This window comes from Zingiber officinale, chromosome 5A (assembly GCF_018446385.1).
Source record: "Zingiber officinale cultivar Zhangliang chromosome 5A, Zo_v1.1, whole genome shotgun sequence".
NCBI lineage: Eukaryota > Viridiplantae > Streptophyta > Magnoliopsida > Zingiberales > Zingiberaceae > Zingiber > Zingiber officinale.
The window spans coordinates 125,263,312-125,328,233 of NC_055994.1; the positions used below are offsets into that span (position 1 = coordinate 125,263,312).

General features: G+C 36.0%; 1 protein-coding gene across 1 annotated transcript; it reads left to right on the plus strand.

Moving 5' to 3' along the window:
- The first annotated feature begins 8,086 nt into the window (after positions 1–8,086).
- LOC121979976 (putative aldehyde oxidase-like protein) lies at positions 8,087–58,960 on the plus strand. Its single transcript, XM_042531945.1, has 7 exons — positions 8,087–8,246; positions 9,308–9,442; positions 11,085–11,155; positions 57,339–58,304; positions 58,527–58,619; positions 58,709–58,807; positions 58,898–58,960. Exons 1-7 carry the CDS (start codon positions 8,087–8,089, stop codon positions 58,958–58,960), a joined length of 1,587 nt encoding a protein of 528 aa, XP_042387879.1.
- The last annotated feature ends 5,962 nt before the right edge of the window (positions 58,961–64,922 follow it).

The following is a 64,922-nucleotide window of genomic DNA, read 5'->3' on the forward strand; positions in this document are numbered from 1 at the left end:
CTTTTAAAAAAGGAATTGAGTATCCTTTGCCAACTGTCTAACCTTTAGCTACTTGCTGATTGTCTATAGGACAATAGCTTTTACCAGGTTAGTCAAGTTAAGTTATTTAGGTCCAGATAGACTTGACTAGAGCTGGAGAACTTTAACTTGATTAATGTTTATTGCATATTTAACGCCCAGACTCATATTGATGCACAGATATAAGCATTCTTGAGCCCAGGCTATACCCTATGCATCTCACGCCATTCTATGTTTTTCAACCATAATCAAGGTAAACCTAGGTGTTTTGTGAGATGCTCTGGCTTAATTCTAGGGGAACATGATATCTAGGGGGGAATCCTAGACTAAACCCAACTTTTGAAAGTCTAGTAAAATTGGAGTTTTGAAAAACTGTTTTGCCTAGAAGTTTAAAAAAAATGTGATCAAAAGATTAATTAGATTAAGGTATAGTCAATCAAGCCTGAAGTGAAACTGTCCATTAGACTAAAAAGTCTACATAGATAAAAGAGTCATAATAGAGCTGCTACAAGCTGTACTAGAGTCATGATAGAGCAACAGTAGGAGCTACTGAGATGATGAGGGAGGAGGTCCGGAACCCAGCGACCGGAGTAGTGTCAGGATCTCAGTGTGACGAGCCCGATCGTCCTCTCGTAGATCTCGGCGCAAGTCGGAGAGCTCCTGTCGTACGTCTCGTCGTAAGTCGGAGACCTCCTGTCGAACCTCTCGTCGAAGATCGGAGACCTCTCGTCGCATGGACTGATGAAACTCGGAGTTCTCGTGCTGGAGACTCGACATAGCCCTCTCTAGTCCGGAAACTCGATCAGCGAGAGTGCGGGGAGCTGGATGTGGTGCTCGAGGTGGTGGTGGGGCGGGAGCAGCCTCCTCAGGAAATAGTGCCAACATGAACTCATCATGCTCTGCCTCCTCCACCTGCTGGTGTTGTGCCCCCCTACGCCAGGACATGGTACCCTCATCGTCTATATGGATATTTGCTAGGGAAAAGTTCCTAGCTCCTATGATGTCAAACTCGGTCATGTGACGGATGTCACCTTCGGTGACATCAATGTGCAATGAGGACATGTAAGCTGTCAGAATGTGATAGTAAGGCATATGTACTCGTCTGCTGGTCACGTATCCAGATGCGTAAATAATAGTGGAAAAGATGTGAAGGCTGATGTCTATATCTAACCTCCGACACAGGGCATAGAGCAGGAACGAGTGGAATGGACGCATCACCGCAATGTCATGAGTGGTTAGCGGTAGAATACAAAGTACTAGAACCCTATAAAGGGCGTAGTCTTGAATTCTAAGGTTAAGTGACCTAAACTGGGTCTCAGTGGGATCACGCTGGTCCTTAAAGAAGAACGAATAGATCGTATCGAGGGTAATATGTGAGTAGGGATCTCCAAAAGGTAGCTCCCTAGGAGGATAGCATAGAAAGGTGCACAGTGACTCTCGTAATCCTAGAAACTCACGAATGGTGGTGGGAGATAATGTGATATCCGTGCCAGCTGCCCTAGTGGTGTAGGAGTAGTCGTCTACTTTCACTAGGTTGTTGTAAAATTCGGCACATAAACTTATGTTTACTGCGCTGGTGCACTCAACTAGGTTTCGCAACCTATAGTGGTTTATAGTCTCGGAGACTGGAATACAAGAGCGTAAAAAGAACGATCTGTCTATACATTTGGTTCTAATGGCCATGTAATTTGTTGACATAAACTTAATCCTAAGTTCGTCGGTGGGAAACCTAGGGTCAATGCTAGGGGTAGAGGGCCCAACACCAGATTTAGTACGCTTCCTAAATTTGAAACTAATATTATACTAAGGAGGAAGAAAAAAAATGAATTTTAGGAGGGGATAGAAATTTTACCGAGGAGCCATTGTTAGAAATTTTAGAACTGACGACCTCGGTTGAGTCACGACTTCGTATCAACCACGGAAGAAAAATTTTAATTTTGACAGTCTTTGCAGAGAAGCTAAGAAGAAGCTTAAGGAAGACTTAGGTGCAAGTGTAGGGGGCGCCTCCTGCCCCCTATATATAAGGGAGTCTGGGCGCCCGGGTGTGTTCCGGGCGCCCGGGGTCGTGTGAGGCGGGGCGCCCGGGATCACTGCGGGCGCCCGGCGTCTGAATACCGGGGGCGCCTGCCCCCGATTTTTGACCTTGGTATATATATATTATTATTTTTATTAATGTTTTAATTTTCAATTTTTAATTTAATTTCGAATTTTAAATTTTGAAATAATTTAAAACAATTTTGAAATAATTTAAGTTTAAAATAATTTTGAAATTTAAGTTTTTTGAAATAATTTTGAAATTTAAGTTTTTTAAAATAATTTTGAAATTTAAGTTTTTGAAATAATTTTGAAATTTAAGTTTTTGAAATAGTTTTGAAATTTAAGTTTTAAAATAATTTTGAAATTTAAGTTTTTAAAATAATTTTGAAATTTAAGTTTTTAAAATAATTTTGAAATTTAAGTTGTTTAAAATAATTTTGAAATTTAAGTTTTTAAAATAATTTTGAAATTTAAGTTTTTAAAATAATTTTGAAATTTAAGTTTTTGAAATTTAAGTTTTTTAAAATAATTTTGAAATAATTTTGAAATTTAAGTTTTTAAAATAATTTTGAAATTTAAGTTTTTTTTAAAAATAATTTTGAACTTTAAGTTTTTAAAATAATTTTGAAATTTAAGGTTTTAAAATAATTTTGAAATTTAAGTTTTAAAATAATTTTGAAATTTAAGTTTTAAAATAATTTTGAAATTTAAGTTTTAAAATAATTTTGAAATTTAAGTTTTAAATAATTTTGAAATTTAAGTTTTAAAATAATTTTGAAATTTAAGTTTTTAAAATAATTTTGAAATTTAAGTTTTAAAATAATTTTGAAATTTAAGTTTAAATAATTTTGAAATTTAAGTTTAAAATAATTTTGAAATTTAAGTTTTAAAATAATTTTGAAATTTAAGTTTTAAAATAATTTTGAAATTTATGTTTTTAAAATAATTTTGAAATTTAAGTTTTAAAATAATTTTGAAATTTAAGTTTTAAAATAATTTTGAAATTTAAGTTTTTAAAATAATTTTGAAATTTAAGTTTTAAAATAATTTTGAAATTTAAGTTTTTAAAATAATTTTGAAATTTAAGTTTTAAAATAATTTTGAAATTTAAGTTTTTAAAATAATTTTGAAATTTAAGTTTTTAAAATAATTTTGAAATTTAAGTTTTAAAATAATTTTGAAATTTAAGTTTAAAAATAATTTTGAAATTTAAGTTTTAAAATAATTTTGAAATTTAAGTTTTTAAAATAATTTTGAAATTTAAGTTTTTAAAATAATTTTGAAATTTAAGTTTTAAAATAATTTTGAAATTTAAGTTTTAAAATAATTTTGAAATTTAAGTTTTTAAAATAATTTTGAAATTTAAGTTTTTAAAATAATTTTGAAATTTAAGTTTTAAAATAATTTTGAAATTTAAGTTTTAAAATAATTTTGAAATTTAAGTTTTAAAATAATTTTGAAATTTAAGTTTTTAAAATAATTTTGAAATTTAAGTTTTAAAATAATTTTGAAATTTAAGTTTTAAAATAATTTTGAAATTTAAGTTTTAAAATAATTTTGAAATTTAAGTTTTTAAAATAATTTTGAAATTCAAGTTTTAAAATAATTTTGAAATTTAAGTTTTAAAATAATTTTGAAATTTAAGTTTTTTAAATAATTTTGAAATTTAAGTTTTAAAATAATTTTGAAATTTAAGTTTTAAAATAATTTTGAAATTTAAGTTTTTTAAATAATTTTGAAATTTAAGTTTTTTTTTTAAATAATTTTGAAATTTAAGTTTTTAAAATAATTTTGAAATTTAAGTTTTTAAAATAATTTTGAAATTTAAGTTTTTAAAATAATTTTGAAATATAAGTTTTAAAATAATTCTGAAATTTAAGTTTTTAAAATAATTTTGAAATTTAAGTTTTAAAATAATTTTGAAATTTAAGTTTTAAAAATAATTTTGAAATTTAAGTTTTAAAATAATTTTGAAATTTATCTTTTTAAATTAATTTTGAAATTTAAGTTTTTCAAATAATTTTGAAATTTAAGTTTTTAAAATAATTTTGAAATTTAAGTTTTTAAAATAATTTTGAAATTTAAGTTTTTAAAATTAATTTTGAAATTTAAGTTTTTAAAATAATTTAAGTTTTTAAAATAATTTTGAAATTTAAAAATAATTTTGAAATTTAAGTTTTTAAAATAATTTTGAAATTTAAGTTTTTAAAATTAATTTTGAAATTTAAGTTTTTCAAATAATTTTGAAATTTAAGTTTTTAAAATAATTTTGAAATTTAAGTTTAAAATAATTTTGAAATTTAAGTTCTCTCCCGATCTAATTTCTCAATCAGGGAATCCTATAATTTTTGTGAGATGAATTGAGGTTCAATTTAAGGGTTTTGTTTAGTCTTATGTTAGATTCAGGTTTAGCTTTGGATTCAACAAGTAAGCATTCTTTGGATAAACTTCTGGGCTATGGTGAGTCACAAGGAGCTCATTAAAGTAACCATGCCTTTGAGGTTTTCCAAATAGTCCTACCCATTGAACTTAATACTAAAACTTGGTTTAACTAGTTAGGATCCATTTAAGGGTAGCTTCGGTCAGTTCCACTTGGCCAAATGCACCAGGTCGAAGCCATATCTTCCTAGACATGCGATGCCCAAGTTTCCCTAACGTACTATCATCCAAAAACTTCACCAGTACTGTGGTTCAAGTTAAACTTATCCCATTTTAATCTAACCTTAAATACCCTGCCGGGTAATCCATTCTTGTCTTACCCATTCCGGGTAAATTAGGTTCAGTTACCCTGTCGGGTAGTTCAGTTGGAGGTGCCAGCTAGTTTGGACCCTCCTTCTATTTTTCATTTATAATTTTGATTTTTAATTTCGAATTTTGAATTTAGAATTTGATTTTAGATTTTAAATTTAATTTCGAATTTTGAATTTGATTTTAGATTTTTAATTTAATTTCGAATTTTGAATTTTGATCTTTTTCATTTTAGCTTTCCCTGGATCACGGCCTCGATATGGTCTGTCGAGGAAGTATATTTGATCTTTCGGAACCCAGTATTGGCCAAGTCCACTTTGATTTATCAATTTGGACTTGGGGACCCATGCTTGGACTGATTTACTACTTTGTTTGTTTATTAAGGATAAATACGATTTATATTTCTTTTTTACTTTTATATCCTAGCCCAGTCTTATTGTAGACGGCTCTTTGTGTCCCAAGAATTAGATCCAAATTCTTGGAGCTCAGAGAGAACTTTTCTAAAGTAATTTTTAAATCATTTAACTGATTTTTCAGATTTGAATTTTCTTTCTCAAGTTGTTGTACTTGAGTTGAGTCTTTAGTTAAAGATTTTGAGTTAGTTACTCCTTTAAGAATGGTTACTTCTTTTAAAAGTGACTTAATTTTCAAATTTGACTTGGCTAATTTGCGAAGTAAATAATTGACTAAATTATTAAGCCTAGGAATACTTACAGCGGAGTCTGGCCCTTCGGAAACGGATGCGGATCCGTGGCTTTGCTCGGAGTCGGCTTCTGACTTGCTTTCGGATTCGATGATCTGGTCCCGGGCCATCAATGCGAGTAAACTCGTTTGGTCGAGTTCGTCGTCTTCGTCCTCCGAAGAAGATTCGTCCCAGGTTGCCTTTAGGGCCTTCTTTCTTCTTTTCTTTTTGGCCTCCTTTTGGTTGGGACAGTTGGCCTTGATATGCCCTTTCTGGTTGCACCCGTAACATATGACTTCGAACTTCACCTTGGAGTTTTGTTGGGCCTCCCTGGATTGGACTGCCTTCTTTAGATCTTTCTTGTTGAAGCCCTTCTTCTTCTTGTAGAGCTTCTTTACAAGATTCACAAGTTCGCTGGTCAGTTCATCTTCTGAATCTTCTGAGTCAGGTTCATCTTCTGATTCTGATTCAATTTTTCGCCGTCCTCTTGATTCCCGTGTTCGATTCGTTCCTGCAACCAAAGCAATCCCTTTCTCGGATGGCTGTGCATTAGTTTGTTCATGGAGTTCGAATTCGCTAAATAATTCGTCTAATTTCAAGGAGGACAAATCCTTAGAGACTTTATAGGCATCTACCATTGATGCCCATAGTGTACTCCTAGGGAATGAGTTAAGGGCATACCTTATTATATCTCTGTTTTCTACCTTCTGTCCGATTCCATGTAGAGAATTCAGGATATCTTGAATTCGGGCGTGCAAAGAACTTGCCGTCTCGCCTTCCTGCATTTTCAAATTATATAGTTTATTTAGTAACAAATCACGTTTACTCACCTTGGTTTCTGAGGTGCCCTCGTGTAGTTCGATCAGTTTCTCCCATAGTTCCTTTGCGGAGGAGAATGGACCGACTCTGTTGAGCTCTTCTTTGGTAAGGCCGCATTGGATTGTGCAGGTGGCTTTGGCGTCGGCTTCCACCTTTTTGATAAATGCTGGCTCCCAGTTTTCACAGGATGTAGGCTTACCGTCTGTACCAGTTGGTAGTTGCAATCCTGTTTTCACGATCATCCAGGTGTCGAACTGGATCTTTAGATAAATTTCCATTCGCCCCTTCCAATATCCGAAGTCTTCTGGGGGACGAACGGTGCTAAATCCTTCTTGTTGGGCCATTTAGATCTAAAAAACAGAAACAACAAGATCTATTCCAAGACTAAGTCTTGGATTAGTAGTTGGGAGGAAGGAAAAATAACAGGCTCAAGTGGTAGAAAATCGATTCGTAAAAGAGATTAGAATATAGCTATGAGGCTAAATTCTAATCGATTCCGAACAAAACCACGAAAAACTTGTCTCGAATGGTGGTTGCACCAGTTCAAAGCGACCCCGCTCTGATACCAATTGTTGGATCGAGAAGCGCTAGAGGGGGGGGGTGAATAGCGCTCGTGGCTATTTCGTTCGATTATCGAAATCGTAAAACACTCGAGTAAAAACGCAGCGGAAATGAAAGAAATACAAGCAGATGAACACAGTGGATTTACTTCGTTCGGAGCCTGTGACGACTCCTACTCGAAGGCCCGCGATCCTTGATCGCTTTCGGTGGGCAACAACTATAAGTTCGTTAAGAGTATTACAAACTAATTACAATTCAAAGCTGTAAAAAGATTATACCGACAACAAAAAGATTAAATCCGAAGCTCCGGGTTGTCGGGGTGTCGTTGCAGCACTTCTGGATTGAGTCGTTAGCAGCTTGTCGCAAGGAGATTGCTTAGATAATTGTTGTTGTGTTGAAGCTGCACCTCAACCCTCCTTTTATATGCAGTTCCGGGCGCCTGGATCCCTTCCGGGCGCCTGGAGTGTGACGTGGCTAACCAACCGGGATGCTCCACGTGGCGAAGTCGCGGCAGGGATAAAGTTTGGTCCCGGGCGCCCGGACCTGTTCCGAGCGCCCGGACCTCCGAGCGCCCGGATCCATCCTGGGCGCCCGGACAGCCTTTTTCCAACAGGCTCCTCACCTGCAAACAAAGGTTAGTCCGAGCAAAATACCCTGCAAGACAGTGTTAGAATCTGATAAAACATAGTAAATAATAATTGACAGTCTTCGGACTGTCCGAGTCTAACTTTGGATTTCCCACCGGAAGCCCTAGGTCGACCCGACGCCTACTGTTCCCTCTGCGGGGAACGCGTCCTCACCTACTCCACTCAGGAGATTTACCTGTTGCCAGTCGATCCTCCAGATCGACTGGACTTTTGCTCAGCACTCGATGCTTCCGGACTTTCTGCTGGACATCCGCTTCCCCGGCTAGTCCAGTCTTTCACCTGGTTCGCGACATCAGGACTTTTCACCTAGGGTTACCACCCCCAAGGACTTTTGCCTGAAGCTATCGACCTGCCAAGACTTTCCGCATAGGGTTACCACCCCCTATGACCTAGGGTTACCGCCCCCTAGGGTTTTCCCTTTGCCTAACTGCAGCTAGGACTTTTCTGAAATCCTCAAGTAGACTTGTTAGACTAAAAAACATCTTAACTTTGAATTCTTTGTCGTTATCAAAACATGAGTTCGATCGTCGGATGCTTCCCGCACCAACACCGACCACGTGTTTCTCACGTAGAAATGGTCGTAAACACCGGCGACCAAGTCGGGAGGATAGTCATAGGTGTTCTTGGCCTAATAGCGCTAGAAACGACGCTAGAAAATCGACAGTTGATTGTCATAATCAGCGACAACGCCACTGCATGGGGTAGTATAAATGGCATCGGCATGCTCATCGTCGGTATGTCGGCGATGACATTCTAGATCTGGCGAAGGATTCCCATTTAGCCGGCGATGCGCTAGTGGCCAGGATGCGTTGAACAGCAAACGACGACGTTGTCGGGCCAAGGGCAATCAGTATCCGGTGCCAGAAAGGATCGGCGACCGCCATTGTAGGTCGGTGATTGGTCGTTGTGGTTGAGAACCACGTCTGTCGTGGTTGTGTGGACGCGGCGTGTGGTGTAGCGAAGAAAAAGGTCGAATAGTAACTTTGTTCGTCAAACTTACTATTTGAGAAATTGTCTGATTATATTATTGCATGTTAGATTAAGTTTGTGTTATCAAACTTACGTTTCAATTAATTTATGCATGTGAAATTAATTATAATTGGGATTATTAATTGCCTCAATTAATTGGGTAGGGTTTAAACTTTTTGGTTGGACTTAAACGGGATTAGGTTCACTGAATCAGACCGACCTTGTTGGTTTAATCAGACAATTTTGTCCCAATTTGACCTTGATTTAGTTCAAACCATTAGTTGGTTTAACTAAACTAATTAGATTTGTTCTAATGAGTCTGACTTAATCAAATATACATTTATTTGATCAATAAGTCTGAAATTGACTTAAAGGAGGGCTTAGATTAACATAACATAGGTAAGAAATCCAAGTTCAGTTAGATTAGTTCTAATGAGGATATTGGACAGAGCTCAGGATATGGATTTCCAATCAACCGATCAAATGGATCAATCGATTTAGACTCCTAAAAATCAAGAAGATTTATTTTTCTTGATTAATAATGTTGGTTCTATGTCTATATAAATTAAATTAAGCCGGTTTTATACTGGTTAGTTGGTTTTGTACTAACTTATTTAATTTCAATTTAAAGATGACACAGATGATTACTAGTCATGGAAACTCGAATAACAAGAGTTTCCAATCTTGGATAATTACAGGATCTGGGCGTTGATTCGTTCACTGTCAGAGAATCCTAAGGTGGTAGCACACCAGATATGGAGGCTCTCCAAAGGGAGAACCTTATATGCATAGTTGTGTGTGGAGCTACTTCACCATGAGTTCCTAGAGAAAGATCTTGAAAATTTTGAGAAGGATCCTAAAGAATCTGAAGAGGATTATGAAGAAGTTTCGATGATAGATAAAATTGAAAATCTTGAAGTTGGTCTATTTGAGATTGCCTCAAATGAGTCCAGGTTGAAGGGTATTATGTTGGTCACTGCACTAGTGTCTGTCCTAGTGGGAGTGGTGTCAGCCTATCTAGTTTGTAAGAGTTCTCTTATTGTTACTTTCATTATGTATGAACAGTATTAGTCCATTTAGTTCATGTCCTTTTGTTATATGTTAACAATATGCGACATGCTTATATGAATGATATGTTCATTCATATGCTGATTACTCTACATGATACATGAAAAATGATTAGTTCATTTTATTAAATGATTAGTTTATTTAATTAAAGAAATCATGAGAGAACAATAATTAGATCATTTGTTGGGATGTATGTAATAGTATTGATCAATGTTGATTTGATTGGATCATACAAATGATGAGTGCAAATGTAGTTATCACTTGATTTCGTAAACCAACTCAAATTAATATTGAGTCAATCATAAATTGCATGCATATGAATTGCACTAAATACTAAATAATATGTTTATTTATGTTATATCATGACAAATAAGAATATTATAGCTAAACTCAATAATAGAGAGAAATTATATGAGGATAATTATAAAATCTGGCAATTCAAGATACAGAAAAAAGAAGTTCTTGAGGCTATAAAAGGTTATGGAAGAACCTGTAGATCCCACTGCACATAATACATGAGATCTTGATGCCTATAAGGCATGGAAGAAGAAGGACTCCACTTCTAAGGGAATATTAATTAGTTCAATGGTTGATGACCTAGTTTTTTAGTATGAGTTGTATCTTACGACTCATGCAGTCTAGGTAGCCCTTAAGAATAAATACAGTGGAGTAAGTCTGAGCAAGCTTCGACAGCTGACGATTAAGTTTGACAACTACAAGAAGCGTCCGAAGCTTACAATGGTTCAACATCTCAGGGAGATGTCAAACATGATTCGGGAGCTTAAAACTACTAGTCATGAGTTGACCGATGAATAACAGGTTCAAGCAGTTATTTATTTCCTTTCAGATTCTTGAGAGACCGTAAAACTGACCCTAACTCATAGTCAGAGTATTAAGACTTTCATTGACATCTCATGCCATGTAGAATTGGAGGCGGAGAGAGTTGAATCCGTAAGGATTTTTGGACTAGACTATGTGGTTATTGGTTCTGTTGGATCATCTGGATCCAAGAAAAAGAAATGATTCAAGAAGTGAAAGGGAAAGAAGAAAGAAGTTACTGTTGTGGGACAAGACCTAATCAAGAAGAAAGGAAAGAAGACTATATTGAAACAATGCAAATGTGTCTTCTTTTCTTGAGCATTTTGTTGCTAGTTCAGTGTTGTTAGTTGATTCTTATCCTTTATGGATTATAGATTTGGGAGCAACCAACTATGTAGCTTGGGAGTGAGTTACATTTGTAGAGTACCGACGGGTACCAGCTGACAACAAATGGATATATTTAGGAAACAATACAAGAGTTGAAGTAAAAATAGTTGACACTTGCAAACTCAACCTCCGTGGTGGTAGTGTTTTATTTCTACACAATGTCCTGTATGCTCTTGAAATTCGACGGAATCTTGTTTCTGTTATAGGTCTTCTTAATTTAGGGTATTGTATTAATTTTTATAAACGGAGAGTTGAACTTAAGATTGACTCAGCGTCAATCGGATATGGTTTTTTATCAAATGGTTTTATGGTTCTTGATGTTGAATCAGATATTAATTGTGCTATTGAGGGTTATTTTTCAAACATTACTCTAACTAGTGATGAAGATATAACTAATGAGGTTTGACATTCCTAATTAAGACACATAGGACAAGAACATATGAATCGGTTATCTAGAGAGGGTCTATTGGGAGCACGGGCTAAGATTCACTTATCTATATGTGAGAATTGTCTTGATGGAAAAGTAACTTGGAGACCATTTCGTAAGACTATAAGCACTTAATCATTATTGTAATTAATTTATTCGGATATCCGTGGTCTAATGAATGCGAAGGCTAGACATGGAACTTCCTATTTCATTACATTTATTGATGATTTCTCTCATTTTGGTCATGTGTATTTGATTTCTCATAAGTCTGAAGCATTAAATTGCTTCATTCGTTAAATAAACGGAGTTAAGAATCAAATGGAATGTAAATTTAAGACTTTACGCACTGACCGTGGAGGGAAATATTTGTCTGATATATTCAAGACAATATGTAATGATAGAGGGATTATTTGACAACTAACAATCCCAAGAACTCCACAGCAAAATGATGTTACTGAAAGAAGAAATAGAACTTTTCTAGATATGGTTAGATTTATGATGATGTAGAGTAATTTGCTGAGATTCATTATTAGTTGCGGCCTATATACTTAACAAAGTGTCTTCCAAGTCAGTTCCATCTATCCCATATAAATGTTGGACAGGTAAAAAATTGGATTTAAGTAATCTAAGACCCTGGGGTTAGTTGCTTATGTTCATGATAGTTCTCACAAGTATAGAAACTAGGACATAGGGGTAAGAAATATATCTTTATTAGATATCATGAGACCTCAAAAGATTATGTTTTCATAGGTGAGCAACTAGATGGAACCATCTCCAAAATAGATTCGAAAGATGTAATTTTTCTCGAAACACAGTTCTCAACCAGAGGTGATGTTGATAAAAGTGTCCCTCTTTGAGGGGATGAGATATTATCAACAAAAGAGGTGTCAAAAGAGATGCCTAAGTCTAGTCAACCCAGTGGGAGTGATTTGCCAAGTCATAAGTTGACTTCTCAACAACACAACTTACGAAGAAATGGTTTGATATTGAGAATAAGAAATTAATAACACTCTCAGTTGACACAATGAACCTCGAATGATAGAGGAAGCATTAAGATGCTCCATTAAAGAAAAAAGGGGGTAAGTTGCAATGGATGATGAAATGGATTCAATGAGAAAGAATCAAGTTTGGGATTTAGTCGATCTTACTCTGTGCCGAAGGGCTATTGGGAATAAGTTAACTCTCAAAATCAAGAGGAAAGCGAATGGATTGATTAATCGATACAAAGTTTGACTAGTTGTAAAAAGATATACCCAAATGAAGGGTATTATTTTTGAAGAGAAATTAAGTATATCTTAGGAGTGAAGATCATGTAAGATCGATCAAAAAGACTTTTGAATTTGTCTCAAGAGGCTTATATAACTAAGATGCTACAACACTTAATTGCAACATTGTATCCCAAGACTCCTGAAGAAATAGCCAAAATGAAAAAAAAAATCATATGTCAGTGCTATTGATAGTTTAATGTGCATTATATTGTGTAATTATCCTAATATAAGTTATGATGTTGGCTTAGTTAGTCGTTTCCAGTTAAACCTAAGGTTGAGACACTGGAAAGTGGTGAAGAGGATATTAAAATTCCTCAGAAGGACAACAGATTATGTATCTGTTTTCAAGGATCTAAGATGAACCTGAGTGGCTACACAGATGCAGATTGGATAGAAGACATTGATGACAGAAAATCCACATCTGGCTATACCTTCTTGCTAAATGGTGGCACCATCTCATGGAATAGCAAGAAGCAGGTTTATGTAGCCGTGTTGACAATGGAAGCTATGTGACTTGTCTTGTGTAGCCTTGTTGACAATAGAAGCTATATGGATAGGCTTGTGTAGCCTTGTCGACAATGGAAGCTGTGTGGCTTGCGCATCAGTTGTACAATAATCTATCTGGTTGAAAAGGTTCCTAAAGCATTTGAAAATTGCTGAGGACAGTAGGAGTCCTGTTACAGTGTAATGTAACGGTCAAGCTAAGGATCCCAAATATCACAACAAAGGCAAGCATATACAATTAAGCATAATTTTGTAAGGGATATTGTGGACAAGAAAATGATAATTCTTGAGTATATATGTACACATACTATGCTTGTAGATCCTTTTACTAAGCCATTGACTAAAGAGTCATTTCAAAAAATGGGAAGTCTTTGTGACTTCGTAAAATATAACATGATGTAAAATATCATGATCTATTCAGTGTATAAATTGTTACATTTTGGATTCAAGTCTCGATGAATATGTTAACAGATTGAGATTGGTTCACTCACATGGACAATCATTTCTATTTGTTAAGTATAAATAGAAGTAAGACCATTACTTATGGGGCAGCTTATGTAGCTGTGAATAGAGACATACCTATAAGTTAAGGTCACCTTGATAATTGTATCAAGATGAAATCATTTATGTAATGATCGGAGTAAATGTACCCATCATTTACTAAATCTGTTTAAAATCCAAATTGGAATTCATATGTTGAATTCAGGATTAGATATTAGGTATGTTTAGATTGAAATCTATACGATGTTAAAATTTGAGAAAAACATGCGCTCTTTTTAGTAAAGAGAATAAAATTGTAGCATGTGATTCATACCACATGTGCTATGGCGACAAGAAGGGTAGTAGGAGAATGGATCCCTTCTTCTCTACTATGTGAGACCCTTGAGATTATACGTTAATATCGATTTTACCCTCAGTGACTATTTAGCTATCTACTTGAAGTTATAATCAGTGTCTACTACTTTTGCATATTTCCAATTGACTATGGATGATTCGGTCTATGGAGCATAACTAGGAAAGCGACTGATTAAAATGAATAGATTCTAGCTAAAAAGAAAGATTAAATATATTTGCATCTTTTGATGTTATTCACTGGTCGACCCATTTCTGTTATGTATAGAAATAATTGTGAATATTGAATATGGAATATGCTCTTGACATAATAGTTATTATGTAACGCCCCGCCTCCTACGGTCTAGGTTGTGAGGCTGGGGGTTACATTCTGCTGTTGCTAAACTATTCTTAATGTGTGGAAAACTGATCTAATTTAAATTTCTTTATGCTAATGTAATTTCTTTGTTCTATATGTGCTAAGGGATGGGATCTAAGGTATACATGACATACCTTCCATCCCCCATGGTCAAGGAGCTACAACTAAAGGTTCCTAGTCAAAATCCAGCTTCACGATCGATCAAGCTTATCACTCAATCGATTGGAGCTATTGGATCGATCCACTGATCGATTCAGCTTGCTACTGTGCACGGAGGTCCCGTCTGGATCGATCGGCTAATCGATCCAGTCTAGCCAATCGATCCAGTGATCGATTCCAGAGCTCTCTGTTCGCAACGGAACACTACCGGATCGATCGGCTGATCGATCCAGGAGCTTACTGTTCGCGGAACAACATGCCCAATCGATCAGCTGATCAATTGAGGAGCCTCCAATCGATCGGCTGATCGATTGGGGTTTCTGATTTCGTATCAGAAGTATGATTTTAGCACTGTTTCATGCTCAAATCACATATATCAACTCTATAAGCAAAACAAAGCTACTAGACCTATCATTACTCATGGCTAGCTAACTAAGACCATAACAATCAGTAAACTAAGCATAACTATCACAATTCAAGACACTTAATTAACTAAAAGTGCAGAAAAGTAACACTAGAAGAAATACTAAGTTCTTAAGTTGCTAGTTTCTCCAAAGATCTTTATTCCAAGTTCCTCTCCACACACATCTTCATTGCATTGTCCTCCAGCCTCCGCTAATCCATCTTTCCTTTACCTTTATATGCAGTATAAGGAAAAGAAGTATCTCTAAGCTAGGGAGCTTAGTAAGAAACCATCTACCTCACAAAACATGCACACGATGAAAACATGCTTTTTAAAGAATGCTATTTAAAACATATGCTGAACATGTTAAAGCATGGCATACTTAAATTACTAACATGAATACTAAAACAGGTCATCAAAACTAATCATGGGATATCATTAAGAAAGAGCTAAACTAGAACATAAACTGAGCTGAACTGAACTAAGCCAATACTGAATTTAAATCATGTTCACATAATTGATTGTGAGTTTTTGAAAGCTATTTATCATAAATAGATGAAAATACTAATCATGCTGCTGTTGGGCCCGACGACTGTACTTGTTGTGTGCGCATCCCTAACTAGACCCGGGGTTACAAATCGCGAATTTAGTAGAGTGTACTAGGTTATCTAAACCTAGGGACGACTATGGGAGCCCAACCCAAGGACATCTAGTCCAGTACAGTGCCACTGATAAAAGTAAAATACTGGATCATAAGCTGATTAATTTATCTTGTTTTTACTAGGTTATCTGAACCTAGAGTTAGGTTATCTGAACCTAGAGGCGACTATGGGAGCCCACCCATTGGACTGTAGTCCCATATAAGCCGAAGCAAGACTAATATGCTATTTTAAATGTTTCACTTGTTGGTTGCTACTCGGAAAACCTAGAGGTTCCACTGTACAAAAATTTTGTACAAAGGTCTGAACCTTTTCCTAGCTACCATGTGTTCTTTTAAATTAAATTTTAGATCGCCTGCGGAACTTAACACGTTTAATCCAAAACTTAATCTATTCGTTCTTTTAGGTTTTGACTTGGGTCTCCTGCGGAACTTAACACGTTTGACCCAAATCACCTTAAGTTATTAATTCCATTAAATATTAATTTCCATAATTGGTTCCCAGTACTGACGTGGCGAGGCACACGACCTTCTTGGATATGGGAGCAACCACCACCAACTAGACAAAACCTTTTATGGAAAGCTAATATTTAATTTCCTAAAATAACTTTAGGTTAACCGAAAAGAACAATCAAATCACAAGGAAAAGAAAAATAAAAATAAAAGAACACAACTTCGAAAAACATATTCGAAATACTAGAATCGTAAGCCTCTTGTATTTGGTATTATTTCCATAAATAACTAGCATGATGCAGAAAGGAAAAATTACTAGTTATACCTTCTAAAAAGACCTCTTGATCTTCTACCGTATTCCTCTTCTAACCTCAGACGTTGTGTGGGCAACGATCTTCCGAGATGAGAACCACCAAGCACCTTCTTCTTCCTTGCAAGTTTCGGCCACCACAATTCTCCAAGAGAAGTCGAGGTCCGGCCACCACCACCAAGCTCCAAGGGATGCAAGAAACAAAACCACCTTTCTCTCCTTCTTCTCCTAGCTAGAACCGGCCACCATCAAGAGCTCCAAGAGAGGTTGCCGCCGGCCATAAGAAGAAGAGAAGAGGAAGAAGCTAGGGTCGGCCACCAAGGAGGAAAAGAGAGGAGAAGAATAATAGAGTTGATCACCCGTGAAGGCACCTCTACCCCCTCTTTTATAATCCTTAGTCTTGACAAATAAGGAAATTTTAATAAAAAATTCCTTAATTCTTTTGTCATAAAAAAAAATTATTTTAATTAAAAAACAATTTTCTTCTTTTAATAATAATGGTCGACCACTTCTAATTCCCCAAAACAAGGAAAATTTAATTCACACGAGAATTAAAACTTCCTAATTTATTTCTAGAAATTTATAAAAAATTTCTCCAATAATTTTTATCCCTTCATGATTGGTTAATAAAAAGGAAATTTTATAAATTAAAATTCTTCTTTTAAACATGTGGATAATTTCCAAAAGGAAAGTTATCTCTAAAAATTAAAATCTCTTTTCAATCTACAAATAAGGAAAGATATCAAATCTTTTCTTAATCTTTTGTAGAAACTAATAAAAGAGAATATTTAATTTTTAAACTTCTCTTTTAAATTATTATCATGGTTAAAAAGGAAAGTTTTTCTTAAAAATAAAATCTCCTTTCAATCTACAAATAAGGAAAGATTTCAAATCTTTTCTTAATCTTTTGTAGAAAGCTTTAAAAGGAAAGATTTAATTTTTAAACTCTTTTAAAACTATGATATCCACATAAGAAATAATTTTAAAAAAAAATCCTTTTTAATATGATGTGGCCGGCCACCTAAGCTTGGGCTCCAAGCTATTGGTCGGCCACCTTAAGGCCAACCTTTAGGCTTGGCCGGCCCTAAGCTTGAGCTTCAAGCTTAGCTTGGCCGGCCCCTATTGGTTGGGTAAGAAGGTGGGTATGTGGTGGGTATAAATCTATATATACAAGAGGCTACGATAGGGACCGAGAGGAGGAATTGGTTTTGGTCTCCCGATGAAATTAAGCTTCCCGTGTTCGCCCCGAACACACAACTTAATTCCATCAATAATAATTCATTCCACTAAAGAACTATTATTGAACTACCGCACCAATCCCAAATTACATTTTGGGCTCCTTCTTATTATGAGTGTGTTAGTCTCCCTGTGTTTAAGATGTCAAATGTCCATTAATTAAGCGAGTTACTGACAACTCATTTAATTAATATCTTAGTCTAAGAGTAGTACCACTCAACCTTATTATCATGTCGGACTAAGTCCACCTGCAGGGTTTAACATGACAATCCTTATGAGCTCCTCTTGAGGACATTCTCAACCTAGATCACTAGGACACAGTTTCCTTCTATAATCAACAATACACACTATAAGTGATATCATTTCCCAACTTATCGGGCTTATTGATTCATCGAACTAAATCTCACCCATTGATAAATTAAAGAAATAAATATCAAATATATGTGCTTGTTATTATATTAGGATTAAGAGCGCACACTTCCATAATAACTGAGGTCTTTGTTTCTTTATAAAGTCAGTATAAAAGAAACGACCTCTAATGGTCCTACTCAATACACTCTAAGTGTACTAGTGTAATTATATAGTTAAGATAAACTAATACCTAATTACACTACGACCTTCCAATGGTTTGTTCCTTTCCATTATGGTCGTGAGTTACTGTTTATAATTTATAAGGTACTGATAACATGATCCTCTGTGTGTGACACCACACACCATGTTATCTACAATATAAATTAATTGAACAACTACATTTATCATAAATGTAGACATTTGACCAATGTGATTCTTATTTCTAGATAAATGTTTATACCAAAAGCTAGGCTTTTAGTATACACTCTAACAATCTCCCACTTATACTAAAAGACTAAGCTGCCATATCTGCTGCCATACATCTGATTCCCAACCCTTCAACATGCCCATCAAAAGCTCTTGCCTTAAGGACCTTAGTGAAAAGATCTATAGGTCATCACCTGATGCATTCTAGGCAGCAACAACTTCTCCTCGTTTATACGATTTCTCGTATTGGGTGGTACTTGCGCTCTATTGTGTTTACTTGCCTTATAGACTTATGGTTTCTTCGAGTTTGCTACTGCACCAATATTATTACAATAAATTGTAACAATCTTTGGACAAACCAGAAATCATATCTAAGTCTATCTTGAGGTTATTGAGTCATTCAGCTTTTATGGCTACCTCAGAGGCTTGCCATATACTAAGCTTCTATGGTGGAGTCCAGAAAAACACCTATGCTTATCACTCTTCCATAGTTATGACTTTACCTCCTAAAGAAAACACAAAACCCCGAGGTTGACTTATTATTATCCCTATCCGATTGGAAGCCAAAATCCGTGTAACCCACAGGGACCAAATTAACTGCCTTGTAAGCTAGCATATAATCTCTAGCGCCTCTAAGGTACTTTAATATATGCTTTACTGCAGTCCAATGTCCTTGTCTAGGGTTACTTTGATATCTGCTAACTATGCCCTTGGCAAAACATATTTCTGATCTTGTGCATAGCATACATTAGGCTTCCGACAGCCGAAGCATAAAGAACTGCCTTTATTTCCTTTATCTCCTTTGATGTCTACAGAGACATATCTTTAGATAAAGTTACTCCATCCTGAAAAGGTAAGAAACCTTTCTTGGAGTTTTGCATGCTTAAAACGAGCAAGGATTTTTTTGATGTATGAAGCTTGGGATAAGTAAAATATTCTTTTCTTGTGATCCCTTATTACTTTGATCTCAAGAATATATATATTCTCCCAAGTCCTTTATATCGAATTATTTGGACAACCATACCCCTACTTCTGACAACATTTTGATATTATTTCCAACTACCAAAAATGCTATCTATGTATAGTACAAGAAATACCACCACGTTTCCATCACACCTTTTGTATACACAAGACTTATCCGTTTACTCAATAAATCCAAAGGTATGGATTACTTTGATAAACCGGATATTCCAAGACCTTGAAGCTTTGCCTCAGTCCATAGACTGACTAAGCTTGCACACAAGATGCTCTTAGCCCTTTGCAATGAACCCTTCTGGTTGCTTTATATGGATGCTTTCATCAAGACTTCCATTAAGGAATGCTGTCTTGACATCCACTTGCCAAATAGATAAAAGAATCCGGATAGACTTAAGCATGGCTACCAGTGAAAAAGTTTCCTTTTTCATCAAGCCTTGCTTTGAAAGTTACCACCTTCCTTTCTATCCCTCTTTTCCTATTATAGACCTTTTAACACCCAAAAGCTTTTACACCATTTGGTGGTTCCACAAGCTTCCAGATTTTATTAGAATACATATATTCTAATTCTATTATTCATTACTCTTTGCCAAGATGTTGCATCTTTATCTTGGAGTGTTTCGTCATATGTCCGGAGATCAGGTTCATGTCCTCCAGGGATCGAGTCCAAAAACTCTCCCAAAACATAAATCTTTTTAGGTTGCCTAACAACCCTCCCACTACGACAAGGCACTTTCTGCAATTGTGTATCATTTGTGATACGTGTTGTAGTTTCCTTGTGGTATCTCTTCTTGTACAGTTGGTACTAGATTAGACATGCCTTTTATTATTTCCTTAAGAACAAATTTTCTTATAGGCACATGGTTTATTACATAGTCCTTTTCTAAAAATCGGTCATTGATGCTAACAATGACCTTCTGATTTTTAAGACTATAAACCTACTTTCATTTCACTAGGATAACCCACAAACAAGTGCATTCCTGTCCAACTTATCATTGTCTCTCTTCTGCATATATGCTGGACTACCCGAATCCGAATATGCTTCGAAATAAGCTTATGCCTATTCAGCAATTCTATATGAGTAGAGAGTTCTGACTTTAGAAGGTACTATATTCACTCCTGTTTCCAGAGTATATCCTTAAAATGATAACTCATCAATCTACTTATTTCCATAAGAGTCCTATACCTTCCTTTTCCTACACCATTCTGTTGGGGTGTACCAGGTGCAGTTAGTTGGGATTGAATCCCTACTTCTGATAAATGACTCCTAAATTCTCCCAAGAGGTACTTGCCACTACGATCTTACCGTAGTGTCTTGATACTTTTACTTTGCCGTTTCTCCACATCAGCCTCGTATTCTTTGAACTAATCAAAGCACTTAGACTTGTGGTACATCAAGTAAATATATCTGTATCTTAAATAGTTGTCTATAAAATAGATGAAATATTTGAAACAACCTCTTGCATGGATGCTCATAGGATCACACAAATCAGAATGAACCAATTCCAATATATCTTTGATTCCTTACCCCTTAGACTTAAAAGCTTCTTGGTTATTTTTCCTTCCAAGTAAGACTCGTAGGTTGGAAAGATTTCCACTACTAATGAACCCAAAAGTTCATCAGCTACCAATGAATCCTACTCGAGTTAATATAACCTAGCCTTAGAAGACAAAGATATAATTTGTTCATTTTCGAAGGTTACTTTCTCTTAAAGTTAGAAGATGTGTTACTAATCTCCATTTGTTGCATTGTGAGAGTTATTGGATTTATAAATTACCAACCAACGTACCAGAACAGATAACTTCCCTCTTTTCCTTAATAACAACTTTGTTATTTAAAAGAGGCAGAATATCAAGTTCTTTGAATAGTTTAGAAACTGAAAACTAGTTCTTTCTAAACTTGGTGCGTAAAGACAATTACTAAAAAATCCATATTTTATTCATATCAAAAGATAAACATCTCCCACTGCAACAGCTACATGTTTACAGTAGTGCCCATGTAGACGGTGTTTTAATTTTCATTTAGTTGCTGGGTTTCCTGGAACCCTGCAATGAATTGCGGACATGATTAATGACATCTGTATCTACACTCCAGGTTCTGGTAGATAACACCACTAAACATGTTTCAACTAATGAATTAAATACACATATATTGTTCTTAGTTCTAAGAAGACAATCTACCTTAATGTCCAAGTCCTATTTCCAATCATTACAATTGGGATTGCTAAGTCTTTCTTATAGTATGACTACTAGGGGATTGACAAACATTTTAAATCCTAAGAATCACAAAAATATTTGGTCAAGATCAACTCCTTAAAATCTCCATGAATTTTGTGTATACAAAATCGAAGAGGAGATTTTATTCATTAATTTTATTATCTCGTCAACTTTACTTTATGACGAATAAAATTAATAGTTGATCTGTCTTTGATCAAATATTTGGTCAAAACTCTTTGAATTAAAAATAACATTGATTCCTCAAACAATATTATTTAAATTCACCAACACCTCAAACACCGTGAATTTTGCATGCCACGTTAGTGTGGACGTATACAAATTCATCATTTGTAAGAGGAGGGTTTTACCCATTGACTATCTTGTCAATATAACTTTTGACAAATAAAATTACCTCAAACACCATGAATCTTGTATGCCACGTTAGTGTGGACGTATACAAATTCAAACATTTGTAAGAGGAGTTTATTAATTTTATTATATTGCCAATCTAGTTTTATGACAAATCAATAGTTGGTTTCCTTTGGTCACACAAGTGATAGTAGTGACTCCGTTGGGGAGGATACTATTAAATGTGTCTAAGTGTATACCATTACTTGACACTAAGTCCATTAATAAGATTATGCCCTTCCGTTGGGGAAGATCACACGCTTTTAATTAACTTCCTATAGTCATCCAAAAATGGAAGTTTGTTCTAGTGATCCACAAACAAGCTCATCCGTTATGGAGGAAGGCACTCAGAGCCAACGCGCAAGCTTGTTTGCATCACTTACAAACCAGTAATGGAGACCATGGGATTTACTTAAAAAACTCTCTCCCACTTAGTTATTTATAAATGAGGAATTTTAACTATGCTAGCCTACTAGACTTGTAAACTAACATGCACATCACAATATAAAAGCAATAAATAGAAAATCTAATTTTCAACTATTATGGCTTTTATCTCTAGTTGTCCTCCGTGTGTTGTCATCCCAAGCTGCTGCCATATTTGGCCACCGCCACCGGGTCTAGCTGTCGCATCCATCTTGCTCCTAGTTCCGCTGCGCCTCTGGTCCTTAGAAGGTTCCACGCTTTGCAAGATTTGATCCGCGACATAAATAGAATTTTACATTTTTGATCCTATATTCTATAAAAGGAATGTACATGTATCTAGATCAAAAATAAAATCCTAATAAAACTAAATACAGCTCCTGCTGTATTTTAATACAATCATGCACACACATATAAATGCCCTTGACATTTCCAAGGGTCCAATCACACACATAATAACTAAAAGCCATAATAGTTGGATCCTGCATCCACAAAGTTAGCACATCCTACTATTATCCTGCCTAAATTATGTATGACATGTGCATAATTAAACTAATACCAAATACACAGAGGCAAAACCCTAGCTCTGATACCAATTGTTGGTTGCTACTCGGAAAACCTAGAGGTTCCACTGTACAAAAATTTTGTACAAAGGTCTGAACTATTTCCTAGCTACCATGTGTTCTTTTAAATTAAATTTTGGATCGCCTGCGGAACTTAACACATTTGATCCAAAACTTAATCTATTCGTTCTTTTAGGTTTTGACTTGGGTCTCCTGCGGAACTTAACACGTTTGACCCAAATCACCTTAAGTTATTAATTTCATTAAATATTAATTTCCATAATTGGTTCCCAGTACTGACGTGGCGAGGCACACGGCCTTCTTGGATATGGGAGCAACCACCACCGACTAGACAAAACCTTTTATGGAAAGCTAATATTTAATTTCCTAAAATAACTTTAGGTTAACCGAAAAGAACAATCAAATCACAAGGAAAAGAAAAATAAAAATAAAAGAACACAACTTCGAAAAACATATTTGAAATACTAGAATCGTAAGCCTCTTGTATTTGGTATTATTTCCATAAATAACTAGCATGATGCGGAAAGGAAAAATTACTAGTTATACCTTCTAAAAAGACCTCTTGATCTTCTACCGTATTCCTCTTCTAACCTCGGACGTTGTGTGGGCAACGATCTTCCGAGATGAGAACCACCAAGCACCTTCTTCTTCCTTGCAAGTTTCGGCCACCACAATTCTCCAAGAGAAGTCGAGGTCCGGCCACCACCACCAAGCTCCAAGGGATGCAAGAAACAAAACCACCTTTCTCTCCTTCTTCTCCTAGCTAGAACCGGCCACCATCAAGAGCTCCAAGAGAGGTTGCCGCCGGCCATAAGAAGAAGAGAAGAGGAAGAAGCTAGGGTCGGCCACCAAGGAGGAAAAGAGAGGAGAAGAATAATAGAGTTGATCACCCGTGAAGGCACCTCTACCCCCTCTTTTATAATCCTTGGTCTTGACAAATAAGGAAATTTTAATAAAAAATTCCTTAATTATTTTGTCATAAAAAAATTATTTTAATTAAAAAACAATTTTCTTCTTTTAATAATAATGGCCGGCCACTTCTAATTCCCCAAAACAAGGAAAATTTAATTCACACAAGAATTAAAACTTCCTAATTTGTTTCTAGAAATTTATAAAAAATTTCTCCAATAATTTTTATCCCTTCATGATTGGTTAATAAAAAAGAAATTTTATAAATTAAAATTCTTCTTTTAAACATGTGGATAATTTCCAAAAGGAAAGTTATCTCTAAAAATTAAAATCTCTTTTCAATCTACAAATAAGGAAAGATATCAAATCTTTTCTTAATCTTTTGTAGAAACTAATAAAAGAGAATATTTAATTTTTAAACTTCTCTTTTAAATTATTATCATGGTTAAAAAGGAAAGTTTTTCTTAAAAATAAAATCTCCTTTCAATCTACAAATAAGGAAAGATTTCAAATCTTTTCTTAATCTTTTGTAGAAAGCTTTAAAAGGAAAGATTTAATTTTTAAACTCTCTTTTAAAACTATGATATCCACATAAGAAATAATTTTAAAAAATCCTTTTTAATAAGATGTGGCCGGCCACCTAAGCTTGGGCTCCAAGCTATTGGCCGGCCACCTTAAGGCCAACCTTTAGGCTTGGCCGGCCCTAAGCTTGATCTTCAAGCTTAGCTTGGCCGGCCCCTATTGGTTGGGTAAGAAGGTGGGTATGTGGTGGGTATAAATCTCTATATACAAGAGGCTACGATAGGGACTGAGAGGAGGAATTGGTTTTGGTCTTCCGATGAAATTAAGCTTCCCGTGTTCGCCCCGAACACACAACTTAATTCCATCAATAATAATTCATTCCACTAAAGAACTATTATTGAACTACCGCACCAATCCCAAATTACATTTTGGGCTCCTTCTTATTATGAGTGTGTTAGTCTCCCTGTGTTTAAGATGTCAAATGTCCATTAATTAAGCGAGTTACTGACAACTCATTTAATTAATATCTTAGTCTAAGAGTAGTACCACTCAACCTTATTATCATGTCGGACTAAGTCCACCTGCAGGGTTTAACATGACAATCCTTATGAGCTCCTCTTGAGGACATTCTCAACCTAGATCACTAGGACACAGTTTCCTTCTATAATCAACAATACACACTATAAGTGATATCATTTCCCAACTTATCGGGCTTATTGATTCATCGAACTAAATCTCACCCATTGATAAATTAAAGAAATAAATATCAAATATATGTGCTTGTTATTATATTAGGATTAAGAGCGCACACTTCCATAATAACTGAGGTCTTTGTTTCTTTATAAAGTCAGTATAAAAGAAACGACCTCTAATGGTCCTACTCAAAACACTCTAAGTGTACTAGTGTAATTATATAGTTAAGATAAACTAATACCTAATTACACTACGACCTTCCAATGGTTTGTTCCTTTCCATTATGGTCGTGAGTTACTGTTTATAATTTATAAGGTACTGATAACATGATCCTCTGTGTGTGACACCACACACCATGTTATCTACAATATAAATTAATTGAACAACTACATTTATCATAAATGTAGACATTTGACCAATGTGATTCTTATTTCTAGATAAATGTTTATACCAAAAGCTAGGCTTTTAGTATACACTCTAACATCTACTGTATTTACTGAGCTATAAAAATGCCTACTGTAGCATTTTACTGAGCTAAACATTTTATCAAACACTTGGTGTGCACTAGAACACACCCTACGTACTGAAAATCTGCATACGACTAAACTACTGCATAAAAACATACGAATAGCTACTTATACTGCAGGTGAGTGGTTTCTTACATCCTGCACTAGATTTTCTTACGATCCGATCGCTAGGTTTTCGGAAAAGATGATCGCTTCGACGATCCTCTTGTGTCTATGCTTCCTTCTCGCGGAGGGAAGTGTCCTTGTGCCGGAGTTGTCGTCGGAGGGTGCTCCTATGATCCTAGGGGCGGAACCCTAGGCTTCTAGGTCTTGGGCGCCGAGATAGTGAGAAGGAGAGGGGGCGGCGTGTGAGGGTTTTAAGAAGAGGAGAAGTTGTCGTTAAAATAATAACTCTTCTCTTAATTTTCTATTTGTATTCAGTTGTTAATACCACCCAATTAAACCTTAAATATAATTGTTCTCCTTTCCTTTCAGCACACCCTTGCTGGGGCCCCTTGGTTACTAGAATTACCCTATATGACATAGAGTCCATAGGTCTCGGGTTCGATTCTCGCTTAAGCTATTTTATATTTTCATTTATTTTTGCTACTTCGACTATTCTAAAAATTCCATAAAAATATTCTAAAATTTCAAAAAAATAATAGAATATTTCTAAAATAAATGTGAGAATTTTTCGGGCGTTACATATTATGAGGGATTAAAGATGTTCATATTGATGTAAATGAAGATTATTTAATCTGGGTAAATAGCAAGACATGGATATCTCCTAGATAATGGTTGTGTGCCACTAGGAGATTGGATATTTCCTGGGTAACGGATATGTTCCACCAGGAGAGAGGCTATGTTCCATAATGAGAGTGTCTTTAATTCATTTGGAAGAGTAGCTAAGTAAAGTGTAACAACTTTGTTAGCATTGATCGCTCAAAGAGCAGCTATGGAAGGTGTAACAATCTTCTTAGCAATAATTGTTCAGTGTGCTTGTTGTCACACAAACCATTTTCCCTAATGTATGGAATGGATGTTCTTATATGGTCTTTGTGACTAACTAGTTCTTATCTGGTCTTTGTAACTTGATTATAATATAGTTTATGTGACTTATATCGTCTTTGTGACCAGTTAACTTTTAAGGATTGACTTGGATGAGTGAGAGATGTTGGTTTTAAGAAGGTGAAAGGATGCCTCTTCCCATTCACCTTCCAACCCTTTGTCATTCCTCCATTAATGGAGGTAGAGGAAGATGAAGAGTCATCTTGCTCTACAAAAAAGTGTCCAAGGCAATTGATGCAATGAGGAAAAGAGAGCAAGAGGGTGCATGCATCAAGAAAGGCTGCTGCGTTGTGTATGCAGATGGGACCGAAGCACATCAGAAGTGCTGTCAGAATTTATTAGTGTGTCAATTGCTAGTAATGCTTCTGATTAGCATTGTTTATAATTAAGTTGAAAATGTGAAAATGTGAAAATATGGAATTCCAGAAGGTTCATGTTCTCTGTTGAAACTCTACAACAAGGATCCAACTTGTAAGCTAGTTCAGAAAGATACAAAGAAAGTAATCTTGTGCCAAGTCTTATTGCTGCTCCTTACCAGAGAAAAAAAATGGCTAGAACAGAATCTGCAGAATGAAGAATGGAAAAGAAGTGGCTAGAAGAGTATCAAGTCATTGGAAATCATGATGTGTTCTATTGTCCAAGACGGACAACATTTTAAGTGTGGGGGAGGGAATTCTTCTTCATAAGTTGATTCAGATTATTTGAGTTTAGTGCTGGAATAGTAGAAAAATAGTAAAGAAATTTAAAAAAAAAAAGTGGCAAATAAGAAGAGTATCAAATGTGGGAGATAGAGTATCAAGATTTTTGGATAGTCATCATATTGAAGGAGGGGTTACCTTGTTCTTTTGAATTGGTAACGACAAATGGTATTCATCTCCTTTCACATCAAATTGGTCAACTCATCAAGTATATTCCTCCAATACTCTTATCTTCTCACTTTCTTCATTGAATTCTTTTCTTTTGCCTATTTCATTCACTTTAATTATTCTTTTTTGATTCTATTTCAATTCTTGATAATAAAATCCTTTTGATTCATGTATGCTATGTTTTATGGTGGTGGAGAATTAGAAAATAAGCAAGTTTATGGTAGTGAAATGTTATGAGTGACATTGAGTGAGCTCCACTTATATGCATGTTTGAATGTGAGAGATGGAATAGGTGAATACCTTGTGAGATTGTAACTTGCTTAATTTTTCAATTGGATTGAAACTACTATACTTACTGATTATTGTTTGGATTGTATTCATGATTGTTTGTGATTTGTAGATGATCTTAGTTAATTACCTTTTACCATCTTTTAGGTATTGCTAGGGAATTTGTGTGGAGATGATTTTAGATTTTCTTGACTTGAACGGGACGTCCAAGATTAAGTGTGGGGGATTTGATAACCATGATTTTGCTACATTATTTTGATGTATAATGCATGCTTTTAATGATCTTCTCATAGATTAAACTTATATTTTCATCATGTTTCATTAATTGCATTTAATTTTGGACTTAATTACAAATTAGTTTATTATCATGGTATTTGATGTTAATATTTGATTATTATTTTGTAGGCATCAAAAGGGCCATGGACCCGATCAAATCAGACCATATTTGGACTCAAATCAAGTGCTAAACAAGTCGATCAAGTCTTGAAGTGTTGGGATCGTTCATTGAAGATTGGAGAGATCTGAGCTATCCATCATGGATCTGCTCCATCCAACATAATGAGAAGCAGATCTCGTCCATTGATGAAGATCTAGAGATTTTGATCTAGATCCAAGATGTTCTAGACCTGAATTAATCTGGATCGTCTGATCTGATTTGAGAAGGCTTTAAAACTTGAAAAGCTACAGTGTCTTCGGCGAACTCGGCGTTTTCGCAATTTCAGCACTGTTCCTTCTCCTTCTTCAACGATGTCGAAGCCTCCCATTCTACTTCCAAATCTAAAAACCTAATCTCTTCATCTCTGGTGAGATTACAATGATCTGGAGACCAGCAATCCAAGAGTAGAGCGGGAATTGAGGGTGTTCCCCGTTCGTTGTCTTCATTCCAGCGAGCGCTTCCAAGCCAATATTTGAGGGTGTTCCCCGATCTTGTGCTACCATCATCCAACGGAGGTGTTAGAGGGTGTTCCCCAGCATTTCTGATTTCATTCCATCATCGATTTCACCTCGCAATTCTAGAATATCCTCTGTTTCTCGGCGGCTGGTGAATTCAGAGGGTTCTAAGCCAGTTAGGGCGTTCCCAGTAGCTTTTGACTTCTTCTGAATGAGTTGTGAGTTCAGATTTTCGTTGCTGAGTGCTCGAAGGGCGTTTCCAGAAGCAATTCAGTGGCATGGCAGAGAGGAGAGGTTCGGTTGTAGATTTTGGATTGTGGAGTGTTATTAGTTAGTTTTTTTTAATCTGTCATTCCTTTGCTCAGATCTGAAGATCTGATAGATAGATTGCACTTTATTCTTTGTTTTGCATTGCCTACTTTAGTTTTTGATTGAGTTTTCTTATGCAATTCCATTTCTGATGTTCTTACTTACAGTTCTGATTTTGTTGAATTTCTGCAATCTAATCCTTTTTACAGCTACCTAATTAGTTTACAATTTAGATTCTGATTTGAATTAGAAGTTCTGATTAACACAAGTTTGTTTAGTTTTGGTTATTTAGTTAGTTAATTTTTGTTCTCTGCATTGGATTTGTGGTAACTGACATGGAGTTTCAATGTTGAATGCTTCCTTCAGCTTTCGATTGTTACCTAAATTGTATGTTAATGATCAAGTGTGAGATTGGATAATTTTTTAGTTGAAGAACTTGAGTCAATGATGATAGAGTGATGCTAATTTGATGAGGTGGAGTTTGATCATGTTTAGATGATGATGACCTTTCTTTGATTGAATATTTGAATTAATTAGATGAAAACAAGTTGCAAAGTGAATCAAATGGAAAAGCTTAATTAACCTTGTTGATGTAATAATTTGATTTGAATCAATTCTAGAATTAACACACATACTTTTTATTAGTTATCCTTGGGAAAATATGACTTGGGACTCCTTACTACAACACTTGTCTTAATTTTAATGAGTTTCAATCTTTATTAATTTGAAGCACCTAGTGACATGTGAAAACGACGACTGCCAAAGTGACAGTAGGGCATGTGAACTCGTCTGCTAGTGATGAGTCCAGCTGAGTAAATAATGACATGAAAAATATGTAAACTAATATCTATATCTAATCTATGACACAAGGCATATAGTAAGTATGAGTGAAAAGGATGCATCATCACGACGTCGTGAGTGGTCAACAGTAAAATGCAAGAGACTAAAACTCTATAACGGACATAGTCCTGAACTCTAAGGGAGATTGACCTAAATAGGGTAACTGTAGGTACTCACTCTTCTCCAAAAAAATACGAGTAAATCGTATCAAGTGTGATGTATGAGTAAGGATCACGAAATGTTGGATCCCTAGGGGGATAGCACTGAAAAGTGCATGCGGATGGACGTAAACCTAGAAAGGTACGGATGATAGTGGAGGATAGCGTGATATCAATACCAGCTACCCTAGTGGTGTATATAAGGTCATCTACTCTAACTAGATTATTGTACAATTTAGCACATAAACCTATGTTAACTAAACTGGTACAATAAACTAGACGATGCAAGCTGTAGTAGTCAATGACTTCTACAGCAAGAATGCATGAACGTATAAAAAATTGTCTATCTAAATACCTAGTTCATATAGGCATGTAAATAGTGTTGGTGCAATATCCCTTGGGTCAAGGTTGACCAGGTTGACCAAGCTTGAGTTGGCTCAAGTTTGAGTCTTGTTGTTTGGGTTTCGATGTTTAACAATACATAGAGACTGACAATACGTGGAGATTGCAGGTGCAATCATCTGATTGGGGAGATTGCTGGAGCAATTCTCTTCTAGTTAGAGTTTGACCAGATTGATGTGAAGAAGAGTCAAGTAGGTCAAGATTGACCGGATACTTAACTTGGAAGTCCTGGTGAGTGAAGCCGGGCAGAAGGGAAATCCTGGTGAGTGAAGCCATGTGAAAGACCTAGTGAGTGAAGCTAGGCAGCATGAAATCCTGGTGAGTGAAACCAGATGAAAGACCTAATGAGTGAAGCTAGGCAGTATAAAAATCCTAGTGAGTGAAGCTAGGTGAAAGTCCTGGTGAGTGAAGTCAGGCAGATGGGAAGTCCCAGTGAGTGAAGCTAAGCAGAAGTTAAAGTCCTGGTGAGTGAAGTCAGGCACGGGAAATCCAGGCGGGTCAAGGCTGATCGGGCATCTGGTGTTGATAAGTCCAAGTGGGTCAAGGTTGATTGGACACTTGGCACAAGGAGAAAAAGTCCAAGTGGGTCAAAGGATTTGACCGGTCACTTGGTGAGGAAGTCCTAGCAGGTCGAGGGTGACAGGATGCTAGGCATAATGTTCCAATAGGTCATGGTAAACCGAATGTTAGTTAACCGAATTGATCAACCGATCTATTAGCTCATGCCCAATCGATCGGTTGATTGATTGGGTGAGTCCCGTGAAAAAAGCTTCTCCCAATCAATCAGGTGATCGATTGGGAAAGAATCGATGGCACACAGAACGCATCCCAATCGATCACCCGATCGATTGGAGGCTCCCAATCGATCGAGTGATCGATTAGAGGCTTCCAATCGATCAGGTGATCGATTGGGAAGCTGGAAATAACAGACAGAGGCTGGAATCACGCGAGGGTTAGTGAATCGATCGGGCAATCGATTCCAGTGATTTCCAAAGAGCACAGAGGCGCTCTGGATCGATCAACCAATCGATCCAAAGCCTCCCCAATCAATTGATTTAATTTTAATGTTAATTTAATTTAATTTTACCTTTAATTTAATTTTAAATTAATTTAATTTAATTTAATTTTAATTTAAGTCCTTAGTTATCTCACCCGATCTAAGTTTTCAATCAAGGAATCCTATAATTTTTGTGAGATGAGTTAAGTTCAATGTTCGGGTTTGGTTTAACTTTGTGTTAGATTCAGGTTTAGCTTTAGGCTCAATAAACAGACATTTTTTTGGATAAACTTCTAAGTTATGGTGAGTCACCTGGATATCATTAGAGTAACCATGCATTCGAGGTTTTCCAAATAGTCATATCCACTGAACTTAGTACAAAATCTTGGTCTAACTAGTTAGGATCCGTAAGGGATAGCTTCGGCTAGTTCCACTAAGTCAAATGCACCAGGTCGAAGCTATATCTTCCTAGACATGCATAGACGGAGCTTCCCTAACCTATTATCATCCAAAACTTCACCAGTACCGTAGGTCAAGTTAAACTTTTGTCCTTTTTTACTGTAATCCTAATTATCCTATCGAGTATGTTACTTTTGGAGGTGCCAACTAGTTTGGAGTCTCCTCCTGAATTAATGATCTAGATTTCTTAAGTTTTGGTTTTAGGTTTATGTCGGTTACTTTTGTAATTATAGTAGACTTGATGATAATTTGGGCTTGAGTTGATCTTGTAATTATTTCTATGGTTTAACTTTGGTTTAGTTGATTTAATTTTATATTTTGAATTTTGATTTGGATTATTTGATTTTACATAATATATTTTATCTTTGGGTTTATAGTATTAGTTAATTTCCACTTGCATAGTTAGGCACACTTTGGAACCCAAGCTTTAGTTTGTGTTTTGTTTTGAGTTACAAGTGACATAAATGATTTATTTGTTGAGTTGGACATATATCCAAACCCAGATTTTTTGTATACACCTTTTTGATTTTTTAGAATTAAATCTAAATTTTTAGATCTAGTTGTAAAGTTTTCTAACAAACCTTTAGGTTTATTAATTTCAATTTTTAATATTGAGTTTTCCTGCTCAAGCTTTACAACTTGATTTGGATTATAGTTTTCAATTTGTTCCTTGAGGCATTGATTTTCCTCCAAGAGCATCTTATTTTGATTTTCTTGTTCAGTTAATTTTTTATTTAAGCATTAAATGACTTTAAAAAACTTTTTGCTTAAATTAAAGCATGCCTCATCGGAACCTTCGGAAATGAGTACGGACTCATGGCTTGATTCAAGTTTGGACCCATCTTCTAATTCATCCTCCGATTCTGATTCGAGGACCATCAGCACGAGGTAGCTTCGGTGCTTCTGATCTTCGGCATCTGATTCATCTGATGATTCATCCCAGTTGCCTTGAGTGCTTTCTTCTTGGTTATTTTATTCTTGTCATTCTTCATCTTTGGACACTCATTCTTGTAGTGACCCTTCTTGTTGCATCCGAAGCACGTCACATTCTTTAGTTCGGTAGTGGAGTTGATCTTCTGCAGGTCATTTCTGCTGAAGTTCTTCTTTCTCGTGGTGAACATTTTTCTTACTAAGTTTATCAGATGTTCTTTGTCTTCTGAGTCTTGGTCAGACTCACCTTCAGATTCAGGCTTGGTTCTTGACTTTTTCTTGGAGGAACCTGCAAAAAGAGCAACACCTTTTTCGGTTCGGGCGTTAGTTTGTTTGTGTAGCTCAAGTTCAAAAAATAGTTCATCTAACTTTAATTTTGAAAGATTCTTCGAAATTTTGTAAGCATCCACGATGGATGCCCATAATGCATTCTGAGGAAATACGTTTAAAGCATAACTTATTAGGTTGCGGTTCTCCATTTGGTGGTCGATAGTGTGAAGCATGTTGAGGATGTCATTTATCCTCGCGTGGAGTTGACTCACCGATTCTCCTTCCTACATTTTTATATTAAATAACTTATTTAAATAAAGATCTCGTTTGGTTAGCTTTGCGTCGCTAGTTCCCTTGTGTAGTTTGATGAGCTTGTCACATAATTCCTTTGCATTTTTGTATGGGTTGACGCGGTTCAGTTCCTCCTTAGTTAGCCCACACTGGAGGTGTTGAGAGCTTTGAAGTCTATTTAGGCTTTTTTCTTCATCTCTGGGCTCCAATGTCCAAGGTTCATTGGATTTCCAGAGTTGTCGACTAGAGCCTTGTAGCCTCTGGTGACGCTGAACCACTAGTCGAAGTTGTTCTTTAGATAGACCTCCATTCACTTCTTCTAGTACGGTAAGTTGCCATCATTGAACAGGGAGGTCGGACGGTGCTGAATCCCTCGATTTGGGCCATAAGTCTTGCACACAAAGAAACAAGAAAGAGAATCCCAAGACTTGGTCTTGGAATTAGCAGTGTGGGAAAAAAAATAAGAATTTAAGACTGAATTGGTGTTGCACCAGTTCAGTTTAATTTGCTACGAAAAAGAATTTTTCAAAGAGGTAACTATACCAATTTGGATTATGTCAAAAAACTTAAAATCGAGAAAAACCACCCCCTTTGCTTGATTGGTGATTGCACCAAATCAGAGCGGTACCTGCTCTAATACCAGTTGTTGGATCGTAAAGTTCGCTAGAGGGGGGAGGGTGAATAGCAATCGTCGAAAATCATTATTGAGTAAGCAGTGGAAACAAAAAATTAAACACAATGCTATCAAAACCAAGTTTACTTGATTCAGAGCCTTCGTCGACTCTACTCCAAGGTCTGCACGTGAGAGTGCTTTCGTTGGACAATCACTAATAACTCAAAAAAAGTATTATACAATTTAGTACAAGAATTATGAAAAAATACCCACAACAAGGAAGAAGAAATTGAGTCGCAGGTTGTCGGAAGAGCTTTGTAGCATCGCAGGAATGGTGCGCAACAGAGTAATTGTAGAAGGAAGTTGTCGTGACGTCGCCCTAACCAATCAGCGCGCACCACGTTGCGACGAGATAAACTTTTGCATTCCAAGTGCCCTTACCAACTCCGAGTATACCTCGAAGTTGCTTCCCTCAGCCCTTATCCTTACTAGTAATTGCACCAGTCAAGTGGTACTCTGATTTCAGCCAGTTCAACATTTCTGGCCCAATTTTAGAAATGCGCCAAAAAATTTACGGACATCTAAAAATCTCTAAATTTTGTGGAGAGGTATGTTTTATCCATGTTTACTTGGAAAAAATACATTTAAAAATGTATCTATCACCAATCTCAAGATTGACACAAAATTCAAAACTAGCTAAATAATTCAATTGAACCTTGACCTAAAGTCCTAGTTTTGACTTGCTCTTGATGTATCTGCCCATACTAAACCACAATGCATCCCTATCATTAGTTTATATGACATCTATGTTAGGATGTATACTAAAAGCGGAGCTTTTGGTATAAACATTTATCTAGAAATAAGAATCACATTGGTCAAATGTCTACATTTATGATAAATGTAATTGTTCAATTAATTTATATTGCAGATAACATGATGTGTGGTGTCACACACAGAAGATCATGTTATCGGTTCCTTATAAATTATAAACAGTAGCTCACGATCAAGATGGAAAGGAACAAACCATTGGAAGGTCGTAATGTAATTAGGTATTAGTTTATCTTAACTATATAATTACACTAGTACACTTAGAGTGTATTGAGTAGGACCATTTGAGATCGTTTCTTTTATACTGACTTTATAAAGGAACAAAGACCTCAGTTATTATGGAAGTGTGTGATCTTAATCGTAATATAATAATAAGCACATATATTTGATATTTATTTCTTTAATTTATCAATGGGTGAGATTTAGTTCGATAAATCAATAAGCCCGATAAGTTGAGAAATGATATCACTTATAGTGTGTGTTGTTGATTATAGAAGGAAACTGTGTCTTAGTGATCTAAGTTGAGAATGTCCCCAAGAGGAGCTCATAAGGATTGCCATGTTAAACCCGGCAGGTGGACTTAGTCCGACATGACGATGAAGTTGAGTGGTACTACTCTTGGAGCTAGATATTAATTAAGTGGTTTGTCAGTAACTTACTTAATTAGTGGACATTTGTTATCTTAAACACAGGCAGACTAACACACTCATAATAAGAAGGAGCCCAAAATGTAATTTGGGATTGGTGCAGTAGTTCAATAATAGTTCTCTAGTGGAATGAATTATTATTGATAAAATTAAGTTGTGTGTTCGGAGTGAACACGGGATGCTCAATTTTATCGGGAGACCAAAACCAATTCCTCCTCTCGGTCCCTATCGTAGCCTCTTAATTATAGAGTACTATACCCACCTTCTTACCCATCCCATAGGGGCCGGCCAAGCTAGCTTGGAGACCAAGCTAGGGTCGGCCAAAGTTTGGTTCATGGGTGCTTCAAGGTGGCCGACCCTAGCTTGAGTTCAAGCTTGGTGTGGCCGGCCCAAATTAAAATAAAAGGATTTTTATTTTTTAAAATTTTCTTATGTGGATAAAATGATTTAAAAAAGAGTTTAAAAATTTAAATCTTTCCTTTTATAAGATTCTACAAAAGATTAAGAGAAGAGCTAAATCTCTTTCCTTATTTGTAGATTAAAAGGTTGATTTTAATTTTGGTAAAAATTTTCCTTTTAACCATGTTCATGATTTAAAAGAAAGTTTAAAAATTAATAATTCTCTTTTATTAGTTTCTACAAAAGATTAAGAAAAGATTTGATATCTTTCCTTATTTGTAGATTGAAAGGAGATTTTAATTTTTGAGATAACTTTCCGGAAATTATCCACATGTTTAAAGAAAGATTTAATTTATAAAATTTCCTTTTAACCAATCATGAAGGGATAAAAATTATTGGAGAAATTTTTTATAAAATTTCCGGAAGCAAATAAGTAAGTTTTAATTTGTGTTTAAAATTTTTATTTGCTTGGAGATTTGGTGGGTCGGCCAATATAATAATGAGAAGAAAAATTATTTTTAATTAAAAAATTTTTCTTTTTCATGGTAAAGGAATTAAGGAAGTTTTTATTAAGATTTCCTTATTTGCCAAGACCAAGGATTATAAAAGAGGAGGTAAAGGAGTGGGTGAACAACCTCTATTCTTTTCCTCCCTCTCTTCCTTGGTTTTGGTGGCCAGCTCTATTTCTCTCCTCTCCTCTTGTTGGCCGAAACCTATCTTCTTGGTGGAGCTCTTGTTTGTGGCCGGATCAAGGAAGGAGAAGAAGAAGAGAAAGCAAGTCTTGTCTCTAGCATCCCTTGGAGCATTGGTGGTTGCCGAAATTCTTCATCCTTGAAGAAATCTATTGTGGCCGAAATCTAGAAGAAAGAAGGAAGGTGAAAAGGTGGTTCTCATCTCGGAAGATCGTTGCCCACACAACGTCCGAGGTTAGAAGAGGAATACGGTAGAAAATCAAGAGGTCTTTCTAAAAGGTATAACTAGTATTTTTCCTTTCCGCATCATACTAGTTATTTTTGGAAATAATACCAAATACAAGAGGCATGCGATTCTAGTATTTCGAATTTATTTTCGATGTTGTGTTCTTTTGTTTTTCTTTTTCCTTGTGATTTGATTGTTCTTTTCGGTTGACCTAAAGTTATTTAAGGAAATTAAATATTAGTTTTACTTAAAAGGCTTTGTCTAGTTGGTGGTGGTTGCTCCCATATCCAAGAAGGTCATGTGCCTCGCCACGTCAGTACTGGAAGTCAATTTTGGAAATTAATATTTAATAGAATTAATAACCTAGGTGATTTGGATGGAAAGTGTTAAGTTCCGCAGGAGATCCAAGTCTAAACCTAAAAGAACAAATAAATTAAACTTTGGATCAAATGTGTTAAGTTCCGCAGGCGATCCAAGTTTAATTTAAAAGAACACATGGTAGCTAGGAAAAAGGTTCAGACCTTTGTACAAAATTTTTGTACAGTGGAACCATTAGGTTTTCCGAGTAGCAACCAACAATTGGTATCAAAGATAGGGTTTTGCCTCTGTGTATTTGGTATTAGTTTAATTATGCACATGTCATACATAATTTAGGCAGGTTAATAGTAGGATGTGCTAACTTTGTGGATGCAGGATCCAACTATTATGGCTTATAGTTATTATGTGTGTGATTGGACCCTTGGACATATCAAGGGCATTTTATTGTGTGTGCATGATTGTATTATAAAATACAGCAGGAGCTGTATTTAGTTTTATTAGGATTTTATTTTTTGATCTAGTTACATGTACATTCCTTTTATGGAATATAGGATCGATGGATGTAAATTTTATTTTATGTTCGATCTAGTTTACATGTACATTCCTTCGAGGAATATAGGATCGAAAAATGTAAAATTCTATTTATGTCGCGGATCGAATCTTGCAAGGCGTGGAACCTTTTGAGGATCAGAGGCGCAGCGGAACAAGGAGCAAGATGGATGCAACAACTAGACCCGGTGGCGGTGGCCGCAGCTAGGGTTGGCGACACACGGAGGACAGCAATAGATAAAAGCCATAATAGTTGAAAATTAGTTTTTCTATTTATTGCTTTTTATGCTGTGTTGTGTGTGCTTGTTAGTATGCATGCTAAGTAGGCTAGCATAGTCAAAATTCCTCACTTTAAATAACTAAATGGGAGAGGGATTTATTTTTAAATAAATTCCACGGTCTCCATTACTGGTTTATAAGTGATGCAACAAGCTTGCGCGTTGGCTCTGAGTGCCTTCCTCCATATCGGATGAGCTTGCTTGTAGATCACTAGCTTAAACTTCCATTTTGGATGACTATAGGAAGTTAATTAAGAGCGTGTGATCTTCCCCATCGGAAGGGACACAATCTTATTAACGGATTTAGTATCAAGTAATGGTATATACTTAGGCACGTCTAATAGTATCCTTCCCATCGGAGTCACTGCTATTATTTGTGTGACCGAAGAAAACCAACTATTGATTTGTCAAATAAATAAGTTGACAAGATAATAAAATTAAAAACCTCTCTTACAAATGTTTGATTTTGTATACGTCCACACTATCGTGGCATACAAAATTCATGGTGTTTGAGGTAATTTTATTTGTCATAAAGATTTATTGACAAGATAATTAATGGGTAAACCCCTCCTCTTACAAATGTTTAATTTTTTATACGTCCACACTATCGTGACATGCAAAATTCACAGTGTTTGAGGTGTTGGTGAATTTAAATAATATTATTTGAGGAATCAATGTTATTTTAAATTCAAAAGTTTTGACCAAATATTTGATCAAAGAAAGATCAACTATTAATTTTATTTGTCATAAAGTAAAGTTGACGAGATAATAAAATTAATGGATAAAATCTCTCCTTTGATTTTGTATACGTCCACACTATCGTGGCATACAAAATTCATGGGGATTTTAAGGAATTGATCTTGACCAAATATTTTTGTGATTCTTAGGATTTAAAATGTTTATCAATTCCCTAGTTGTTATACTATAGAAAAGACTTAGTAGTCCCGATTGTAAAAATTGGAAATAGGACTTAGACATTAAGGTAGTCTGTCTTTTTAGAACTAAAGAACAATATAGGTGTATTTAATTCATTAGTTGAAACATGTTTAGTGAACCTGGAGTGTAGATACAAATGTCATTAATCATGTCCGCAATTCATTGCAGGGTTCCAGGAAACCCGACAACTAAATGAAAATAAAAACACCGTCCACATGGGCACTGCTGTAAAAGTGGTAGCTGTTGCAGTGGGAGATGTTTATCCTTTAATAGAAATAAAATATGGATTATTAGAAATTGTCTTTACGTACTAAGTTTAGAAAGAACCTGATTTCAGTTTCTAAACTATTATAGAATAGATATTGTGTCTATTTTGATAACAAAGTTGTTATCAAGAAAAATAGAGAAGTTATCTATTCTGGTATGTTGGTTGACAATTTATAATCCAATAACTCCCACGATGTAATAAATGGAAATTATAACACATCTTCTAACTTTAAGAGAAAGCAATCTTCGGAAATGAACCAATTATATCTTTGGTATCTAAGGCTAGGTTATATTAACTTAAGTAGGATTCATTGGTAGCTGATGAACTTTTGGGTTCATTGGTAGTGAAAATCTTTCTAACCTGCGAGTCTTACTTGGAAGGAAAAATAACCAAGAAGCATTTAAGTCTAAGGGGTATGGAGCCAAAGATATGTTGGAATTGTTTCATTCTGATTTGTGTGATCCTATGACTATCTAGACAAGAGGTAGTATTGAATATTTCATCTATTTTATAGACAACTATTCAAGATACAAATACATTTACTTAATGTGCCGCAAGACTAAGTGTTTTGATTAGTTCAAAGAGTACAAGGCTGATGCGGAGAAACGTCAAAGTAAAAGTATCAAGACACCACGGTGAGATCGTAGTGGCAAGTACCTCTTGGGAGAATTTAGGAGTCACTTATCAAAAGTAGGGATTCAATCCCAACTAACTGCACCTGGTACACCCCTACAGAATGGTGTAGAAAAAGGAAGGTATAGGACTCTTATAGAAATAAGTAGATTGATGATGAGTTATTTAGAAAATTACCAAATTCATTTTAAGGATATACTCTGGAAACGGAAGTGAACATAGTACCTTCCAAAGTCAGAACTCTCTACTCATATAGAATTGCTAAATAGGCATAAGCCTATTTTGAAGCATATTCAGATTCGGGTAGTCCAGCACATATGCTGAAGAGAGACAATGATAAGTTGGACAGGAATTCACTTGTTTGTAAGTTATCCTAGAGAAATGAAAGTAGGTTTATAGTCTTAAAAATCAGAAGGTCATTGTTAGCATCAATGATCGATTTTTAGAAAAGGACTATGTAATAAACCACAAGCCCATAAGTAAATTTGTTCTTAAAGAAATTATAAAGGACATGTCTAATATAGTACCAACTGTATAAGATGAAATATCACAAGAAACTGCAACACATATCACAATTGATACACAATTATAGACAATACATCATCGTAGTGGGAGGGTTGTCAAACAACCAAAAGGATTCATGTTTTGGGAGAGTTTTTGGGCTTGATCCCAAATGAACATGAGTCTGATCCCGGAAATATAATGAAACACTCCAAAATAAAGATGCAGCATCTTGGCAAAGAGAAATGAATACAGAATTAGAATATATGTATTCTAATCAAATCTGGAAGCTTGTAGAACCACCAGATGGTGTAAAAGCCATTGGGTGAAAATATGTCTACAATAGGAAAAGATGGATAGACAGGAAGGTGGAAACTTTCAAAGCAAGGCTTGATGAAAAAGGAAATTTTTTCACTGGTAGTCATGCTTAAGTCTATCCGGATTCTTTTATCTATTTAGCAAGTGGATGTCAAGACAGCATTCTTTAATGGAAGTCTTGAAAAAAGCATCCATACAAAGCAACCAGAAGGGTTCATTGCAAAGGGCAAAGAGCATTTTGTGTGCAAGCTCAATCAGTCTATGGACTGAGGCAAAGCTTCAAGGTCTTGGAACATCCGGTTTATCAAAGGAATCCAGACCTATGGATTTATTTAGTAACTGGATAAGTCTTGTGTATACAAAAGGTGTGATGGAAACGTGGTGATATTTCTTGTACTATACGTAGATAACATTTTTGGTAGTTGGAAACAATATCAAAATGTTGTCAGAAGTAAGGGTATGGTTGTCCAAACAATTTGATATGAAGGACTTGGGAGAATGAATATATTATTGGGATCAAAGTAATAAGGGATCGCAAGAAAAGAATATTTTAATTATCCCAAGCTTCATATATCGAAAAAAAATCCTTGCTCGTTTAAGCATGCAAAACTCCAAGAAAGGTTTCTTACCTTTTTAGCATGGAGTAACTTTATCTAAGGAAATGTCTCCGTAGACATCAAAGGAGATAAAGGACATGAAGGCAGTTCCTTATGCTTCGGTTGTGGGAAGCCTAATGTATGTAATGCTGTGTATGAGACTGGATATCTATTTTGCCATGGGCATAGTTAGTAGATATCAAAGCAACTCTGGACAAGGACATTGATCTGCGATAAAGCATATATTGAAGTACCTTAGAAGCACTAGAGATTATATGCTAGCTTATAAGGCAGATAATTTGTTCCCTGTGGGTTGCATGGATTTTAACATCTAATCAGAAAAGGACAATAGTAAGTCAACCTCGGGGTTTTGTGTTTACTTTAGGAGGTAAAGTCATAACTATGGAAGAGTGATAAGCATAGGTGTTTTTCTGGACTCTACCATAGAAGTTTAGTATATGGTAAGCCTCTGAGGTAGCCATAAAAGCTGAATGACTCAATAACCTCAAGATAGACTTAGACATGATTTCTGGTTTGTCCAAAGATTATTACAATTTATTGTAATGATATTGGTGCAGTAACAAACTCGAAGAAACCATAAGTCTATAAGGCAGGTAAACACAATAGAGCGCAAGTACCACCCAATACGAGAAATCGTGTAAACGAGGAGAAATTGTTGCTGCCTAGATTACATTAGATGATGACCTATAGATCTTTTCACTAAGGCCTTTAAGGCAAGAGCTTTTGATGAGCATGTTGAAGAGTTGGGAATCAGATGTATGGCAGCAGATATAGCAGCTTAGTCTTTTAGTATAAGTGGGAGATTGTTAGGATGTATACTAAAAGCCTAGCTTTTGGTATAAACATTTATCTAGAAATAAGAATCACATTGGTCAAATGTCTACATTTATGATAAATGTAATTGTTCAATTAATTTATATTGTAGATAACATGGTATGTGGTGTCACACACAGAAGATCATGTTATCCATTCCTTATAAATTATAAACAGTAGCTCACGACCAAGATGGAAAGGAACAAACCATTGGAAGGTCGTAATGTAATTAGGTATTAGTTTATCTTAACTATATAATTAAACTAGTACACTTAGAGTGTATTGAGTAGGACCATTTGAAGTTGTTTCTTTTATACTGACTTTATAAAGGAACAAAAACATCAGTTATTATAGAAGTGTGTGCTCTTAATCCTAATATAATAACAAGCACATATATTTGATATTTATTTCTTTAATTTATCAATGGGTGAGATTTAGTTCGATAAATCAATAAGCCCGATAAGTTGGGAAATGATATCACTTATAGTGTGTGTTGTTGATTATAGAAGGAAACTGTGTCCTAGTGATCTAGGTTGAGAATGTCCCCAAGAGGAGCTCATAAGGATTGTCATGTTAAACCCTGCAGGTGGACTTAGTCCGACATGACGATGAAGTTGAGTGGTACTACTCTTGGAGCTAGATATTAATTAAGTGGTTTGTCAGTAACTTACTTAATTAGTGGACATTTGTTATCTTAAACACAGGCAGACTAACACACTCATAATAAGAAGGAGCCCAAAATGTAATTTGGGATTGGTGCGGTAGTTCAATAATAGTTCTCTAGTGGAATGAATTATTATTGATAAAATTAAGTTGTGTGTTCGGGGTGAACACGGGATGCTCAATTTTATAGGGAGACCAAAACCAATTCCTCCTCTCGGTCCCTATCGTAGCCTCTTAATTATAGAGTACTATACCCACCTATACTCACCTTCTTACCCATCCCATAGGGGTCGGCCAAGCTAACTTGGAGACCAAGCTAGGGTCGGCCAAAGTTTGGTTCATGGGTGCTTCAAGGTGGCCGGCCTTAGCTTGAGTTCAAGCTTGGTGTGGCCGGCCCAAATTAAAATAAAAGGATTTTTATTTTTTAAAATTTTCTTATGTGGATAACATGATTTAAAAGAGAGTTTAAAAATTTAAATCTTTCCTTTTATAAGATTCTACAAAAGATTAAGAGAAGAGCTAAATCTCTTTCCTTATTTGTAGATTAAAAGGTTGATTTTAATTTTGGTAAAAATTATCCTTTTAATCATGTTCATGATTTAAAAGAAAGTTTAAAAATTAATAATTCTCTTTTATTAGTTTCTACAAAAGATTAAGAAGAGATTTGATATATTTCCTTATTTGCAGATTGAAAGGAGATTTTAATTTTTGAGATAACTTTCCGAAAATTATCCACATGTTTAAAGAAAGATTTAATTTATAAAATTTCCTTTTAACCAATCATGAAGGGATAAAAATTATTGGAGAAATTTTTTATAAAATTTCCGGAAGCAAATAAGGAAGTTTTAATTTGTGTTTAAAATTTTTATTTGCTTGGAGATTTGGTGTGGCTGGCCATTATAATAATGAGAATAAAAATTATTTTTAATTAAATAAATTTTTCTTTTTCATGGTAAAGGAAGTAAGGAAGTTTTTATTAAAATTTCCTTATTTGCCAAGACCAAGGATTATAAAAGAGGAGGTAGAGGAGCTTTCATGGGTGAACAACCGCTATTCTTTTCCTCCCTCTCTTCCTTGGTTTTGGTGGTCGGCCCTATTTCTCTCCTCTCCTCTTGTTGGTCGAAACCTATCTTCTTGGTGGAGCTCTTGTTTGTGGCCGGATCAAGGAAGGAGAAGAAGAAGAGAAAGCAAGCCTTGTCTCTAGCATCCCTTGGAGCATTGGTGGTGGCCGAAATTCTTCATCCTTGAAGAAATCTATTGTGGCCGAAATCTAGAAGAAAGAAGGAAGGTGAAAAGGTGGTTCTCATCTTGGAAGATCATTGCCCACACAACGTCCAAGGTTAGAAGAGGAATACGGTAGAAAATCAAGAGGTCTTTCTAAAAGGTATAACTAGTATTTTTCCTTTCCGCATCATACTAGTTATTTTTGGAAATAATACCAAATACAAGAGGCATGCGATTCTAGTATTTCGAATTTATTTTCGATGTTGTGTTCTTTTGTTTTTCTTTTTCCTTGTGATTTGATTGTTCTTTTCGGTTGACCTAAAGTTATTTAAGGAAATTAAATATTAGTTTTCCTTAAAAGGCTTTGTCTAGTTGGTGGTGGTTGCTCCCATATCCAAGAAGGCCATGTGCCTCGCCACGTCAGTATTGGAAGTCAATTTTGGAAATTAATATTTAATAGAATTAATAACCTAGGTGATTTGGATTGAAAGTGTTAAGTTCCGCAGGAGATCCAAGTCTAAACCTAAAAGAACAAATAAATTAAACTTTGGATCAAACGTGTTAAGTTCCGCAGGCGATCCAAGTTTAATTTAAAAGAGCACATGGTAGCTAGGAAAAAGGTTCAGACCTTTGTACAAAATTTTTGTATAGTGGAACCATTAGGTTTTCCGAGTAGCAACCAATAATCTATACATCCAAAACTAATTATCATACAATATGGCCCCCAATGTCATATTTCTAAGCATGAAACACAACCCAATTGTGTCAATTGCTTAAGGAAGACACTCAAATCCGTCTCCAAACCACATGGCATGCTCTATGGCTCATCTAGACTCCCAAGTAAAACTCACTTGAGATCCATTTGTCATGGGTCCCAACTTGACTCTTAGAGCTCCTCCTAGAGCTCTTAACCTTAGTCACCTCCCTAGGTGACTCATCTACAATTGCTAGGCCACAACAGTGCACCTCCGGTGACACTTGGCCTACAAACCTAACCTTCTTAACCTTAGACACATTGTCCTTGGTTAATTTCTCCTTACTTTTAAATAACTTTCTCTTGCCATTTCTTGACTTCTCCTTGATATAGTCATATGCAACCTTAGCATAAGACTTTCTCTTTACATTGGAGACATTGGATCGGTATCCTAAACCCAATCTATCATTGTTGGGTCTTTAGATACCCAACACCATACCTAATCTTCTAGATCCAACATTGAATATTTCTAGGATTTTCTCTAACTTATCAATCTTTGCCTTCAAGGCTTGATTTTCTCTTTCTAAGTTCCTAAACCTAGAGTCAACATGTCCACGTTGGACTTTCCTAGACCTACCCTTTCTAGGTATGTGTCTCCCTTTCTTGGGATTAATGTCTTAGTTTTCCTTAGGTCTACCGTCTCTAGATTTATCATGTATTAATCTTCTAGGGTTATGATCTACAATGACCCTATTTCTATCATGATACCTAAAACCAAAGTTTTTCATTGCTACATAATGATAATCATTTTTTTTCCTAGCATGCATGGGAACATAAGAATTTAAATTTGAATTACATTTCAAATTAGGGTATACCTCCCTTACCCTTGAAGCTCCCCTTCGACTTGAACTCCTCTTCTTCTTTTCCCATTTCTTCAATTGCTCCAACTTCTTGAGCTCTCCCTTCCTTGGGTATTTTGTGTGGTAGTGTCCTATTTCACTATATGTGAAGCATCTAATATGCATTCTCCTCTTTTGGACTTCTTCACTCCTACAACCCTTGTTTGTGTTTAAATTAACTTGAATGAGTTTATGAGTTATCTTCTTCTTACCCAATGGACATCTACTCTTGTAGTGTCCCTTCTCATTGCACCCAAAGCAAGTGATGTGATCCTTTGACTTCACTTCGGTGGAAGTGCTAGCTAGGTTGACTTCCAAGACTTCCTCATCTTCTTCACTTGTATTGGATTCTTCTTCAACCTTTGAGGATGTAGATGATACCTCATCTTCCTTCTCCTCCTCGGATGTTGAGCATGGCTCAACTTCCGTTTGCTCCTCCTCAACTTGAGCAATTAAACCCATCTTTTTGGGTTCTTCTTCTTCTTCTTCTTCTTGGTTGCTACTGGGAATATCGTACTAGTTCCCCTGTACAAAAATTTTATACAAGTCTTGAACCATTCCTAACAACCTATTGTGTTCTTTAGAAATTAAATTTGGAATCGCAAACAGAACTTAACATTATTGATTCCAAATTCAACTTATCTGTTCTTAGTGGTTTAGACTTGGATCGCAAACGATGCTTAATATTATTGATCCAAATCCACCCATGTTACAAAATTTAATTAAATATTAATTTCAGAGATCAGCTTTCAGGTTAAACATGGCGAGGCACTAGGCCTTCTTGGGTATGGGAGCATCCACCACTTCCTAGACAAAGCCTTTCAATGAAATTTAATATTTAATTTCCTTATAGTAACCCTAGGTTTAACCAAAAAGAACAATCAAATCACAAGATCGAAAAAACAAAAGAAACACAACTTCGAATCACAAATCCGGAAATCTAGAATCACTAGCCTCTTGTGTTTGGTATTTCAAAATCTATACAAAGAAAACTAGTATGATGCGGAATAGAATTACTAGTTATACCTTTCTTTGTAAACAACAACCTCTTGATCTTCTATCGTATTCCTCTTCTTATCTTGGATGTCGTGTGGGCGACGATCTACCAAGACGAGAACCACCACCACCTTCCTCCTTTGCAAGTTTCAGCCACCAACCTTCAAGCTCCAAGGGATGCTAGAACAAAGTCTCCTTTCTTTCCTTCTCCAAGCAAAATCTGGGCACCACAAGAGCTCCAAGAGAGGGTGCCACCGGCCACTAAATAAGAAGAGAAAAGGAAGACTAGGGGTCGGCCACACGAAGGAAGAGAAGAGAGGGAATAATAGATGTTAGGTTTTTTGAGATGAGGCACCTCTACCCTCTCTTTTATAATCCTTGGTCTTGGCATATAAGGAAAGTTTTAATAAAAACTTCCTTATTCTCCTTGCCAACAAAAGGAAAATTTAAACAACAATTTCCTTTTTAAACTTCAATGGTCGGCCACCACCTTGAGCTCCAAACAAGGAAAGTTTTAAATACAAAATTAAAATTTCCTAATTTGTTTCCAAAAAGTTTTAAAATAAAATTTCTCTTTAAAAATTTCCTTCATGGTTGGTTATAAAAGGAAACTTTTATAAATTAAAATCTCTCTATTAAAATATGTGGATGATTACAAAAAAGAAAGTTTTCTCCAAAATTAAAATCTTCCTTTCAATCTACAAATAAGGAAAGATATCAAATCTTTCTTTTAATCTTTTGTAGAAAGCTATAAAAGAAAAAATTTATAATTTTTAAAACTCTCTTTTAAATCATGAGCATGCTTGCAAAAAGGGAAAGTTTTATCAAAAATTAAAATCTTCCTTTTAACTACAAATAAGGAAAGATATCAAACCTTTCTCTTAATCCTTTGTAGAAAGCAATAAAAGAAAAGATTTAAATTTGTAAACTCTATTTTAAAACCATGGTTTCCACATAAGAAAATATTTTAAAAAATAAAATCCTTTTATTTTATTTTGGTCAGCCCTCCTAGCTTGAGCTCCAAGCAAGGGTCGGCCACTACCTTGCACCCATTAGCCTTGTTTTGGCCGGCCCTAGCTTGGGCTCCAAGCTAGCTTGGCCAGCCACCTTAAGATGGGTAAAATGTAACGACCCAATTTTTTCTATTTCGAGTTCCAAATGTCCATAAAAATATTTGGAAATGCTTTTAAAATATTCTAGAGATTTTTAGAAATTTTTAGAGTATTTTTGCGTAATTTTTGGAGGTAGTTTAGCATTTTTACAAAACCAAAGAAGTTTAGGCAAAAAGCGTTGGAAGCGAGGTTTGAACCCGAGACCTCGGGTCAGACTGACCCAAGCCAAAACCGGCCTGACCAACTAAGCTAGGAGATTTATGTTAACCCTATATAGAAAGAATTAAGGATATAGTATAGTTTGGAATAAAACCCTTATATATAAAAGGGAATTAGGTTTTGGATTTTCCAAAAACCTAACATTTTCTCCCGAAATCTTTCTTCTCCTTCTCCCTCGTGACGGCGCCCTCTCCCTCGGCGGAAACGAAGAAGAAGCTAGGTTTTTGGGTCTCCGGCGCCGGCGAAGCTTTCTTCCGGCCAGCCCTCACCCGTGGGTGGTCATCCCGACAGAGAAGAGCTCGCGGGCACAAGAAGAAGCCGGAAAATCTGCAAACCCGAGCCCTCCGAAAACCCTAAGAGCCTTCTCCTTTCTCTTCTCGGTTGTAAGTCCAAGAACGCTCAGTAAGTACTACTCACCTGCGGTAGGAGTTGCTCCGAGCTTCGATTTGCTTTCTTTGCTTTCGGATGGTTGTGTACAGCATGCGTTTTTGGTTGTCTTCTTCCTAAGTGCTGTTGTAACAAGATCTTAGATCCTGTTGTGCTGTAAAGTATAAGTATTGTAGTGTATTTTAGCTTGTTCTCGAATTTTCTGTGAAGATTTGTTGGTAGTGCTTGCTGCCGTGAGTTCTTATAGGAAGATTGAGAAGGGGTTTTAATGGATAGTTAGTTCTAGAAGTGTTCGGATCTCGGTTTTGATCCATTGGGTTGTGCCGTGTAGATAAATTTCAGAATATCCTTTTTCTGAGCATGAAGAGCAATTGTTGTGGCAATTGGTTTCTTTTCTGTCTTCTGGCTGTGGTACTGAACATGGAGAAGATTTAGTTTCAGTTTAAGCTTATGGTTTAAAATTCCAGTGTAGATCATATTGAAGCATGCTGCCAATAGATCAGGAATGTAGTTTAAATTTTGTTACTACCTTAATATGATGCTTTAGATCTTCTTGGTAGTATTTTCAGGGTGCATTCTTGCAAATCAAAGTGTGTAAACAGTCTCATTAATTAGTATGCAGTTTTTGGTTTTGCTTTGCTACCTCCATGAACATGAACAGTCCTGTTATCCTAGCATACAGTTTAGATTTCTTAGTTGTATGTTTCTTGTGTAGTTGAACAAGCATGAACAACCACTTAAAATGAGTAAGCAGTATCAGAATTTGATTGACATTCAACGAGCATGAAATGGGTTGCATAATGAGCTTGAAGTGGTTCATATTTTGAGTATACTGTTAGTCTTCTTGCTATAGTCTTAGCTGTACGGTTTGATTTAAACTATGTTCCCGTTTAGTGCATGATCAATTCTGAGGTTAAGCATTTAGTTTTGGATTTCTTGAGTTTCAATGAACATGAACAACCATTAACTTGAGCCCTGCACGGTTAGTTTCCCTTGCCACTAAAAGAGCATGCACGGTTTAGTTTTTCCCTACTACTTAACAAGCATGCACCACTTAGTATACTAGTATGTTGGGATAGATTGTTTATTACTGTTTGAAAGGCAAGAACAACCTCGTTATAACAATTCAGAGTTAGCTTACTTTGCTATCCTATCCAGCATTTTAGTGATTGACTTTGCTTTATCTTACAGCATGTTTAGTAAGTCCAAGTTAGCTATCTTTTGCCTATTTTATAGCATGTTTAGAAAGCTTAAAGTTGCTTTCTTAGCTCTATTTTATAGCATGATTAGTAAGCTTAAAGTTGCTTTCTTGATTCTATTTTATAGCATGATTAGTAAGATCAGATTAGCTTTCTTTGCTCTTATCACAGCATGTTTTAAAAGTTCAAATTAGCTCTCTTTTGCTCTATTCTATAGCATGATTAGTAAGTTCAGATGTGCTTTCTTTTCCTTTGTTTTACAGCATGTTTAGAAAGTTCAGATTTGCTTTTCTGTTGCTTTGTTTTATAACATGCTTAGAGAGAGTTCAGATTGTTTCCTTGTATTGTTTTTATATAGCATGCTTAGTTAATTATAATCCTACACTTGTTAGGTATATCTAAAGGATTCCAATAAACTCTAATAAAGGATTATGAGAAAACTTAGTAAAAAGAAAAAGACCAAGGTCTAGTTAAAAAGAGATAACAAGTAAACTAAAGTAAGAGGTTAGTACCCGACTTCCAAGGTTGTTGTTAAACAAATTCAGGTGACCAATTCCAAGGTCTTGGCCCTGGTAAGACCAAGGTCTTTACCTCATAGGACTGGAGGCTCGCTACCTCAGTCACTATTAGAGAGCGCGCAAAATAAAGATGGTACTAAGCCTGGGCCCAAAGAAGAAAAGAAAAGAAAAGAAAAGAAGAACAAGAAGAAGAAAGTGAAAGAGAAATTAAAAGATTAATTTCTAGTATAAGAAAAGTAAGAAGAACAAGAAGAAGAAAGTGAAAGAGAAATTAAAAGATTAATTTCTAGTATAAGGATATAAGAAAATGAAACAAGTTTATGCTTAGAATCAATAAAAGTTTAGTTCTTTAATTCTAAGCTTACAGTAGTTGGTTCATTACTTTCCTGTCAGTTAGTGAGCATGTTTAGTATTCAGTTTTATTTCTGTATACCATGAGTACATGTAGCTTTGCTTTTAGCATTTCAGTTTTAGTATTGTTGCATTCTTTTTATGCACTTCGAGTTTTTGTGAGATAGATTAGTACTTACTAAGCGTTTTCGCTTATAGATCTTTTATTTTCTTTCCTCCTACCACAGATAAAGGAAAAGCTAAGATATGAAAAGGAGGCGACAGGATGGTGGTGGTGATGAAGATGTGTGATGTTTGGACTGTGGAGAGATCCAGAATTAGCTGGCAAAAAAAAATTGTCAAGACTTTATGTTTAATCCTTTTAGTTTTCTTAAGTGTCATTATGAGTTGAGACTGTATTTAAGTTTATTCCGCACTTGTAATTAGTTTACTTTTATTATTTGTGGAGTGATGTAGTTGGTTGCTTTTGCTAGAGTAGTTGCTTTGGTTATAGTGTGATTTTATTACTGCGTGGTTGTGAAAAATGTATTCCAGCCGCCTGTGGCTGCGTATATATTGTTTGTATTATGGATTTAGTCACCGGTACAGGGGAGACTTTGCCGAAATTTTTCGATAGGAATTCCTCTGGGGCCGTGATAAATCTAAGTGTTGCTAATATTAGCATAAGTGACACTAGTAAGTAAAGTATAGATAAGTAATGGTCGCCCTTAGAGAGAAGTAGTAAGAAGGGTGGTTGTTACATAAAAAGTGGATATTTGGTGGATATAAAACTTTATAAATAAGAGGCTACGATAGGGACCGAGAGGAGGAATTGGTTTTGGTCACCCGATGAAATTAAGCTTCTCATGTTCGCCCTGAACACCTAACTTAATTTCATCAATAATAATTCATACCACTAAAGAATTATTATTGAACTACCGCACCAATCCCAAATTACATTTTGGGCTCATTCTTATCATGAGTGTGTTAATCTCCCTGTGTTTAAGATGTCGAATGTTCACTAATTAAATGAGTTACTAACAACTCACTTTAATTAATATCTTAGTCCAAGAGTAGTACCACTCAACCTTATTGTCATGTCGGACTAAGTCCACCTGCAGAGCTTACATGACAATCTTTATGAGCTCCTCTTGGGGACATTATCAACCTAGATTACTAGGACACAGTTTCATTCTATAATCAGCAATACACCATATAAATAATATTATTTCCCAACTTATTGGGCCTATTGATTTATTGAACTAAATCACACCCTTTGATAAATCAAATAAATGAATATTAAGTATATGTGCTTGTTATTATATCATGATTAAGAGCACACACTTCCATAATAACAAAAGTCTTGTTCTTTTATTCAGTCAATATAAAAAGAACTTACCTTAAATGGTCCATCTCAATACACTCTGAGTGTACTAGTGTAATTTTATAGTCAAGATAAGCTAATACCAAATTACATTACGACTATTCACTACAAGAATTTTTGCATTCAACAACACCCAATAGACAACGCTTTTTAATAAAAACGTTGTCGTTCTTTGTTTTACAACGCTTTTAGTGAAAAGCGTTGTCTATGGTATTTACTTTTTACTAAAGACAACGGTTTTTAATGAAGTGTTGTCTTTAGTGTTGTTGTTTATGGTCAAAGACAACATTTTTTTAAAAAACGTTTTTTAAAGTGTTGTGTATGTTTCCCCTAAACTCACTTAAAATAAATTCGCAGCCCTCGCTTTGCTAAACTCTAAACCCTCAACGCGCGCGCGCCTTCTCCTCACCACTCCTCTCCACGAGTTCTCCTCTCCACTCCTCTCCACGAGTGCCTTCTTCTCTCCTTCTCCTCTCCACGAGCGCCTTCTCCTCTCCACTCCTCTCCACGAGCGCCTTCTCCTCTCCACGAGCGCCTTCTCCTCTCCTTGCCGCGTGATCTCCTCTGAACCCTAATCTCGACCCAAACTCCTCACGCAAAACTCCTCACGCCGGCCCAACTCCTCCAAGTCGAGATCCCTAATCTCGCATTTCCCCATCTCCTCAATCAAAGTCAGCTTACCCTTCCTAATCTTCTCACGGCTCCTCAACTCCTCTGAACCATTCGATCTTAGTTCCTTCCTCGCAGAGCAGATTCGAGAGTAGGAGGAACGGAAGAAAGAAAGGTAAAATTTCTTCCATCCCTCTAGAATAAGATTTTGTTTATTTTTGATTATTTTCCGAACTAGCCATTTTGCCGGATTCATACTGCATCAATTTTCCCCCTCCCCTGATTCCTATGATCTGTTTCTCCATTGACTGATGCTTTAATTTCTAATTCAGTACCCACCTCTGCATGGGATATATATATATATATATATATATAAAACTAGAGTGTCATTGAGCTTTCAGTAAGATCGCAGATTGTAACGTTGTTGGTCTGTATTCAGAAAGTTATATGCATTAACTTTTCTGTCCGTGATATTCTTCAGGTTTGCTAACAGTATGCGAAGTGCTTGCTTATCAGAGCATGTGTTGATCTTTTTTAGCAGAGCATTTTTATGTTTACCTGGTAAAAAGGTGAAGCAGCATCACATGAATGAAGGCACAGTCCTAGACTTGATTTTGAAACCTGTGCATGACACTTCACTGGTTTTGCAGTTATATATATGTAGCTGGAGCAAGAGGGGGAATTAGTTCAAGCCATTTTTTTCCCCCTGGAAGGAGAGCCCGGGTGATGCATTAAAGCAGATCAAAAGTTCGTCCGAGTTAATTTTATTACTCTTACTCACTTGCAAAAGGTCCACTGAAAACTTTAGCTTAGATGCCAGATACAAGCTGAACGGTGAGTGTTTTTGTTACTTTATGAGAATTGTCTGTATCTTATCTCGAAAGCAGGGGCTGCTGAACACTACTTTCTACCACCATTTCCAAAGAACATTAAGCATCGTGGCCTTGATGATTCAAGCTGCAAATCAATTTTTAAGTTTAATTATGAAGATCTCATCGTAATTGGCTTCTTTGGATCTTAATATTCTCGTTCAGCCCATCAAGTGTACACATCCTATGTTTCAATTTGTACACATTATGATTTCATTGACTCATGCCCATCAAGTGTTTGATTAAATGTCTCTTCCATTATATAGATTTTAGTTGATACATTTTCTTTAGTTTAATTCCATGTAATGCTTGTTAGTTTAGTGATTTATGTTCCTATGATGTTTGTTCTTTATTTGAAACTTAGTTTACTTATAAAAGTACATCATATAGGACCATCCAGAATTGAATTAGTGGAGATTTTTCTAAATATTTGTATCAAGGGTCTACACTCTAGTACCATAAGAGCTAATGGACTACTTGATACCGGTAAAATAATTATGGATTTTGTTTCCATAGTTAATATGCGGTTAAATATACTTAGTGATGTTAAATGCAGCATTTTTTTTATCAATTAATATTGAGAGTGAAATTTTAACACGGATTTCTCTGATTGCTATTGCAAATGCATAACATCCATTTTTAACTTATAAAATTTTAAAGGAAATTTGTTTGATTATACATAATTGAATGAAAGTCCTATGCTTCTTTGGTAGTATGTATTGAAGTTGGTTAGCTGTATGATATTAGAGAAAAGGCATTTTTAATCCACGATATAATTCTATGATTATTTATACCTCTGGCCTGTTCATCAAGTCCTTGAGAATCTCAGGTGTTCTGATATCACTAGCAATTAATACATAAATATTTTCATTAATTAGAATATCTTTTAAGGTAGATGCAGATTAGATGAGCCGATTTAATCGATATCGGTTGATAAGTAATGGTTCTATTTTTTTAGGATGAAATCCGATGGGATTAGATATTGGTAGCCTAGCCAGGTGAAGATCTGATGATTGTTGAATCAAATTTTTGTAGCAAATTAAAATTGCAATTAAGGTTAATTAATCTATATCAATGCAATTTTGGTTGCTGCATTGGAATCAATGCAATTTTGGCCCTTCATACATTGGATCGTAATCGGTATAATCCTATGTATTTGCCTAGTTAATTTCCATTGGAATCTTAGTGTTATTGAACCTTACAAGGATGCTATTTACCTGCTCGATTCCCTAAGTTGCCGCATTCACGATGATGATTCAAAATACGTAATGGAAATGTGAGTTCAGATTTCTTTTAGTAAATATTTATTATAATAAAAATCTTATTTAACAAATATTCTTAACGTATGAAGGGCCTTAAAATTGTTTAATTCAACCAAGGGAAGGAAAGGTAGGAAAAATGTTAAGTGAGAAGTAGTTAAGGTATGTGTACTTTTGTTTAACATATATTGTAATGTGTATAATTTTCATTAACAATTTGACTCTAATTACTATATATAGGCTCCTCAATCTCCTCTCCTGCGAAACAATGTGGTTTTTTTGTGATGCGATTTATGAGAGAAATTATTGAAGAAGTTGAGACTATTGAGAGAGATTCGCTGCAATCAATAGTAACATTATTTAGCTTATCTCAAATTATTTGACATAAACTATTTAAAATTGCAAAGTGATCAGTGTTGATTATTTTTTCCATTAACATAAATTGTGTATGCTCACAGTTCACAAAAATAGGGTACTCTCGTGAACAAATTGATGAGGTTCGGTCCGAGTTGGCGGAGTGCATACAAGATCATATTTATGAATAGGTATGGAATGATAGTTGCCATAATTCTATTTAGATTTAAGTTCATGGAATGGTGGTTTTTTTTGGTAATGGAATCATAGTTAATGCCAATTTTTTTGATGCAGTGCATAGTTACCAGATCGACCTTGAGCAGTTGACCCCAAAGAAAAGTTGTCACTGAAGTTTAAAAACTTGTGAAAATTTTTAGTGAATGATGATGTTTTGTGAATGATGATGTTTTGGAAAAATTGTCACTTAGGTGAAAGGATGTTTTCTGGATTAATATGCAAGCACAAAGCACTGTATTATATGTTATTCTGTAAAGTTCTGTCAGTGTAAATTATCTAGTTTCTTTATCTAGCTTTTGTTCCACTATTGGGTTTGTTTTTCTAATAATTACTCATGCAGCAAAATACTGAGCAAGAAGCTGTAGATCTTATAATCAGGTAAAGTAGAAAAAGTTAACTACTTCATTATGCTTTCATCTTAGTATTTGTATATTTGATTTGTCTTCTTTGAACCAGCTTCAAGTCAAAAAGCCAGATCCTCTAGATAGCTGTTAAAAATAAGGTATTATTTGGTTTGTCAGTGATCTTAATATTTGGTAATATTTGGTCTTTGATGCTCACGACAGAGTTCCAACGCTGCATGATTACCTTGTTCAAGCAGATTGCTCGCTGCCTCAGTAGCTCGCATTTTTAGGTTTGTTTCATCATTGATATTCCTTCTTTTTAGTGTTCTATATTAAAAGGAGATACTAACTGTCGATGAGATTGTTATCCTCTTGCTTGAACATGAACCAAAGTATATAAATTTGACCTTTTGATCTGAAAGTATAAAAAAAAGTTAATTGGATACTAGTTTTTTATTTTTTTTTTTGCAGTTGCATTTGTTGTATTTTCATATGTTTCTCAGTGAACTTCTAAACAATTCTTTTTTCATTAATTTATTAAGGCTTATTATAAGTTTCAGTTTGATGGTGCAAATTGTTTTCTTTTGTAATCCATCTGCTTTCTTCTTTGGTTTAGGAAAGTTCAAGTGAATCCCTTGATAGTTGTTTCATAGGTTTGTTCCATTATTTTCCAGTACGTACTGGAATCACTATCAATAGCCCTCAAGGACTGTTTACAACCTTGCAATCAAATTAATTGGACTTATAATCTAATGTATGGTCATCTGGAGCATGAATATTGGAGGATTCATGAATGACTCTTCGGATGATGAATGTATGTCATTTAATATTGGTTCATGTATTTATTTAGATACATCTTGAGTATTCCCTATAAATACCCTATGTATTTAACAATTCAAAGATGAAGAAAATCAGAAGTAGTTGAACACTAACACTTGGACGCCAACATTTTTGAGTTGGCGCCTAGATTTGACCATCTAATAGACACGGCTAAAGGATCAACTTCTATGAACACCCTTAATAACTTATACAGATATTTGTGAACAATTAGGTTGGTGGCTATCATTTATCCTCCCTTTTTGTTGTTTTTTCCATGTACCCAATGCAACTTTCATTTCAAAGGTTCCAAGCTGATGAACAAGGATGGGTGGACACAATCAAGTCAGTGCGATTTGGAGGAGCTGTCAGGATTAGTACCATGGATTGGCTTGGGCAATCTCAATATTTGCGTCAAACTGTCTTCTGGCCTTCCCTATCATCTGCAGTATCTGAGGTATACTATGCACATTTACCGTGAATTTTCCTTATTGAGCTTCGGCTAGTGACGGTTACGAATGTATTTTATTTCAAGAACCGTATAAGCAAGTGTTCGTGCATCTAGTTTTATAACAATGCACTTCGTATCTTTGATCTAAAAAGCTTCTGAAACAAGTCATCTTCTCCAAGCATGCCCTGGTCAACATGCTAGTCACCTACTGGAGTCATTTCCTCGATGGCACGGATGAATACCTGAAATCCATCCTCTACTCCACCATTCTTTGCCACTCCTCAAGCGGAAACAACTGCAAAGGTAGAGTCAACATCAAGTATTACATTGTGCCTGGCTACAAGAAGACCGGGGCCGCAAAATCCAATAAAGACAGGTCAAACATCAATATATAAACACACTTACGGTATGAAGTGCATAATAAGTGTAGAATACAGATTACAGAACTCTTTGCATAGCACATAAACTAGCATCATTATAGGGGATCCCTTAGAAAAATATTAATGGTAGGAACTTGTTTCATGATGTTCTTAATATTTATTTTTGCTACCAATGTTTGGATTTCTTAACCAGTTCCTTAGTTAACTTTCTCTATTATTGAAACAAAGTTGAGTTATGGAATTCTTACATGAAATAAAAAATATCAAACTTGGCAGTATGTAATGAAGTTATGCTCAATAAAAGAATTAGTTTATATTGGTTTGGTAAATCATGTTAAAATTTTTAAAGAAGTCATCCCTTAATGCAGTTACTTGTGATTTTTCTTGTTGATAGATGTAATTTATATTTTTAGCCCATTGTACATCCAGTCAAAATGTCTCAAAATCTCAAAATCGTTCAATCATATCATTTTGCTACATTTTAGACAAAATAATAATGTGTGATGTCATTCTCTATCTCTCCCTCTCTGGCTTTGGAATGTTTATGATTTAGCTAATAAACCGTTAGACTATGGTTTTTCCCTGATGCTCACAGATTGCAACAGCATGTGCTCTCACAGCCTTTAAGTTGCGTCATCCAATAAAGATGTACCTTGATCGTAGCACGGATATGGTAATGGTAGGAGGAAGGCATCCAATGAAAATAACCTATTCTGTGGGTTTTAAATCCGATGGAAAGATTACGGCCTTGTACTTGAATTTGTTGGTAAATGCAGGCATATCAGAGGATTATAGTCCACTTATTCCACATGCCATTATAAGTTGTCTAAAAAAATACAACTGGGGTGCTCTCGCTTTTGATATTAAACTATGCAAGACAAATCTTACAAGTAAATCATCGATGCGAGCACCAGGGCAGGCACAGGGATCTTACATTGCTGAAGCTATTATTGAGCGTGTAGCATCTTTCCTGTCCTTGGATGTCGATGTTGTGAGAAAAAGAAATTTGCATACATATGAAAGCCTGAAGTTTTTTTATGGAAGTAGCAGTGGAGAAGCTCCGGAATATACTTTACCTGCTATAGTTGATGAGTTGTTTGCATCTGCAAGCTACTTCAATCGTCTTGAAATGGTATTGCATTTCAATAGTTGCAACAAATGGAAAAAACGAGGGATTTCTTGGGTACCAATTGTATATGAAGTGGAACCAAAGCCAACACCAGGGAAAGTATCCATTCTAAATGATGGTTCAATTGTTGTTGAAGTCGGAGGAATTGAAATAGGCCAGGGACTGTGGACAAAGGTGAAGCAAATGGCTGCATTCGGTCTTGAACAGCTATGGGATGAAGAGAAAAAATATCTTTTGGATAGGGTTAGAATCATTCAAGCAGATACTCTGAGTTTGGTTCAGGGAGGTTTAACTGCTGGAAGCACCAAATCTGAAGCAAGCTGCGAAGCAGTTCGTCTAGCATGCTCTATTCTAGTCAGCAGATTAAAGCCTCTTAAGCAAAGTTTGGAAGAGCAAATGGGATCAATTTCATGGGACACCCTTATTACCCAGGTGTGTAATTACGTCATTAATCAAATGTACTACTGTTTATTTATTGGCAAGAAGCTAAGCTTATTTCTGTAGTCTGTATGTGTTAGCTAGCTTATGCAAGTGAAGGACAGGATAGCTTATATGCATTCACTTTTAGGGATTTCCTGGGCTTTTTTATATTTTGGAAATCAAAGCAGTTACTTCCTTTCATCCATTATGAACTAGTTACCTTACAATATACAGGCAAATTTGCAATATGTGAACTTATCAGCGAGTACATTTTGGGTTGCTGACGATACTTCATCATATCTAAATTATGGGGCTGCTATAAGCGAGGTAACCTCCTTTGTAGATCATTCATATGATTGGCTTGTAATCACATTGCTAGTCTGTTTTCTTGATTTTGAAAATTGTGTGCATTCTAGGTAGAAATTGATGTTCTCACTGGAGCTACTACGATATTGAGAGCAGACCTTACATATGACTGCGGACAGAGCTTGAGTCCTGCCGTGGATCTAGGACAGGTTTTTTTTTTTCATCTGTCCTATTGATTTTATAATCCTAAATCACAATCAGCCGTATGTTCATATACTTATATCTGAGTGTTTCTGCAGGTTGAAGGGTCTTTTGTTCAAGGAATTGGATTTTTTGTCCTATTGATTTTGTTCAATATATAAAGAAAACTTGTCAGTTACGAAATAAACACACTTACGGTATGAATTACATGTATATATAACATTGACATATTATTTAGTACGAGATTTACATGTATGAAAGTTTTCATACAAAATTTCTTGATTGCCTACAACCCCAGGTGTGCTGATGACAAGTTGAAGAAGATGGCTCTAAGAGTGATAGCTGAAAGCCTTTCAGAAGAAGAGATTGCTGGACTTAAAGAAGCAATTCCATGCGATGGACACCAACAACAGCGGTTAGTCAATGATGAGGTTTTGTAAAACTTGTGTGTTTGAAAAATTATTGTCATGAAGTTAAGGATAACTTGTATGATACAAATTTAATTTGTGGATCAATATGTATACATTTTGTTTGTATAATATAAAGTTTTATTTATTTGTTAAATAGTCTTATTATAAAAATGATTGTGGTTGTGGATATTCAATTATATGTAAATTTTGAGTATTTTTTATAATTTTTGCTATTTAATTAAGCAAAACACTATTTTTTATAAATTTAAAAAGACAACGTTTTTAAGTAATAAAAGACAACGCTTAAAAAACAATGTCTTTGAGACCAACCACAACGCTTTTAAAACGTTGTCTTTGATATGTGCATTTTTACAACAGCATCTTTAACAACGCTTTTTAAGAACGAATAGACAACGCTTAAAAAGCGTTGTCTTTGTGACCAACCACAACGCTTTTAAAGCGTTGTCTTTGATATGTGCATTTTTACAACAGCATCTATAACAACGCTTTTTAAGAACGAAAAGACAACGCTTAAAAAGCGTTGTCTTTGTGACCAACCACAACGCTTTTAAAGCGTTGTCTTTGATATGACTTTCTACAACACCATCTACAACATCACTTTTTAAGTACATACGACAACGCCAAAAAAGCGTTGTTGTTTAGCTTTTTTCTTGTAGTGATTCCAATGGTTTGTTCCTATCCATCTTAGTCGTGAGCAATTGTTTATATTTATAAAGAACTGATAACATGATCTTCTGTGTGTGACACCACACACCACGTTATCTACAATATAAATTAATTAAACAACTACACTTAGCTTATAAATGTATATATTTGACCAATATGATTCTTATTTCAAAGTAAATTTTTATACAAAAAAGCTAGGCTTTTAGAATACATTCCAACACTTGTGTAGGTTTAGGTTCTTCCCCTAGAACCATCTTTATCTTGCTCCACAAATCATGGGTGTTCTCATATTCACCTACACCACTTATCATAGTAGACAACAATATATCTATTAAGATTGATATTACCTTTGAGTGTGCCTCCGATCGTGAGGTTTGCACTTCTGTCCAATGTCGTGATCGGAGTTTCTTCCCTTTCTTATCTTTTGGGACTCCGAACGGGTCCTTAATCATCATCATGGTGTCCCAATCCATGTCAAAGACGACCTCCATTTTCATCATCCAAAATGTGATGGCCCCTACGCTTCCCCCTTCATACTTCAGTGGTTCTATTAAGTCGGTCATCTTCTTAAGCGTTGATCTTCTCGGCGGTTATTCTGGTTAAGTGTGACTTGGCTCTGATACCAATTGTTGATGATCTTGTGGTCGGCTAGAAGGGGTGTTGAATAGGCGGTGCGCCATATCGATTGCTTCTCCCTACGATGTTAGTTTGTGCAGTGGAAATACAAACTAATACACAAGTATCAAAGTTAAAGACTAAGAAAGAAATGCAAACCACTAACAAGCTTGTTTACGTGGTTCGGAGATAACTTGATCCTACTCCATGGTTATCCGTAAGGTGGGTGATCCCTCAATCTGTCGGTGGATTAGTCCTCGAAAACTTCGGCTATCTCAAGTCGCTACTTGTGGGTGGAGAAACCTCACCACAACACTCACCAAGACCTCTTGGATTACACAAGCACTTGAGAACTTTAGTGACTACTACTTAGGGTTAACCACCACTAATTTCGTCACCATAGCCAGTCATTCCAAGCTTCATCTTATAGAGCTTGGGAAGAAACAACACTATTATTTTGCCATTACCAGTCGATTGGTCTTTACACGAGTCGACTAGTGTTTGGCCAATGGCTCTTTCAATGGCTCTCTATCAGTCGATTGGTTCATACACCAGTCGACTAATCTCAGTCCTTCGGGCACAGAAACTCTCTGTGCTCACTCCTAGTCGACTGATCCCAGTACTAGTCTACTGGTACAACCCTAAACTTAGGGTTTCCCTTCCCGAGTATATTTCTCTCGCACTCGGACCCTCACAACTCATTTGACTCTTCTTTGTAGCTTTGATCTCTTGCGCTCAAACCTACTTCCTTTGGCTTTTGTCCCTCGGATGCATTCAAGCCCGCGGCTCGTCTCTAATGTTATCCTTCGCATATGCCTCGAAGTCACTTCGCTTGGCCCTTGTCCTTGCTGCCTGTCCACGGTCCCTCAGATGCTCCATCTGTCACGAGACTCGAATCCATCAAGCTGAGACATATGTGTATCCTACAAACCTACACACTCACATACACATATAAAATAATGAGGATAAACCTAACTTAAACCCTTTGTCCAAACACCAAAATACATGGTCGCATAGACCATTTGGATTGCTCCAACAAATTATGCTGTAATTAACTTCTCAAAAACCATAATGCCTTGTATGCTCCTGAGATTCGACGTAATCTATTTTCTGTTACTAATTTTCTTGATTTAGGTTATTATGTAAACTTTTATAGTCATTGTGTGGAACTTTGCATTAACTCTGTGTTAATTAAGAATGATTATGTAACAAATGGTTTCAAGGTTCTTGATGTAGAACCAAATAATAATAATGATTATTTTTTAAACATTGCTCTTACTAGTAATGTTGATATTAATGATGTAGTTTGGCATACTAGACTAGGACATATAAGACAAGAACTAATGAATAGATTAGCTAAAGATGGTCTTTTAGGCACTCATACTAAGATTAATTTATCTATATATGAGCATTGTCTTAATTAAGAAACCATTTGGTAAGACTGTTAGAGCTGATTCATTATTGTAATTAATTCATTCGGATATTTATGACTCAATGAATATGAAGGGTTGAAATGAAAGTTCTTATTTCATTACATTTATTGACAATTTCACATGTCTTGGTCATGTGTATTTGATTTCTCACAAATCTGAAACATTAGATTGCTTCAATCGTTACTTAAATGAAATTAAAAATCAATTGGCATGTAAGGTTAAAACCTTGTGCACTAACTATCGAGGTTAATATTGTTGGGGTTGCAAGGTTGCAAACATAGCCCCACATTGAAAACACATGGGAAAGATCATGGTTTTATAAGAGAAAAGATATCTCCATTGGCATGAGGCCTTTTGGGTAGAGCCCAAAAGCAAAACCATGAGGGCTTAGGACCAAAGTGGACAATATCATACCATTGTGGAGATATCTAAATTGTTTTCGATCCTATAATTGGTATCAGAGCCCGCACTGCCAGAAGGTTTAACCACCGACTGTGCACAAGAGCTATGATCTGATTGAGCCATGTGAGTACAATATTGACCTTGAATAAAGAAAGTGGGGGCTCCTATATTTAGATCAAGAAGACCAGCCACCAGGCAGGAAGTCCTAGTTGTGGTTAGGTAAGGAAGTCCTTGTAGGTCTGGTAGACCGAGGGGCAGAAAGACCTGGTGGGTCGAGGATCGGACGTGGGAAGCTTATGGTCCTTTTTTGAAGGGGGGATTGTTGGGATTGCAATGTTGCAAACATAGTCAGACATTGAAAACACATGGGAAAGATCATGGGCTTATAAGAGAAAAGATAACTCTATTGGCATGAGGTCTTTTGGGTATAGCCCAAGAGCAAAATCATGAGGGCTTAGACCCAAAGTGGACAATAAAATATCATTATGGAGATATGTAAATTCTTTTTGATCCTACAAATATTTGTCTGATCAGTTCAAGACAATGTGTAATGATAAAGGGATTATTAAACAGCTAACTATCCCTGGAACTTCACATCAAAATGGTGTTACTGAAAGAAGAAATATGACTCTTTTTGAAATAAGTTAGGTCTAAGATAGTATAGGCTAATTTACCGATCTCCTATTAGGGAGATGTTGTAGGTGCAGCGGCGGCCAACAAGAGGGGGGTGAATTGCCTGCAAATAAAAATTATACCCTCCTCAAACTTTCAACTCAAAAATAGCAACAATAAAATAAAACAATTAAGCAGAAAGAAATAGAGAAGACCCGGAATTAACTTGGTTGCAACCAAGACGGTTTTTAATCCAAGGCGATGAAAAGCGTAGTAAGAAAACTCCTTCTCTGAGGGCGGAGAAGCCTTTTACACACTTAGAAAGCTCAACAGTTGCTAGAAAATCTAATACTGAGTTGAATAATTATTTCCTAGCTCCAGGGGCCTTTATATAGCTCCTGGAAGTTCTATCCCAAGGGTCCAAGGCGCCTCCAACTCGGTCAGCGGATAGAACTCTATCCGCAGCTCAACGGCAGTTTTGACCAGCTTGGAGGTGCCTCCAACCAGATTGAAGGCGCCTTCAAGCTGGAGACGCCTCCAAGCCTGATGGAGGCGCCTCCAAGATGGCTGGCAGCTTTGTTAGGACCAAAAGTAGCTAGAGGGGGGGTGAATAGCTTTGCGTGTGCTCGTCGTGCTTCGTTGCTTGTTTCTTTAGAAGTGATGCGCAGCGGAATACAAAGAAACAAACTACAACAATGCTAACAATAGGATTTTACTTGGTATCCACCTCACAAGAGGTGACTAGTCCAAGGATCCACGCACACACACACACCTCCACTAATAAACACTCCTTTTCGGTAACTACCGAAGGCGGAGAAGCCCTACAAGACTCTCAATACAAGTAGAAGAAAGGGTAGTAAAGAATAAGCAAAAGCTTACAAGAGATGCAGTAAAAACCCTAGCTTCTTCTTCTTCTCGTTGCAACTCGCCTCTTGACTTGGATGAACCTCCAAGAACCTTCAAGAACTGGCGGTGAGGAGCTTAGAGAGTGCTGGGGAGGAGCTGTGATGAATCTGGAATGAATCGGTGAAGTTCTTCCGCAGCCATCGAACGCCTGCAGCTATAAACGACGCCAACGGTCGGATCCCGATCGATTCGAATGTTCCCAATCGATCGGGGAGGCTTTGGATCGATCCACGGATCGATCCAGAGCCTGTGTATCGCTGGATCGATCCACGGATCGATCCAGACTTATCGCGCGAAGCGGCCGCGTCCCAATCGATCGATCGATTGGGACATCTGGATCGATCCGGATCGATCCGAAGCTCGTTGGGACAGTCCGGATCGATCCGGTCGATCGAGCTGGATCGATCCACGGATCGATCCGACCTGGTTTTATCCAAAACCAAGTCCCAAATATCCCAAACCAACATCCGGTCAACCTTGACCTGTTGGTATGTCATGCCTAGCATCTAGTCACTCCCTTGACCTGCTAGGACTCCCTTACCAAGTGTCCGGTCAATCCCTTTGACCCACTTGGACTTTTCTCTGTGCCAAGTATCCGGTCAATCCCTTTGACCTACTTGGACTTTTCTTTCATGCCAAGTATCCAGTCAATCCTTTGACCTACTTGGACTTCCCAACACCAGATGTCCGATCATCCTTGATCCATCTGGATTTTCCCTTGCCTGGCTTCACTCACCAGGACTTTCACCTAGCTTCACTCACTAGGGTTTTCCATCTGCCTAGCTTCACTCACTAGGACTTTCACCTGGCTTCACTCACCAGGGTTTTCCATCTGCCTAGCTTCACTCACTAGGACTTTCTTCTGCCTGGCTTCACTCACCAGGACTTTTCTTCTGCCTGGCTTCACTCACCAGGACTTTCATTTTGCCTAACATCCCAGTTAGGACTTCCCAGTCAAGTATCCAGTCAACCTTGACCTACTTGACTCTTCTTCAATCAATATCTTATTGTCAAACATCTAAACCCAAACCAAGACTCAGCTTGGTTACCCAGGTCAA

Bases quoted from the DNA above. Each gene is read 5' to 3' on its own strand.
- LOC121979976 (XM_042531945.1), top strand. From the start codon at position 8,087: ATGGTCGTAAACACCGGCGACCAAGTCGGGAGGATAGTCATAGGTGTT. The intron at 8,247-9,307 runs GTATGTCGGCGA...ATGAGTTCCTAG, and splicing joins CATCGGCATGCTCATCGTCG to AGAAAGATCTTGAAAATTTT. The intron at 58,620-58,708 runs GTAACCTCCTTT...TGTGCATTCTAG, and splicing joins ATGGGGCTGCTATAAGCGAG to GTAGAAATTGATGTTCTCAC.